Genomic DNA, 72089 nt, shown 5'->3' on the forward strand with positions numbered 1-72089 from the left:
TTACGCTAATGGAAGATATGTATCCCAATTGCCGTTGAAATCCAATACACATGCGCGCAACATGTCCTCGAGAGTCCGGATCGTCCTCTCACTCTGCCCATCCATTTGAGGGTGGAAAGTTGTACTGAAGTGAAGACGAGTACCCATCTCGTCATGAAACCGCTTCCAAAATCTGGAAGTGAATCGAACATCTCGGTCTTACACAACCGAAATTGACACTCCATGACGTGCCACCACCTTGCGTACACAGATCTCAACTAGCTTCTCAGCCGATATACTCTCCTGGATCAGGATGAAATGTGCGATCTTGGTCAACCGATCCACGATGACCCAAATCGAATCCACTCCGCGTGCAGTCCTGGGAAGCTTTGTGATGAAATCCATGGTGATGTCTTCCCATTTCCACACGGGAATCTCCAACGGCTGCATCTTGCCGTGAGGTCGCTGGTGTTCGGCCTTGACTTTCCTACAAGTCAAGCATCTCTCTACATACCAAGCCATGTCCCGCTTCATGCAGGACCACCAGTAATCAGGGCGAAGATCCCGATACATCTTCGTCGCCCCGGGATGAATGGAGAACCTAGACTTATGGGCCTCCTCCATTAGAACCTGGAACACCCCGCCCTAGTAAGGAACCCAGACCCTCCAATGCAGAGTCAGCAACCCATGGCTATCGTAATCAAATGAAGCCACCTGGCCTATGATCCGCTCACACTTCCGACACTCCTCTTTCATACCCTCGACCTGCGCCTCCCAAATTCGTTCCAGCAACGAAGTAATCATTGTTATCCCCAGGCATATGTCTCGGATCGGGGCCGCAACCGCGTTGCGGCTAAGAGCATCAGCCACTACATTGGCCTTCCGCTGGTGGTAGAGGATCTCACAATCGTAGTCCTTCACCACATCTAACCAACGACGCTGCCTCATGTTCAGATTCGGCTGATCCATCAGGTACCTCAAGATCTTGTGGTCCGTGTAAATGGTACAATGAACCCCATAGAGGTAGTGTCGCCAAATCTAGAGGACGAAAACCACAGCCCCCATCTCCGAATCGTGCGTCGGATAATTTGCCTCATGAGGCTTCAACTGCCTCGAGGCGTACGCTATCATGTGATCCCACTGCATCAGCACTGCACCCATACCCATGATCGAAGCGTCACAGTAAACCACGAAATCGTCGACGCCTTCCGACAAAATCAGAATCGGTGCCTCGCACAACCGTTGTCTGAGAGTCTCGAAACCTGCTTGCTGCTAAGGCCCCTAGCGGAATGTCACCGACTTCTTGGTCAGTCGGGTCAAGGGTGTAACGACCCAAAAATCAAGGGTCAAAATTTCATTTTTAATATAGCTAAAACATTGATACCATTTATTTCAAACATCTCAAATCATCATTAAGTAAAACATTTACCAGAGTTTATCCCAAAATCATTCATTGCGGAAATCATAGGTGTGTGCACTGCGATAAATTCGAGCTCTTCCTATCCAAATCGATGATACCTGAAACCAAAACTGTAAACCGTAAGCACAAAGCTTAGTGAGTACCCCAGAGCATACCCCACACACAATCCACATAACGCATATCATATTAGCTATAAAAGTTATCTCTACCATATACCACATATCATATTAGCTATACAAGCTATCTCTACCACATACCACATATCATATTAGCTATACAAGCTATCTCTACCACATATCATATTAGCTATACAAGCTATATCTACCACATAAGGATGTTGTGGGCTCCCCCAGGGTCTTATACCATCATCCCATGGGCTCCCCCACATGGTCTTTGCCTAGGAATGCCATGGGCTCCCCCACATGGTCTTATATCCAATTGCCATGGGCTCCCCCCGGGGTCTTCCATGCAATAACATACATAATCACATAACATATCATATATCATATAAATATCTACACATAACACAAACATAAACCTGTAAGGATGACATGGGCTACCCCACATGGTCTTAACCTGGGAATGTCATGGGCTACCCCGCATGGTCTTACGTCCAATTGCCACGGGCTCCCCTCGGGGTCTTCCATGCAAGTATCACAAAGACAACTAGCATATCATATATTATATAATCACTAGCATACAACTTAGCATAAAGCTAACTACCATACCACAAATCTCTACTACAGCTAGTGTACCACATAACATAACATGGGTCGGCCTTGGTGCCTTAGACCCATTGGTATGGTGAGAATACTCACTTGACACTACTGAAGTCCCGCGAATAAAACTCCAGCTGCTGGTTGACAGATTCCCAAACTGTCAACATCAAACAATACCCAATTAATAATTGGGTTCCAAGCCCAAGGTCCACATCACACTCCAAAGGCCCAAAAGCCAAGTAATGGGCCAAAGCCCAACATATGACCCAATTTTCCAAGTTGGGCCCAAACCTCTACATGGACTAATTTTAAGGCCCAACCAATTATTATAGCCCAAACAATTGGCATTCTGATGGCCCAATGGCTAATAGTCCTCAAGGCCCAATCATGGCCCACTTATGGCCTAATTTTCCAAATTGGGCCCAAGCCTCTCTAATGGGTATTATCCTGAAGCCCAATAATTTCCCTTAGTCCATAATGTGTTCCCAATTGGCCCACAAAGGCCCACATCAGCATTGTCCAATAACTGGCCCAACAAGCATCCAAACCTAATTAGGGTTTTTCACATAATATGACGACTAGGGTTAAGTGTTCCTACTTAACCCATTAAGGACTTAATCCATTAAGTCCAAACATACAATGAAATTGAGCTTGAGTCATCACTTCACTCCAATGGTCCAAAATGCGAGTCCCGATATGTCCAAACCAATAATCCCAAAATTAGGGTTTTATGCCATCAAGGTTTTCCAAACCCTAATTAGGGTTTCCTACCCAATACTAGCCCATTAATCACATGGTTGGGCTTTTAGGTCAATTAGAGCTTCATTGGGCCCATTAGGGTTTCATTAATCGGGCACCATCCACTACCACCTCGGGTAGTGGTGGTCGATGGCGGCTCACGGTGGTGGTTACAGGTTTTCTTTTCATTATTTTGTCATGATTACACTTTACAACACCATTCCCAATAACACACACACACTCCCTAATCATAAACACACACACACAGCCACCTTAGTGGTGGCCAGTGGTGGTACATGGCGGCAACCACCACCTCACGGTCGTGGTGGTGGCCTTTTCTTAATTTTCCAGCCAAAAAAAACTACATACAACACACACACTAAAACACGCCTCTTGCTTGGGAATTAACATGACCACCCACCTCATGGTGGCGTACGGCGGACCGGTAAAACCAAGGAGAGGCGGTGATTTGCGATGGCAGCAGCAGTTAATCGGTGGTGTGGACGGTAGTAGCCACCATGGCCGGTTGCCATGGTGGTTCTTCACAACCCTACTCAAATAACAGCCCACACACACACAAACACACAACATTTCGAGGTGGCAACCGGTGACCGGAACAACTGAAACGTGCCAAGAGGCGGCAACAGCGGCGCTTACGACGACGACTTCGTCTTCTTCACAGAGGCGGTGCAACGACGGTAGATGGCGGCCTTGAACGACAGCCACCGCAACAGGAACACGAGACCCACGATGGTCCTCATCGTCACCGGCAAGGGAAACGACGATAGGGTCATGGACGTCGGTGGTTGCTGGAGGGTCATGGTGGTTCATATCTTCAGCGGAGTGACACAGCGACGGCTCGGTGGTCGGAGAAGCAAGGGGGTAGGGTGGCGGCCGGTGAGGGATGCATAAGGGGGAGGTGACGACTGATCTCTGTTAGGGTTAGGGTTTCGAAGGTGGTAACTATATATACCCGATCCCTTCAAAACATATCTCCATAATAACAACTATGGTCCCTCCCATCTAAATTCATTTCAAATTAAGTCCAAAACTTACACTTTAGCCCCTGACCCCATAAAATCTTTTCAGCTTTAATCCAATACTTACCATTCAGCCCTTAACTTCCAACATCTCTTCAAATTAAGTCCGAATAATACCAAACACCCCCTGACCTCTAAAATCCTTTGCAAAACATGTCCTGAAATTACACTTTAGCCCCCGAATAATCCAAATTATAACATTCGGCTCTCCAAAACCAACACTCCACTAAATAATATGGATTTAGGGCGACTATTCGTTCATCAACTTTATCTATTTATTTATTTAATAAACAGGATGTTACAACTCTTCCCCACTTAAATTAGATTTCGTCCTCGAAATCATCCCTTACCATCCCTTACACGCCCGACAACTTGGACGACGTGGTCACAACCACAAGCATACCATAACCTCTCCAAGGCAACCCAAACCGACCCCGCAGGGTTGTAAAACCCGAAGATGAACGAATTCCTTGCAGCATGGTCGCTTCTACTTTGTCTGAGATCTGTAGTCTCGAGATGGTCTGTCTCCTTGACAGACTGCCCACATCGAATCATCATCGAACTGATTCCACAACAACCAGCCTAGCTATAATACTTCCCACCCGTAATACCTTGAGGCTTCCTAAAGAGCAAAATCACCGGTCAACTGCGGCTACCGAATAACAAGCAATTCCACATACGGTCCCCAAATCACTAAACCCATTTAGACTCTTCTGGCTACCAGTTGCTGCTTTTCGAAAGCAGCCCAGACCTCCCTGATCTCACTTTATCTGTCAACTACTCGGAACATCGGACACCTAACCGATTGCTGGGTCAAAATCACATGTAGCAGTCCCGTGCGACCTCCGAAGGATACATCGTCTAACGATAACTGCACTATCTATACAGCCACTCATGGCTCCTTCAATCCATTCGACCCATCCGATCATGATAGACTGACAATCTGTCGCCACTGAATCCGACGCAAAAAGGTGAATGCTACCAGTTTAACTGTAGTCTTACATCACAACCGGTCTCCTTCAACCTATCGTTCCCTGATTCCAATTATATTGTGACCCACTCACAACCTTGCGATCTGGCCCACACTGGCCTAAGTCATCCGACGAATCCGTAAATGCCACAACTACCCTGCAACTTGTCTGTATCTCCCACACTATCTGGCCGTTGTGAATGCTATGGCTCCCCCATAGTCTTACAACACTTTCCACACTATCTGTCTACTAGTGAATGCTACGGCTCCCCTGTAGTCTTACAACACTTTCACCCTACTGAACATGAGTGTATGTTACGGCTCCCCCGTAGTCTTGAAACACTTTCATCATGACTAACCATTAGTGAATGCTACGGCTCCCCCGTAGTCTTACAACACTTCCATACCAACTGACCATTAGTGAATGTTACGGCTCCCCCATAGTCTTACAACACCCTCATCCTAACACAACCGTAGCCCAATACCTTACCCCTAATCTATCAATTCGAAACGCATATAGAGTTGATCACACACTCGACCGAACACCTGAACTGAACTCAATTCATGACTCCGCTTCCCGGAATTCTGCTATCAAGTCCCAAAAAGACGCGGTTCACACGCTGGGGAGTTTTACCAAACTCCAAAGTCTCACAACTCTCAAACCAAATGGCCACTTGGCCCACCATCTTCCTCGATGAGGATGAGAAACCCATCCCGGTCTCATACCTGTCCCTGTCTTGCATACTTGCGCGATCCTCCCTCACTTAGATTCGACTAAGTATTCACAATCCATGAGATTTGAAGGATTCTCAATCCTTCTTACTCTTAAATAACCAACTGCTGACCACCTGTTTCTTACCCGTGCGAGTGCTCTATTGCTGTCCCAAATCCCAAAAGACCACACAGCCCAAAAAAAAATCAGACGAACGCTTCTTGAATCCTAGCGTAACTAGTAATCTCAGACGCCTTGAAATGATGTCGCACCTATATCTTGATGTCCAATAACCGATGCCCAGACCAACGCCTCAACAGTAAACCACTTCCCCTGGGGCTTCCAAAAGCCGACCCAAGCATAATGGCTGAGTCACCAATCCTGTCCGTAGACCTTCCGCATCATGTCCCTAAACCGATCTCAACCATAGACCTAGATAACATTGAACGCTCCAAACCAGCAAAGAGTGATACAACCTTTCACTAACCACCCCGTAACTCACGGTATGCAATTGGCATATGACAATGTTTGAAGGTATAATCCAACACAAGAAGGGTAACAAACCTAGAGATACACTTACTAAGACCCTCAAAACGAAAACTCCCTCGTGCAGTTTTCCGCAAGAACTGTACTGAATCCGGCCCTGCTGGCCTCTCAAAAGCTGACTCGAACTCTTGGGTCTCTTTCCGGTACCCTTTAATATATGCACATGATCTGGCCCCCTTTTCCCAATGTGCTCCGAATCAATCCCTGTTCTCGAGCTCTACAAATCATATCATTCAGGGTCTCGTGCCCTGGCACACTCACCGGCTCAATCATTCACGGCTGACCTGCAGTAGCTGAAGCAACCTCTACCCTAAGTCGGGCTACAAACTACCACCAAGAAATAATCTCTAATCTCAAAAGTGCAATAGATCGCACAGTCAACCCTTTCTGCCTGATACAAGAGATCCAAGGCGAACTCAAAATCCGGGCAATCCTTCCACTAACTAGCTCTCCATCAGAGTCGGGACCGAACCCTGGTCCTTCCCCTTGCGTGCTCATCCGCATTCTGCACAGCAGCTGTCCCCACGGTCCAATCATAACCAAGAAGTATCCTTCCTATAAGCTTCTTAGATTCTCCAAGACTCTCACTGATTCGAGTATGGATCCTGTGATTTCAGTAGTACGGGCCCATACTACCTTCCACACCTATCCATACTTTCCTCAACAATCCTCCCGAATCCTCTAAGTCACCTACTCCACTGGTGCACCAAATATCCGCTACACAGCAACACAATACCTAACAAAGCAATTCCTAGGCTCCCCATAGGTTCCCAACTTCACCGAACCGCCCCACTAACTCACTGGAGCATATCCTTGGCTTTCCTAGGTTCCCAACCTCACCCTACCATCAGCTCCTGAAGAACTCCCCATGATGCCAGTCATCCACCTCCTGGATATCGTCATATCCACTTAATGGCTGACTCCCATCACTCAGGAGTTCCACAAAGCACAAAGCAAGCAACATTCGTGCAATAGCACTCCGATCCAAAGGACTGTCATAGAACATTCAGCCCACATATCGTAACTCGTGCTATCCACATCCATCCATCCTCACTGTCGGCTGCCTTATGCATGCAAATTATACACAAAACAGGATCTAATAGACTGTCGAATAATAGACTCTACCCTAGGACCACAACCAGACAAGGAACAGGAAATAAGGCCAAATCAATTATTCTAAGGCTATAAGATCCTAACCGTATACAATTTTAAAAGCATACACGTAGCAGTTACTAATACCAATAATCATTTTCATTCTAGCATGGCATCAAATATTCCCAAGGCTACAAGCATCACATATCAGGCCAATCTATTGCTGACTACTCAGCACTAGCATGCAAGTCTACTAGCTGATACAACATATACAGGCATCTCCTCTAGCCCTAACTAGCATGTGATTCACAGATTCATAATCAAATCATAACAGATAACAATGTGGGTATTCTGGGGAAACTTACTTGAGCTCGGTTGATTGCATGCACCACACCCTTTCTTGTCTTATAAGTTCTTCCCTTAAAACATTTTTCTTTTGAAAACTTTACAGATCCTCAGTTTGAGTTCAGACACACCCGAAGGTATACCCGAATCTCTCAAACCAAGGCTCTGATACCAACTTGTAACGACCTAAAAATTAAGGGTAAAAATTTCATTTTTAATATAGCTAAAACATTGATACCATTTATTCCAAATCATCATTTAAGTAAAATATTTATCAGAGTTCATCCCAAAATCATTCATTGCGGAAATCATAGGTGTGTGCATTGTGATCAATCCGAGCCCTTCCTTTCCAAAACGATGATACCTGAAACCATAAACAAACCTAAAATGGGTCGGCCTTGGTGCCTTAGACCCATTGGTATGGTGAGAAGACTCACCTGCAGTGGCGGATGCTCTTAGGGGCCAGGAGGGGCCATGCCCCCCCCCCCCCCCCCCCCGGTTTTGACGTTCAAAATACCTGTATATATGTAAATTAATTATGAAAAATCACCAAAATGACTAATTAGGCCCCATTGTTTTAAACATTCTTAAGCTTACTGTATGCATGTAATATACTAGTTATTAAGTAAGAGACTATATAAACAAACGGAAATTCCGAAAATCACTGCAAAAAATCAAATCTAAAACTTGTTTGTTTAGGAAACCAAATCAATCAAGAAACTCGTCTTAAAACTCTATAAAAATCCACCAATCTATAATCTTGTAAGCTTTGAGTTCAAGAAAATAATAAATCACAAGAACTTATTCCAGTTGTAAAGAAAAAAAATCTCAAAGCTGACCGAAAATGCCGCCTCCACTTTTTGCCTCCTCACCGGTTGCCATTCAGTGCATTTCTCTCTCTATGCTGGTCGCCGATCTGCTCACAGCCTCCGTAGGATCTCTTCGCTCTCTGTCAGTAGCATGGTTGTCGCCTGTGACCTCCTTGTACTCGGCTGCCGCTATTTCTCTGATTTTCCTTACTGCCGGAGTAACAAAGAAAGTGTAGGTATTTGGTATCCCTGTAACTTTTTCTTTTTCTCTGTCATTATTTGATATATAGAACTGATTGTGAATATATCTATCTAAAAGATATGAAAAGACTAAAGAGTCTAAAAGCTGCAAAAACCAACTTTTATTTTATTGAATAAACAAATTTATTTATTAATTCTTATTATTCCTTGTTCTCTTAAAATGGAAATGAAAGACAATCAAAATAATCATTAAGAAGTACAATATATATGCAAGTAATTAGTATGGAATGAGTAACTAGAATCTTATGAGTAAATCGTAAAATATAAATCCAGCAAACATATTAAAAAAATTGATCAGTATGGTTATAATTTTATAATATAAATATATCTATTAATTATATTAATTTGTATATTTGTTAAAATTGCTTGTTTGTTAGAATATGGTTGTTTGTTAGCAGATATTTGTATCTTAGATCATTATGTAAATGTAGTTATTTGCTAACTTTTATGTAGTGTATCACTATAAAAATCAATCTATCTTTATATGGTTTGTATTGAAAATTTTATTTCGGCCCCTCCAGTTTTAGGGCTTGTGTTTCGCCCCTGCTCACCTGAAACTGCTGAAGTCCCGCGAATAAAACTCCAGCTGCTGGTTGACAGATTCCCGAACTGTCAACATCAAACAATACCCAATTAATAATTGGGTTCCAAGCCCAAGGTCCACATCACACTCCAAAGGCCCAGAAGCCAAGTAATGGGCCAAAGCCCAACATATGGCCCAATTTTCCAAGTTGGGCCTAAATCTCTACATGGACTAATTTTAAGGGCCAACCAATTATTCTAGTCCAAACAATTGGCATTCTGATGGCTCAATGGCTAATAGTCCTCAAGGCCCAACTATGGCCCACTTATGGCCCAAATTTCCAAATTGGGCCCAAGCCTCTCTAATGGGTATTATCCTGAAGCCCAATAATTTCCCTTAGTCCATAATGTGTTCCCAATTGGCCCACAAAGGCCCACATCAACTTTGTCCAATAAGTGGCCCAACAAGCATCCAAACTCAATTAGGGTTTTTCACATAAAATGACGACTAGAGTTAAGTGTTCCTACTTAACCCATTAAGGACTTAATCCATTAAGTCCAAACATACAATAAAATCGAGCTTGAGTCATCACTTCACTCCAATGGTCCAAAATGCGGGTCCCGATATGTCCAAACCAATAATCCCAAAATTAGGGTTTTATGCCATTAGGGTTTTCTAAACCCTAATTAGGGTTTCCTACCCAATACTAGCCCATTAATCACATGGTTGGGCTTTTAGGTCAATTAGAGCTTCATTGGGCCCATTAGGGTTTCATTAATCGGGCACCACCCACTACCACCTCGGGTAGTGGTGGTCGATGGTGGCTCACGGCGGCGGCTACCACCTCGCGGTGGTGGTTACGAGTTTTTTTTCATTATTCTGTCATGATTACACTTTACAACATCATTCCCAATAACACACACACACTCCCTAATCATAAACACACACACAGCCACCCTAGTGGTGGCCGGCGGTGGTACATGGCGGCAGTCACCACCTCACGGTGGTGGTGGTGGCCTTTTCTCAAATTTTCGGCCAAATGAAACTACATACAACACACACACACACACACTAAAACACGCCTCTTGCTCGGGAATTAACACGACCACCCACCTCATGGTGGCGTACGACGGACCGGCAGAACCACGGAGAGGCGGTGAATTGTGATGGCAGCAACAGTTAATCGGTGGTGTGGACGGTAGTAGCCACCATGGCCGGTTTCTAGGATGGTTCTTCACAACCCTACTCGACTGACAGCCCACACACACGAACACACAACATTTCGAGGTAGCAACCGGTGACCGGAACAACTGAAACGTGCCAAGAGGCGGCAACAGCGGCGCTTACGGCGGCGACTTCGTCTTCTTCACAAAGGCGGTGCATCGGTGGTAGATGGCAGCCTTGAACGATAGCCACCACAACAGGAACACGAGACACACGATGGTCCTCATCGTCACCGGCAAGGGAAACGACGATAGCGCCATGGACGTCGGTGGCTGCTTGTAACGCCCGTAGATCCGGGCTAGTCAATTTAGAGATAATAGGGGTCGAAAACGAATTTTCGACAAAAGATTATTTAGAATAAATAATCTTAACCAAGTTGTAGAATATGTCTCAAGGTTTCCGTACATATAAAGAACGCCGAAATTCGAGTTATAACGAAGAAGTTATGACCCGCCGAAGTTTTACGGCAAAACCGGCACGGCACCGGGAGACGTACATAGTGAATTTACGATAGAGCGAGTTTTAGCCTTAGCAATCTAAACGAAAGTCGTAGAAAACTTTAAACCGAGAGCGTCCATAAAAAGAACGCCCAAATCTGACTTCGTATGAGGAAGTTATGATTTTTCGAAGTTTCGGCTTAGCAGTGTACAGCCCGAAGATTCGAGTATTAGATCGAGCGGTTTTTAGCCAACACAACCTAAACAAGAATCTAAGATCTCGTTAATAGTAGCGTAACGATAAAAATACAGACGAAAACGGACGTCGGATGAAGAAGTTATGAAATTTTAACGGACCAATCGTGTCCCGGCCTGTTAAGAATATAACTTTTAAAATAGAGTCAAAATTAGCCGACGGAGTCTAGACGAAAGTTGTAGAGTATGTTCCCGCCTTATCGTGGATATAAAGAACGTCAAAAACGGAGCTCGTATGCAAAAGTTATGATTTTTAGAAGTCGGAGTAGAAAATCACGAAATGTGATGCGAGATAGATGACGTGGCTCGATCTGAGCCGTCCGATGAAGGCCAGCCTCGCATCCGATGAACGCCACGTCGCTTCGCACTACGCCCCGCGTACCTTCGGTGTTATCCGCCTGTCCGAGTGCGAGCCGGCTGGAACACGCCTGGCAACCCTATCCGAGACTACGCCCAGCGTAGCTGCTGGACGCGCAGCGTAGTCCGAGGCTGCTGGAGGCTATAAATAGCATGCGAGCCTTTCCGAAATTTTCACACCTTTCTTCATTTCTTCTCACACTACTTTCTCTCTCTAGGGTTTTGAACCCTCCCTAAAGTCTAGGTGAATCCCTAGCACCCGAAGGAAGCTCCGAGACTCCCAGAGTCCCGAGAAAAAAGGTCTTTCGGTTTCGGAAACGCTGCTCCGAGCAAAGCCCGGTTTTCTTTAAAATCTGCTGTAAGTGAGCTACGCCTATGCTATTTTTAATATAGCTTTTAATAATTATAGTAATGTTATTAGGTCCTTAAAATAATTATTTGGGCTATTATTATGGGTTATATTGAGTGTTATTTAACGCTTATATACTAATAATAATAGCTAGACTATTAATTAGTCGCGGTTAACGTTAAAACTAAACTCTAGTGGTATTGATACTAGGTTTTGGTCAAGGAAAAATTGTTTTGAGATAACGAAGTGTTGTTCAAGTACCGAGTCACCACCTAAACAGGTGAGTGCATAGTTACTTTCATCTTACACATAGATATGAACTATTTTATATAAATTACGTGCTACGTGTGCATATTATCTGTATACTTGCTATCTATGATGTATGAACGATTGTATACACGTTTTAAATGATTTAAACTGTATATGTATTTTATATCTACAAAATGTGTTGGGTAAAACATGGGTAGATGTAATAGTTGTTGTGTGACAAAAAATAAAATGATGAGAAGTGATATAGACCATGAGATAAGGGTGAGAGGTAAACCATGAGAGAAGCCTTTTACCCATGTGTTGGCCCCGTCATTCAGCAGAGTATGGATGACAACCACGGACTATTCTAGACAGTCCAGTGGACACTAGCAGGCTCGCAACCTGTAGGTGTTTTGAACTATGTATTCACCAGATGTACTCTAAAAACTCGTTGACATGTATTGCGAGTGGATTCTCGGAAACAATATTGTCGATAAACAAACCCTGGCGACTATGAGACGTAGTGCCTAAACCCTGGCGACTATGCGACGTAGTGCCTGTTGTATAAACCCTGGCGACTATGAGACTTAGTGCCTAAAACCTGGCGACTATGCGACGTAGTGCCAAATGAGTAGACTCTGGCAACGATGGATTTCGTGCCGATTCCTTAGGATAATCCTTAAGAATAAATGAACGAGGAATAGTTGATTCTTAGGGTAGAATAAAGAAGATAATGGGGAAGGGTAATTGGGTTGATTGTTTGTTGTTTAAACATAATAATTATATTATTGTGGGTTGAAAACCCTATGTACTCACCAGGTTTCCCAACCTGACCCACTCAAGCTTATTTGTATCACAGGTGTCGATATGAAGCCACTTTACACTGAGGGATTTAAAAGAGATATAGATCACTAGTGATAATGAATGTAAGTTCTGTTTATGCTTATGTTTCTGTATTGACGATGACATCCCAATGTTTTAAAATGAATAAAAATACATTTCTTCGGAAATGCCTTGATAACGTATTTATCATGTTTTTCTGGGAACAAATTCCGCAACATTTTTATTAAAAGAGGTACTCTGATTTTTATAAAGCATAAACAAAATCGGTCTTTTCTGGCCGTGAAAATGGGGATGTCACACTGCTGGAGGGTCACGGTGGTTCATGTCTTCAGCGGAGTGGCACAACGACGACTCAGTGGTCGGAGAAGCAAGGGGGTAGGGTGGCGGCCGGTGAGGGAGGCATAAGGGGGAGGTGACGACTGATCTCTATTAGGGTTAGGGTTTCGGAGGTGGTAACTATATATACCCGATCCCTTCAAAACATATCTCCATAATAACAACTATGGTCCCTCCCATCTAAATTCATTTCAAATTAAGCCCAAAACTTACACTTTAGCCCCTGACCCCATAAAATTTTTTCACCTTTAATCCAATACTTACCATTCAGCCCTTAACTTCCAACATCTATTCAAATTAAGTCCGAATAATACCAAACACCCCCTGATCTAAAATCCTTTGCAAAACAAGTCCTGAAATTACACTTTAACCCCCGAATAATCCAAATTATAACATTTGGCTCTGCAAAACCAACACTCCACTAAATAATATGGATTTAGGGCGACTATTCATTCATCAAGTTTTTATATTTATTTATTTAATAAACAGAATGTTACAAAGGGAACAACAATCTTGGAGAAATCTTGGATGAATCTCCGATAATAACCCGCCAGACTAAGAAAACTCTGAATCTCAGATGGAGACCTCGAAACCTCCCACTGCATCACGACCTCTACCTTTTCCGGATCGACCAGAATACCCTTTTGGTTGACAAGGTTCCCCAGAAACTGAACCTCGCACAACCAAAACGTACACTTGGAGAACTTTGCGAAAAGTCTCTCCATCCTCAGTGTCTCCAGCACCTCCCTCAGGTGCTCCTCGTGATGCTCCTGAGTCTTGGAGTAAACCAATATATCATCAATGAAGACTATCACAGACCGATCCATCATCGGTTTGCACACGCGGTTCATGAGATCCATGAACGCTGCAGGAGCATTGGTGAGCCCAAATGGCATCGCCACGAACTCGTAATGACCATAGCGAGTCCGAAAGGCTGTCTTCTGCATATCGTCCTCCCTGACTCGCATCTGGTGATAACCCGATCGCATATCAATCTTGGAAAACCAAGATGCACCCTAAAGCTGGTCAAATAAATCGTCAATCCTCAGAAAGGGATAACGGTTCTTCACCGTTACCTTATTCAACTCCCGATAATCTATACACATCTGATGTGACCCGTCCTTCTTCTTCACAAACAGAATCGGGGCTCCCCATGTAGAACTGCTCGGCCGAACGACCCTATCATCCGCTATCTCCACATCAAGTGGACAGTCCAACTCTCTAGGAGCTCCCACAAATCGCTTGCTGAGCACGAGAGACACAAAAGATCGGGTAGCCCCCGAATCAAATAATACCATAACAGATATACCGTTCACAAGGAACGATCCTATAATGAAACACATAATCATAAGCAATAATCAATATAAATAAAGAGATAAGGAGAACATACATACCCGTCACAACATCGGGAGTTGCACGTGCCTCCTCTGCTGTCAGCTGGAAGGCCCTGCTCTTCGCCACTAGCGCCTCCGTCCGGCAGAGACGGCCGTCGGTAATCCTTAATGTAGCAGGAGCGGGTGTCGCCACCTAACATGTTGCTGCTAAACTCTGACACTGGGACCTCTTGTGGCCCCTATGATTGCACTGAAAGCAAATCAAATCAGATAATGTCATGGTGGTGGTGGTAGCAGTACAATCCCTGCTGACATGACCAGTTCGGCCGCACTTAAAGCAGCCCGAACTACCCGCCATGCACGCCCCCTCGCGCATCTTGCCGCACTTGCCACAACGGCTGTGGCCCTACTGGCTCCTCGATCTGTGATCTGATACCTTAGGCTTCTTCCCCGAACTCCCTGTCTGAACCCCATCTGGTTCCTCTTCCCCTCCATCTCTAAATCCAGTTCCCTCTCTCGAGCCCTCACAATCATATCTTCCAGCGTCTTGCAGCTGAATCGACTCACAAACTGGCGGATATCACTCCGCAGCATCTCATGGTACCGTACCTTGTTCATCTCCCCGTCTGCTACGTACTGCAGAACAAGAAGGGTCCTCTTCCTAAACATGGCGGTGATCTCAGTCACCGTCTTGGTAGTCTGCTGGAGATCCTGGAACTCCCTCGCAAGCTGTTGCACCTCGATCACAGGTGCAAACTCGGCCCTGAACCTGGCCGAGAAATCACTCCAGGTTATCGCATCAAGAGCGACATCATCTCCAATAGCATGCCCAACCTCCTCCCACCAGTCACGTGCTAAGTCCTTCAGGAGACAGGAAGCAAGTCGGACCTTGTCCCCATCGGGACTGTTGGATTAATGTCTAAGTCCATAACTATAATTGGTAAGACTTGACCCGACCCGGCATGGTCCATTTGGGTTGCATGGCATCATGCATTTGGATAGACTATAATGAGAGAAATAACACTTAAGGTTGGTTAATATATTATAAGTTCTAATATATTAATAAGGTTATTTAATTAGTATTGATCAAGAATTAATTTGGAATTAATTAAGTGATCAAAAGGAGACTAATTAAATATATGGGTTGATTGTGTAAATCATTCATTCTTATATATGTGGGCTTGTGATCCAAGATTCCTTATGTTGGACTAAGTCCATGGGGTGACCCATGGATACTCCATGGAGGTTAAAATCCATGGAGCATAAGGAATGGGTAAAGTTATGAGTTACATGGTGTAACCCTAATAGCCACCATATAAAAGAATCCCATGGCTCAAGAAATCGGGCACTAATGTGTGAGAGTGAGGGCTAGACGATTTCAAGAAGTGTTCAAGTTTCTCTCAAGTTATTCCAAGTGTATTTGGTGTTGTGTGAACCATTTGAGGTGTCACACTTGGGCCACTAGGCACTGAAGCTTCATGAAGACATTCTACATCAAAGAGGTATGTATTCTATCTTGTTATATTTATTATTTTGTATGCTAGATTAGGATAATACCTTGGATGTTCATAATTGTATGTATAATAGAGAAAACATAGATCCAAGGTATTTAGGGTTGAATGTACACTTAGGAGTGTTAGAATGCTCATAAATCAACAGTGGTATCAGAGCCTAGGCTTGTTTTCTTGTTATACTTGCAAAAGTAGCTGAAAAATCGAGTTGGATGCATATATTCGATTGTTTTGGCTGGAATTGGACTAGGAACATTACCCTAAGATGTTTTTGGACTTATAAACTTGTTTTTGATGTGTTAATGTTCATGCTAATCCAATTTCTAAGATAATTGTCATAATTTCAAGATTTGTATTAGTTTGTATGTTCATGCTAATTTCTTGAAGATTGATGATTTGAATTATCTTGTTCTTATGAGGTTCTTAGATTAATAGAAAAGTTGTGTGAAATAGTTGTTTTCAATCCATTTTAATCTAAGAGTTGATTCCAAAGTGTGTTTTTGTTACTTGTCCTCAAGTTATATGAAAAGTCACATTTAAGAATCATAAAACTCATAAAAGTTGGCAAATGTTACAAAATGAAGAGTCTAGTTCTAATTAAATGGTTTTATGACTCCATAACTTGTCCTCAAGTTATGGAGGTTCAAGAGTCTCTTCATTAAATTAAAAAAAAAAGTGTAACCTTAATTAGTTCCATAAGTTACAATAAAAAAAAGTTATTTTTTTTATTAATTAGTTTAAAGTCTTCCATAACTTGTCCTCAAGTTATGGAACTTGAAGAGTTTTTTTTTTTTTAATTAAAACTACTTTAAACTCATAAGTTATGGAATTAATTAGTTTTGAATAGTTTCAAAACTTGCCCTCAAGTTTTGGAATTTGAAAAGTTTTTACTTATGAATACTTTAATTCCAAGTTAGCCCTTAGAATTTTAAAAGTTAAAATTCAACCCTTATACTTTATAATATTATAAGTTAATAATATTTATATATATGTATAAGAGTAAAGTCAGTCTTACCGTTAGTAGGCCTCATTCACGAAGTCGGTCTATAAGGGGGGTATAAGGTTACTGCCTATAAAATGGCAGTTTAATGGGTGTCCACTCTCACCCACCGCTTCCTTGACTGGTGGAGGGTCGTTAGCCGAACGGGTAGGACAAGGACTATAATTCTCCTTTCATTAAAAGTATTAATGATAAATACTAAGTAACTAAACTCTTATTAATACCCAATCTTAGTTACTTAGGAAAATGTGAATTTGGTGCTAACCCATGAAATTACACTTTGCACTTTGCTTAAGTCGTTAGTGGAGCGTGTGTGGTTAACCGGCACACTGATTAAGGGGTAAATATTAAGGGTACCAAGTATATTTGCATGGTTATTCACACCTTGTTTTGTGATCCTCGGCATCCCAGTCACAAAACCTGAAGGGCACACTCGAGATTGAAACATGCCTTTGAACAGTTCAATGAATCTCAAAGATCTAGGACTTTCAAATCCAATTAAAACCTAATAAATTATTTCGTTTTTCATGGTGGAAATTGGTGAATCGTCATTCACCTACCTTCAAATATTTTATAGCTTGGATTACGGCATCCCTCTTCTAAGTTATAAAATAGTTTGTTGGGTCCTAGCCTTAATATTTCATATTGGGTGTCATATTAAGGACTTTAAATCAACTATCTTGAATATCTCCCAAAAAGATGTCTGGTCTAGACATTTATGATCTTCCCAAATCTCTTGAAACAAGCTTTCCTAAATGAAGATGATGTCCCATGGATATCATACTTATTTCACCTCCTCCAATTATTCTCCCTAACCCACAAGTTCCTAAAAAGTTTAAGGTCACTCAAGCCCTATTGGCAAGGCAAGTTCTAGGTGTGATCACATCTTGGAGATGTAGTCACATATTGACAAGCCGGGAGAGTTGGGTGTCAAAGTCTTGAGAAAGTTGGTGGCTCAACTACTTTTTAAGTCACATAGTGAGTTCTTTTGGGAATCCTATGAAACAGACTAAGACAAGACCCTTAATGATCTTATCTATTTGCTAAGATCAACTTCCTAAAACGCTATGGACATTGACAATGATGACATTGGATATCCAGTAAAGCTCTCTCTTCCCAATGGAAAGGGATCGGCCATAGTCAACTCGGTTGACCCAATGGTAAAGAGAGAGGTGAAGTCTGAGATAGTCCCATTATCAAGGGTCCATAGGTAACTATTGCCAAAGGAAGGGGCATTGGAATAGATAACAACAAGGTTTTCATATGGATTGTAAGGATAAGTTTTTCCGCAAAGTTTTAAAATAAAAGAAAAAGGTTTTGATTTTATTTATTTTAAGTATCCTTACAATGGCATTTGTGAAAAGTTGTTGCTTATAAGATTCCATTGATGGCAATATTGGAAAAATGGATTTGATTCTTTCGGTTGTGGTAGTGTCTAATATTACCAAATAAGGAAAGATTCTCATCACCCAAGGTTCAATTGGACCGAAACTTGGAATCATGCAAGTTGTATAGTATGATGAATGAGAACTTTCAGCTTGGAAAATTAAGACTAATTCCTTATGTGAATAAGGAAAGGACTAAGGGATCGAGTACACATTCTTGTGCACTGGTCAAGTCTACCACAAAAGATCAAGAAGACTATTCGTCATGATTTACTTAAGTTCAGTAAATATGGTTATACTTATAAGTTTAAGTATAAGTCTGTAGCATTGGAGAAGTTTCAATGTGAGACAAAACGAATAAGAAGAATCAAAGTATGGCAGAAAGATAAAAGTTTCTCAAATCTGAAAAGATGGGAGAGTACTTTAGTATCATGTTTATGATCATCTTAATGATTAAGATACCATATCACAATTGGCCCTCTAAAGTCATCTTAGTGCATTATGACTAAGAAGAGGAGTCATGAATTGTTGAAATGGTTAAATCAAAAAGATGAGTCATACTTCATTCCAAAACAATTCTTAGAGTCATACTCCAAGATTGTAACTTGAGTGACATATCTTAAAGAGGGTTTGTTAACACTAGTCAAATGTAAGAGTAAAAGGTTATCTACTCTTGTACATTTGAAATTGGTAAGTTGTGATGTTTTGGATAAAACAGAGACCAACTTAGGCCAATTGTGTAAAGTGTTAGTCTTGATAAAGAATCCGCACTATCTCTTGAATATTTGACCAAGGGAGTCTTATATGTCAAGAGGACAGTGGGAGTCTTAAAGCTCTTGAAAGTTTCAAGACTTAATCAAGAATAAAACCTAAAGTCCTTCACTAGCACACGACTTGAGGTTTATAACCTATCGTGTTGAAATTTTTGTGCCTATTCAAGTTGGCTTTGCATAGGAGTTCTGAGAGTTCTCAATTGGTTGCACAACTACTTGGAAGCAATGGCAGGCACCTGAGCTGCCAAATGGCAAGAATTTAAGATTGCACAAGTTTAATCAATATGAGTTTGGATTTGTCACTAACCTTGTCTTGTGATTATGGTTTTGACAAATTCACATGGATAAGAACACATACACTATTAAATCTAAGTGTCATAAGGTTTCTCTCCGATTCATGAAAATGATGGTGAGGAAACACTTTCACTAAGTAGATTTTAGCTAGATAGCAATTGTGATATTTGCATTCTCAAAGTCGTTAGCTAGATAGCAAGTGGGAGACTGTTGGATTAATGTCTAAGTCCATAACTATAATTGGTAAGACTTGACCCGACCCGGCATGGTCCATTTGGGTTGCATGGCATCATGCATTTGGATAGACTATAATGAGAGAAATAACACTTAAGGTTGGTTAATATATTATAAGTTCTAATATATTAATAAGGTTATTTAATTAGTATTGATCAAGAATTAATTTGGAATTAATTAAGTGATCAAAAGGAGACTAATTAAATATATGGGTTGATTGTGTAAATCATTCATTCTTATATATGTGGGCTTGTGATCCAAGATTCCTTATGTTGGACTAAGTCCATGGGGTGACCCATGGATACTCCATGGAGGTTAAAATCCATGGAGCATAAGGAATGGGTAAAGTTATGAGTTACATGGTGTAACCCTAATAGCCACCATATAAAAGAATCCCATGGCTCAAGAAATCGGGCACTAATGTGTGAGAGTGAGGGCTAGACAATTTCAAGGAGTGTTCAAGTTTCTCTCAAGTTATTCCAAGTGTATTTGGTGTTGTGTGAACCATTTGAGGTGTCACACTTGGGCCACTAGGCACTCAAGCTTCATGAAGACATTCTACATCAAAGAGGTATGTATTCTATCTTGTTATATTTATTATTTTGTATGCTAGATTAGGATAATACCTTGGATGTTCATAATTGTATGTATAATAGAGAAAACATAGATCCAAGGTATTTAGGGTTGCATGTACACTTAGGAGTGTTAGAATGCTCATAAACCAACAGGGACATCGGCTAGTACGGAAGGCGTTGGCGACGTCAGCCAACCACCTGCTGCTAGCAATGGGGTCCCTAGCCCCATGATAGTATGGAGCCCCACAAGCTCGGAACTCCCTGAATGTCATCGTGCGCGCCCCTATCATGGTCGCCATCAGAATGCACCCAACCTCTCATCAAGAATCTCCAAAATGCCCTCCTTGACCGTACCGAAGATCACAGGAGTCTGGTAAATGATACTGCGCATGACCTCAGATGAAATGGACTTCCTCATCTCATCATCGAGCTGCCCGACTCCAGAGCCCGAGCCTGATCCCTCGTCGGTGCCAGAACTGCCAACTGGTCTAGTGCGTAGCGTCTCCATGTTGGAAATACACCATAACAAACATCAGAATACTCATCATAATTCGAGGGATCACACACACTACAAGTTCCCTAGTTTCATCTCAACTCTCCTTGACTTGAGTACAGATCCTCTGCTTTCAGTAGTACGGGCCCATACTTCCTTCCACATCTATCCGTACTTTCCTCAAGAATTGCCACAACTCCACCAAGTCCCTTCTACTACTACTGCTCTTTGTGCTAGTCTCATCCTAGGCTTGCCCTAGGGTAATCTCCAACCCACTCTCCGCCATCAGCTGCATAAGAAGTCCCTGGTACCTTTACCTAACTAGATCGCGAATACCATTACATATTACTAAGACCAGATAATTCTTCGAATGAGAGGTCTCTCCCTACAACGGTTGGACTCAAACAAGAGCTGCAAAATAAGCCTAAACCTAACCTTCTAAAATTGTTTAGTCCTTATAATATGTAACTTAGCATATTCGTTTACTAGTTAGTTAAAGATAGATAGAACTCATAAAAGCACGAAGCAAGCAACATTCGAGCATTGACTAATCAAAACCAAGCATATCCTAATCAGACCATCATATCACTGACTAATCAATACTAGCATGCAGTTTAATAAGCTCATACAGTAGGCATACAAGGCATCCTTCCTAGATCCTTAGCCCTAATCTAGCATGCAATTCTCATACACATATAGCAGGAATACAAGGCATCCTTCCTAGATCCTTAGCCCTAATCTAGCATGTTGTTCTCATAATCATATCATATCATAACAAACATATATGGGTAATTTGGGAGAACTTAGTTGAGCTCGGCTGATTGCATGCACCACACCCTTTTCTCTTTTTGGAAATCCTTTTTATAAAAATGATTTTCTTTTGAAATTTTTCATACCAAGTCCCCAGTTTGAGTTCAGACATACCCGAGAGTATGCCCGAATCCCTCAAACCAAGGCTCTGATACCAACTTGAAACATTCCAAAAATCATGACCAAAAATTTTCGTTTTAAATTATTAAATAAAACCATAGTTATCAAAACACTTCATCGAAACATAAGTCAAGCTATCTCAAAAACATCATTTTAGAGTTTCTAAAACAAAACATCGGGGTAATCATCCCATGCTAAACATAATGGTATGTGCACTGCAGTCATCCCGAGCTCTTCCCTTTGCTACCAGAAGTACCTGAAACCAAAACTGAAAACTGTAAGCACGAAGCTTAGTGAGTTTCCCCAAACTACCACATACCATACACATAATCACATAATCACATATCAGGGGCCCCGCCCGCTTCATCGGGCCCCGCCCCGCATCGGACAGAGTCCGGCATCGGGCCCCGCCCGGCATCGAGCAAAGCTCGGTATACATATAAACATATCAACAAATACACACAAAATAATCACATAACATAAACATATAAACATTCCTCGGGCCCCGCCCGACATCTGACCAAAATCCGGAAGCATACAAACATTCCTCGGGCATTGCCCGACATCAGACCGTAATCCGGTAACATACAATACATGCACATGCAAGAATCACGAAAACATCAAGCATACAAACATTCCTCGGGCACCGCCCGACATCGGATCGAAATCCGGAAACATATAAACCTACATCGGGCACTGCCCGACATCGGACCTTAGTCCGGTACATACTAACATACATATACGGGTCGACATTGGTGCCTTCGACCCGTTCATACAGGAGGAAAACTCACCTCAAATGTCGAATGATAGCTGGAACGTCTCTGTCCAGAAATCAGCTCTACACACTACTTGAATCAAAACAACCCATTAGATACCATTTATACTCATACCCCTTTATGGGTCAACTATGGTCAAAGTCAAAGTCAAGGTCAAGTCAAAGTCAACGCTCCGAGTTGACTCAACTCGTCGAGTTTACCCTTCAACTTGTCGAGTTCCCATGAATCACAGAAATGTGAATTCGCGATCAAACTCGTCGAGTTTTCCTTCAACTTGCCGAGTTCTTCCCTTTAACAGAATCAAGACAGTTCGACCCAACTCGTCGAGTTCCTCTATGAACTCGTCGAGTTCTTCAATCAGTTAGCCCTTCTTAATGCATTAAGTCACCATTCTTCAAACCAGGGATCTATCTTCTGGATATAAGATTGAAATACGTCTAGAAGGGTAAAGTTCCCTACTTTACCTGTTAAGAACCTCTCCCCAAGGCAAAAACTCAAACCCTAACTCAAAATGATATAGATCCGAAATCAAAAGCCAACAAAACTTCAAGATAGGCCATAAGGTCATAGATCTGGACTCTAGGGACCAAATAATCACGTAAAGTCTTAAACTTTATCCACATGCATGGCCATAAAAGCTTCAAAAGACCAAAATGATGGTCTAGAGGTTGCATGGGGCTTCCATGGCCATAAAGTTGGCACCTTTATGCCATGAAAACCCTTCAAGACCCTAGAACTGAAATGTTCTTCACTTGGGACGTCCAAGTCCCAAGAATCATGTCATTTGAACCAAAACAAGCAAAAGAACCCCAAAAAGGAGATCTAATTAACTACAAAGCAAGGTTCAAGCTTTATACCAGAAAAGTGACGTGGATGAGGCAAGGATTATGGATCTATATGCTCCTTCTTGTGTCTCTAAGCTCGTCCTTATTCCAATAGCTTCAAGCATACACCAAAACACTCAAAAATAGCTCACAGAAACTCAAATGGCTTTAGGGTTTTCGAGATTTAGGGTTTGGGACTTGGAGGCTGGAAATGAGGCAAACATGAAAGGTTTAAGATGTTTACATAGGGTACAAACCCCGGGAATTAGGGTTTCACCTCTGCCAGCCTACTCGTCGAGTTGAGGCCTCCCAACTCGTCGAGTAGGTTCCTTAACCCGCGTCCCAAATCATCTCTACTCGACGAGTCTGGGTCTCCCAACTCGTCGAGTTTCTCTACAAAAGTGAATAAATTATAATTTTAAATACATACCAGGAACCAGGCGTTATAATTCTCTCATACTTGTCTCAGACTTCGTCCTCGAAGTCTTCCGTGTCGAATAATTCTGGATAATGCTCTCTCATATCCTCCTCTGGCTCCCAACGCACTAAACATATTGAGATCGATCTTCATTTTGTTTGTGACAAGGTTGCTACAAGTCAAGTGTGTGTTCTTCATGTTCCTTCATAATCTCAATATGCTTATATTTTTGCGAAGAGTCTACCTTCGGTATTATTATTGGATTTTCGGTCCAGTTTGAATGTTCGTTCTTCTACTCCCGTTCCAACTGCGTGGGGGGGGGGGGGTGTTAGCGGTCTTCTGAGAGGAGGGAGTCATTCCCTCCCAACCCACTACCACATCAGTTTTTTTCTTTTTTTTTTCTTCATCTTTTCCAACTCACAAAACATGGAAACCTTATCTTTTTCAACCCACTCAAGTAAACAAATACAAAAAAAACTAAGGTACAAGTCTTAATTAGCAATAGAGCTACCGCTGGTACCTCCAAGATACCACTCCCTCTTCAGTAGGTTTGGAGGGTTGGAAGTGGTGGTTGTTTAATTGGTTTCACTAACCCGCTTCATCATCTATCTCTACTTTCTCTCTCTCCTTTTCTCTTATACCAAGTGTTTTAAGACTTGTATCTTAGTTGTTTTGTATCTTAGTTGTTTTGTATCTTTTTTAATTTAGTGGGTTGAGTGGGTTGAAAATGATAAGATTTTCATGTGTTGTTGGTTGAGAAAGATGATGAAAAAAGAGAGAAAAAAACTGATGTGGAAGTGAGTTGAGTGAGTTGGGAGGGAATGACTCCCTCCTCTCTAATTGTATTTACACTTATTGTATAGCCCGACATATGGCCATCGACCCATCTTGTAATATATATATATATATATATATATATATATATATATATATATATATATATATATATATATATATATATATATATATGTGTGTTTAATGAAAGGCATGAGCGTTGCATGGGAAAATATCCAACTTATAGTGATAACCATAAGTCTAGATGGTCTCCACAGTATGTTGGGGACCTAGACAGGTTGACACAATGTCGAGAGAAAACAAGATATGAACAAGAGTACACAAGATATCCAGATAAAGTACACAAAGTAACTAGTATACTCAAGACAACCAGGATTTCCCACAACCAAACTACGAAATAGAGTAGAAGGTAACAAGAAAACCTCATATAGGTATAATAGTCACTTTTGAAGTGCAGAACTAGATAATCACCTCTCCTAGGGTTCTGTAACACCGGGTTCATGGTATGATTTTATTTAAGTTTCTATTTTAATTTTGCCATGAACTCGGCGAGTCTGCGTCCCGACTCGCCGAGTAGCAGCAGGGTGGACACGGGGTTTGAGCGGTGAACTCGGCGAGTCGATGCATGGACTCGGCAAGTCCACCTGTCTGGATGAAGCTCTATTTTCAGACATTTCACCCCATGTTACCCATTCAAAAACACCCATTTCGTCCCATTCTCTTCCAAAAGAACTGTAGAGCGAAACCCTAGCCCATTTTGATCCTTGTGAGTGATTTTGGCTTGGTGAAGGAAGCTTGAAGCTTAGGAGAAGAAGGAGGAAGTTGGAGGGTGCAAGGAAGTGTGGTAGATCCGAAATCTACCCTGGGAGAAGCTCCTAACCAGGTAAGAAAGCTCCTTCTTAATCTTTAGTATAATAGATTCCCTTTTTGTCCCTTATATGTGGATTTCAAGACCTTAAACCTCCCAAACTCCGTGTGTTTATACCCTAGGAGCTTAGATTTATGGGTTGGAACCATTGCATGTCTTAGTTTTGGCCAGAATGGGTGAAGAGTCGAAGGGTACTCGGCGAGTGCCAAAGTGCACTCGGCGAGTTCCATGAAGATGGCCTTAGACTCGGCGAGTTGGATAAACAACTCGGCGAGTCGTTCTTCAAACTCGGCGAGTCCCTTGAATATAGCCTTGAACTCGACGAGTTGTTCTTCCAACTCGGCGAGTCATATGATCAGTCACTAGGATAAGAAGGGTTTAAGTGTAGGAGGTCCAACCCTCCGTAGTCGCACGTGGAATTAGCAATTTAACGTGTAGCTATAGTCCCAGAATCTCCAAATCTCCAAGGTTGATGTTCTGATGGAAGATTGGAGCGATTTGCAAGATCTGTTCGTCGGACTCGGCGAGTCACCTCCTTGGACTCGGCGAGTCCAGTCGCGGGTTTGTTAGTTGTCCCCGTCTAGCGAGTCAGGCTGACTCAGTGAGTGGGAACAGGGACCCGACGAGTCAGAGTCGGGCTAGACATAGAAGGACTCGGCGAGTCGTCATATGGACTCGGCGAGTCCAGTCAATCAGAAGGTTGACTTTGACCAAGGAGTTGACTTTGACCGGTCATTTGACCTTAGGGGTATTTATGAGTACCTAATCCATGTTTACGGATTTATAGCCGGAGGGATTACCGGTGCGGCAGCCAGGCGTAGTCTGAGCAGGTTTTCGGCAGCTACTCTCGAGGTGAGTTTCCTTCCTGTAGGGACGGGTCTAAGGCACCAAGGCCGGCCCGTATAGACGATTTGTTAGTATCGGAGTGTGGGCGGAGCCCGTATCTCATAGCTGAGTTTAATTGCGATATATGCCAGTATGATAGAATTGCTTATACTTGTTGTCTGTGTGATACTTGTATGTTATGGTTTAGTGGCAGAGTGTGGGCGAGGCCCGTATCTCTCAGAAAGTAGAGTGTGGGCGAGGCCCGTATCTCCTAGCTAGTAGGGTGTGGGCGAGGCCCGTATCTCTATGGGTGTGGGCGAGGCCCGTATCTCTTAGTTGTTCATTATATGATTGCATGGTATGTGGCATTATGGGGGAACTCACTAAGCTTCGTGCTTATGTTTTATAGTTTTGTTTTCAGGTACCTCTTCAGCTAGGGGACAGGAGCCGGCGCGGTAGCGGCATATCACACACTCTCATGTTTTCCGCACTATGGATTTTCTGGGATGTACTCTGAATATTTTACTATGATGTTACCGGTTCTCAGACATAAATTAATATTATGAATGTTTTGTAACGATGTTTTTATGAATTAACCTAATTTAAAAATGAAATTTTTAGCTGGTATTTTTGGGATGTTACAAGTTGGTATCAGAGCCCTGGTTTGAGGGATTCGGACACACCTTCGGGGGTGTCTGGACTCAAATCGAGGGATTAAAAGATTTTTATAAAGAAATGATTTTCTAAAGACTAAGTAAAAGGGATTTCTAAAAAGAAAAAGGTGTGTGATGTGCGCGACCGGCCGAGCTCAAGTAAGTTTTCCCCAAAGTGCCCATACAAGTTTACGTTATGATTATCAGTTCAGTTTCAGTAGAACAGCATGCTAGAATAGGACTAAGGATCTAGGAATGATGCCTTATGTGCCTGCTTTATGTGTTTCGGCTTTTTGAGAATTGCATGCTAGTACAGATCAGTCAGTATGATAGCCAGAGTAGTATATACTTGATTATGTGTACTCAATGCCCGAATGCTGCTTGCTTTGTGCTATTAGGAGTTCTAGTCGTCTTTCACTAACTAGTGAACGAATATGCTAAGTTACATATTGCAAGGATTAAATAATTTCAGAAGGTTGGGTCTAGCCCTATTTCGCAGCTCTTGTTTGAGTCCAACCGTTGTAGGGTAGGACCTCTCATTCGAATAATTATCTAGTCTGAGTAATATGTAATAGTATTCGCAAGCTAGTTAGGGAAAGAAAGCAGGGACTTCTTGTGCAGCTGATGGCAGAGAGTGGGATGGCGATTACTTAGGGTAAGCCTAGGGCGAGAGTAGCACGAGAACCGCAGTATTAGTAGAAAGGACTTGGTTGAGTTAAGGCAATTCTTGAGGAAAGTACGGATAGACGTGGAAGGTAGTATGGGCCCGTACTACTGAAAGCGGAGGATCCGTACTCGATTCAAAAAGGGCCGAGGCGAGACCGGGGACTAGTGGTATGTATGTGAACCTCGTTAGTGGAATATCGTTTGATGGTGGTTATGCTATGTTTTTCAGTATGGTGACCACACGACAGGGAGCGGGAGGCTCAGGATCGGGATCGGGTTCGGGTTCAGGGTCCGAACCAGTTGATGAGGGTCTAGGCGAGTTCATTGCGTCAGAGATTACCAGGGGCATCCTTGAGTCGACTCCCATCATTTTCGGGTCGATCAAGGAGGGTATTGTAGAGTTGATGGAGGATCGTCTCAGGGCGTTCAGGAGTGATATGGCGGCTAGCCAGTCAGGACCACGCACACTGTCCTTTAAGGACTTCAGGGGCAGTGGTGCATCAGATTTCCATGGGGCGAAGGACCCCATTGCTGCCAGACGATGGATTGCAGACCTTGAGTCTGCACAGCTGATCAGCTTCTGCCCCGAGGGGTCGAAGGTACGATTTGCAGCAGGGTGTCTACGTGACAGGGCTAGAGATTGGTGGGAGTCGGTTTGTGACTCTTTGGGAGCCGCGGCCATTGAGGCTATGACATGGCCGGACTTTGTGACACGATTCAGGGCGGAATTCGCGCCTACGGTGGAGCTCCAGCAGTTGGCACGGGAGTTCTTGGATATGAGGCAAACGACAGAGTCAGTGGCGGAGATCACTGCCAAGTTCCGGGAGAGGGCGTTACTGGTGCCCCAGTATGCAGGTGATGAGGATATGAGGAGGACCCGCTACCATGACATGCTGCGAGCCGACATTCGGGAGCATGTCAGTTTTTCTGCTTGCCCTACCCTGGATTCTATGATTGCTAGGGCGAGGGAGAGGGAGATAGATCTGGAGCACATCCGGAAGAGGAAGGCAGAGGAGAGACAGACGATAGGGGCTTCGGGAAAGAAGCCCAAGGGATCAGATGGTAGGCCGAAAGGCCATTCAGGACCGGGCCGCTGCAGGAAGTGCGGCAGGTCGCACGAGGGAGCGTGTAGATCAGGATCGACAGGCTGCTACAGGTGCGGCAAGACGGGACACTTCAGCAGGGATTGTACTGCCCTTGCTTCGGTTATTCAGACATCTGAGTTGCTGTGTTTCCACTGCAACCAGAGGGGCCACAAGAGGGCCAACTGCCCCCAGTTGACAGCAGCAGCGCCAGTACAGGCGCCAGCTCCAGCAACCCTGCGGATTACAGATGGCCGGTAGGGCAAGGCAGAGGCTCCGGTGGTGAGGAGCCGGGCATTTCAGCTGACAGCCGAGGAGGCACGCGCTGCACCCGATGTGGTGACGGGTATGATTCTTTCCCTCTGACCTATTTATATGAGATTTATGATATTGATATGTGCTCTGTGTATATACGTTTAGGATCGTTCCATGTGAACGGTATTCCAGTCCAGGTGTTGTTTGATTCGGGGGCTACCCGATCCTTTGTTTCTCTTGCACTTAGCAAGAAGTTTCCTGAGTCCTCGGGCATGTTGGATTGCCCTTTAGAGGTCGAGATTGCGGACGACCGGTCGGTGCGAGCATCAGAAGTCTTCCGAGATTGTGTGTTAAGGTTGTTCGAAGAGCGGTATTTGGTTGACCTAGTTCCCATTCCATTGCGGGGAAACAAGGTCATTATTGGTATGGATTGGCTGAGTCCCAATGGGGCAGTGATAGATTGTGCGCAACAGTTAGTACGAGTCAGAACCCTAAGTGGGGGAGAGTTAGTAATTCAGGGTGAGAGATCACAGCGAGGGCCAGCCTTCTGTTCGGCAGCGAGGGCAAGGCGTTACCTTCAGCAGGGTTGCGCAGGATATGTCGCATATGTCATGGACACCCGGGAGGCGGGTAAGGCGACGGTGGGCGATGTGCCCGTAGTACGAGAGTTCGCGGATGTATTCCCCGAGGAGCTGCCTGGGATACCTCCAGAGCGACAGGTGGAGTTCAGGATCGACCTAGTCCCTGGTGCGACTCCGATAGCCAAGGCACTGTATCGGTTGGCTCCTCCTGAGATGCAGGAGTTGTCTACACAGCTTCAGGAGCTGTTAGACAAGGGTTTCATTAGACCGAGCAGCTCACCCTGGGGAGCCCCGATTCTGTTTGTGAAGAAGAAGGACGGGTCGCATCGGATGTGTATCGATTATAGGGAGCTGAATAAGGTAACGGTGAAGAACCGCTACCCACTCCCGAGGATTGACGACCTCCTTGACCAGCTTCAGGGAGCATCTTGGTTCTCCAAGATAGACTTGCGTTCAGGATATCACCAGGTGAGGGTCAGAGAGGAGGATGTGCAGAAGACGGCATTTCGGACACGTTATGGCCACTATGAGTTCGTGGTGATGCCTTTCGGGCTCACCAATGCTCCTGCCGCGTTCATGGACCTCATGAACCGCGTGTGTAGACCGATGTTAGACCGGTCGGTGATAGTATTTATTGATGATATCTTGGTTTACTCCAAGACGCGAGAGCAGCATGAGGAGCATTTGCGGGAGGTTTTGGAGACTTTGAGAAGGGAGAACTTGTATGCTAAGTTCTCCAAGTGTGAGTTCTGGTTGCGCGAGGTGCAGTTTCTAGGGCACCTTGTCAACCAGAACGGGATTTCGGTGGATCCAGCCAAGGTGGAGGCCGTGATGAGATGGGAGGTTCCGAAGTCTCCATCTGAGATTCGGAGTTTCCTGGGATTAGCTGGCTACTATCGGAGATTCATCAAGATTTCTCCAAGATAGCATTACCCCTGACCAGGTTAACGAGGAAGGCTGTGGTCTTTCGTTGGGGGCCTGAGCAGCAGACAACATTCGAGACACTGAGACAGAGACTGTGCGAGGCGCCAATCTTAGCCTTGCCAGAGGGCATGGAGGATTTTGTTGTATACTGCGATGCGTCCATCTCAGGTTTGGGCGCGGTATTGATGCAGAGAGGGCATGTCATCGCCTACGCGTCGAGGCAGCTGAAGCCTCACGAGGCGAACTACCCGACGCACGATTTGGAGTTGGGGGCTGTTGTGTTCGCCCTCAAGATTTGGCGTCATTACCTCTATGGGGTTCGCTGTACGATTTACACGGACCACAAGAGTTTGAGGTACCTCATGGACCAGCCAAATCTGAATATGAGGCAGCGTCGGTGGCTTGATGTGGTAAAGGATTATGATTGTGAAATCCTTTATCACCCGGGGAAGGCCAACGTGGTGGCCGATGCGCTTAGCCGCAAGGCGGCGCCGATCAGGGATATTTGCATGCGGATGACAGTGGTGACTCCGCTTTTGGAGCGGATCCGGGAGGCTCAGCAGGAGGCTATGAAGGAGGAACATTGGAAGAGTGAGCGGACTGTGGGACAGGTTTCCTCCTTCGACTATGACAGCAGAGGATTATTGACATTACACCGCAGGGTGTGGGTTCCATATCTTGGAGGCGTGCGCCAGGTTCTGATGGAGGAGGCGCACAAATCCCGATTCTCCATTCATCCAGGGGCAACAAAGATGTATAGGGATCTTCGTCTGGACTATTGGTGGCCCTGCATGAAGCGGGATGTAGCATGGTACGTTGAGCGGTGCCTGACCTGCAGAAAGGTCAAGGCCGAACACCAGAGACCGCACGGCAAGATGCAGCCGTTGGATATCCCGCTGTGGAAATGGGAAGACATCACGATGGATTTCATCACCAAGCTTCCCAGGACCGCGCGAGGAATGGATTCGATATGGGTCATCGTCGAACGATTGACCAAGAGCGCCCACTTTATCCCGATTTAGGAGAGCATCTCGGCCGAGAAATTGGCCGATATCTACATCAGAGAGGTGGTGGCACGGCACGGGGTGCCAGTTTCAGTGATTTCGGATAGGGATGTGCGGTTCACTTCCAGGTTCTGGAAAAAGTTTCATGACGAGCTGGGTACTCGTCTGCATTTTAGTACAGCCTTTCACCCGCAGACGGACGGCCAGAGCGAGCGGACCATCCAGACTCTGGAGGACATGCTGCGGGCATGTGTTTTAGACTTCGGTGGTAGCTGGGATACCTATCTTCCTTTAGCCGAGTTTTCATACAATAACAGCTATCACACGAGTATTGACTGTCCTCCCTTCGAGATGTCGTACGGGAGGAAGTGCAGGACCCCGATATGTTGGGGCGAGGTTGGACAGAGAGTCATGGGGAGCACCGAAGTAGTGCTCAAGACGACAGAGAAGATTCAGCAGGTCCGGAGCAGGCTTCAGACTGCTCAGAGTCGGCAGAAGAGTTATGCCGATAGGCGCCGATCAGACCTGGAGTTCCAGGTCGGGGATATGGTTCTCCTGAAAGTGTCGCCGTGGAAGGGCATCATCCGATTCAGGAAACGGGGCAAGTTGGGTCCCAGGTATATTGGACCGTTTAGGGTTGCAGCCCGAGTGGGCAAGGTGGCATATCAGCTGGACCTGCCAGCCGAACTCAGTCAGATCCACAGCACTTTCCACGTCTCCCAGTTGCGGAAGTGCATGGTGGACGATTCAGCAGTGGTACCTTTGGAGGACATCCAGGTTGATGACAGCCTGAATTATATCGAGCGGCCTGCGGCTATCCTAGACCGGAAGTCGAAGGAACTGAGGAACAAAAGGGTGGAGTTGGTGAAGGTGCAATGGCAGCATCGGAAGGGCTCGGAATGGACTTGGGAGCCCGCGGATGAGATGATGGAGCATTATCCGGAACTGTTCCGGAAGGGAGCGGCAGACTTCGAGGACGGAGTCTAAAATAAGTGGGGGAGATTTGTAACACCGGGTTCATGGTATGATTTTATTTAAGTTTCTATTTTAATTTTGCCACGAACTCGGCGAGTCTGCGTCCCGACTCGCCGAGTAGCAGCAGGGTGGACACGGGGTTTGAGCGGTGAACTTGGCGAGTCGATGCATGGACTCGGCGAGTCCACCTGTCTGAATGAAGCTCTATTTTCAGACATTTCACCCCATGTTACCCATTCAAAAACACCCATTTCGTCCCATTCTCTTCCAAAAGAACTGTAGAGCGAAACCCTAGCCCATTTTGATCCTTGTGAGTGATTTTGGCTTGGTGAAGGAAGCTTGAAGCTTAGGAGAAGAAGGAGGAAGTTGGAGGGTGCAAGGAAGTGTGGTAGATCCGAAATCTACCCTGGGAGAAGCTCCTAACCAGGTAAGAAAGCTCCTTCTTAATCTTTAGTATAATAGATTCCCTTTTTGTCCCTTATATGTGGATTTCAAGACCTTAAACCTCCCAAACTCTGTGTGTTTATACCCTAGGAGCTTAGATTTATGGGTTGGAACCATTGCATGTCTCAGTTTTGGCCAGAATGGGTGAAGAGTCGAAGGGTACTCGGCGAGTGCCAAAGTGCACTCGGCGAGTTCCATGAAGATGGCCTTAGACTCGGCGAGTTGGATAAACAACTCGGCGAGTCCTATGAAGATTGCCTAGTACTCGGCGAGTCGTTCTTCAAACTCGGCGAGTCCCTTGAATATAGCCTTGAACTCGACGAGTTGTTCTTCCAACTCGGCGAGTCATATGATCAGTCACTAGGATAAGAAGGGTTTAAGTGTAGGAGGTCCAACCCTCCGTAGTCGCACGTGGAATTAGCAATTTAACGTGTAGCTATAGTCCCAAAATCTCCAAATCTCCAAGGTTGATGTTCTGATGGAAGATTGGAGCGATTTGCAAGATCTGTTCGTCGGACTCGGCGAGTCACCCCCTTGGACTCGGCGAGTCCAGTCGCGGGTTTGTTAGTTGTCCCTGTCTAGCGAGTCAGGCTGACTCAGTGAGTGGGAACAGGGACCCGACGAGTCAGAGTCGGGCTAGACATAGAAGGACTCGGCGAGTCGTCATATGGACTCAGCGAGTCCAGTCAATCAGAAGGTTGACTTTGACCAAGGAGTTGACTTTGACCGGTCATTTGACCTTAGGGGTATTTATGAGTACCTAATCCATGTTTACGGATTTATAGCCGGAGGGATTACCGGTGCGGCAGCCAGGCGTAGTCTGAGCAGGTTTTCGGCAGCTACTCTCGAGGTGAGTTTCCTTCCTGTAGGGACGGGTCTAAGGCACCAAGGCCGGCCCGTATAGACGATTTGTTAGTATCGGAGTGTGGGCGGAGCCCGTATCTCATAGCTGAGTTTAATTGCGATATATGCCAGTATGATAGAATTGCTTATACTTGTTGTCTGTGTGATACTTGTATGTTATGGTTTAGTGGCAGAGTGTGGGCGAGGCCCGTATCTCTCAGAAAGTAGAGTGTGGGCGAGGCCCGTATCTCCTAGCTAGTAGGGTGTGGGCGAGGCCCGTATCTCTATGGGTGTGGGCGAGGCCCGTATCTCTTAGTTGTTCATTATATGATTGCATGGTATGTGGCATTATGGGGGAACTCACTAAGCTTCGTGCTTACGTTTTATAGTTTTGTTTTCAGGTACCTCTTCAGCTAGGGGACAGGAGTCGGCGCGGTAGCGGCATATCACACACTCTCATGTTTTCCGCACTATGGATTTTCTGGGATGTACTCTGAATATTTTACTATGATGTTACCGGTTCTCAGACATAAATTAATATTATGAATGTTTTGTAACGATGTTTTTATGAATTAACCTAATTTAAAAATGAAATTTTTAGCTGGTATTTTTGGGATGTTACAGGTTCATTCCTTAATAGATTTATTTAAGATTTGAGATTCGTTCTCACAAAATGAGTTAATCGGAACCGAAATATGTTCTCTAAATAGAGTTAATCAAACTCCTTATAGGAGATTGAGCAGATTTTAGGAGTAATACAATGGTTACGTTTAATTCAAGTGAAATAGACCGACCGAATACAAATCCCTTGGGATCTTAGAAGTTCCCCAACGGTTCTGCAAGACAAACATAAACTCGCAGTAACGTAGAAATTAATAACAAACAAGACCAATCAGATGGAAGATCAAGTCCACAATATCATACTAACACAATAAGTGTCAATCAACAAGAACCAACACCAAAACCCTAGATTTGACATAATTGGTGTCAAATCTACAGGGTTTACAGTAAACAAAACAAAAAATGAAAGCGGAAACAGAAAGGAGCTACAAACGCTAACCTTGTTACGAAATCGTCGTAGATTAACAATCAAAGCACCTATAGCTCTAATACCATATAAAGAAACTAGAAACTCAAGGATTTCTCAACATGATCAATTTATTCACTATCAACCAATTGTTTATGCACCAAACAGTTACAAAGAAAACCTCACTACAAAATACACTTACTCTCTCAAACAGAAGATAGTTTATACAATGAACAATACAAACCCTAATCTAAGAGGAAACCGTAATCTGCGAAGAATGAGAGAAGGATATCTACAAGTATATGAGATGATGAATGAACGAATGAGTTGCAAACCCTCAAAATAAACAATACATAGTTAAATCCACATACCCGCGCACCAACTACAACCTGCAGTACTAATGACAAAACTAACCCAACAGTTTATAGGAAGTAACACAATATACCCAATAACAAATAATGTTAAGTTTGATTATAAAAAATGTTATATTCTTAACACGACATGTTTGTAATTTTTCATAAATTATGATTTAGATATAATTGGTCGTCGGTTAAAAGGTTAATATATATATATTTTTTCGTTCGATATGTTCGTTCAAAAACTTTAGCAAAAATCACATACTTATTTAGGCCTCCCTCCTAATGGTTCACTTTCTTTCAAACTTCCCTAACTTTGTTATAAATCTTAGGGATAATGACTTAAAAGGGTAATGTATTTTTCGATTTGTACACATTTAGTCACTGAGTTTTTTTTCGTCCACATTTACCCCTTCAACTTGTTAAACTGTACACATCCAGTCCTTATGACCGGCTACTCCAGGTTAGCCGGTAAAAATGACTTAATAGGGTAATATATATCTCACTTTGTACACATTTAGTCCTTAATATATATATATATATATATATATATATATATATATATATATATATATATATATTGCAAAATAAGTCATTTTTGTTTTTGTACTCATTAAATACTTATGAATGATTTCTTTAGTTTTTTCTCACGAAATCGTACGTGGGAAATTTATTAATGAAGTGTTTGGGCCTTTTGATGTTTATGTCCATCGCGATCTCGACTACTTGGTTGCTTATGTCATGTGTTCTGAACGTCATAACTTCTTCATACGATCTCAAATTTTAACGATCTTTATATATCCATACGTTCGTATTTTAGTCTACTACAACTTTTATTTGGATTACTCCAATTAAAAAAATAATATATTTTTACTTACGATTTTTATATCCATATGCAAAGGCAGATTTAACCTGGTCCCAGTGTTCCACCGGTAACACCTGTTTTTCTGTCCGCAGTGGAAAAATTTTCGATTTTTTTTCGTTTATAACTATTTTTCATGTATAAGCAACACATATTTCATCTCGGCAACACCTACTATGTATTCCTGCGTCTGCCCCTGTCCATACGTTTTTTATGAATGCATGTATGAATGTTTTTTTTTATAAAACCGTAAGTAAAAATATATTACATTTTAACGGGAGTAATCTTAATGAAAAAATGAACACGTGGATATAAAGATCGTTAAAATCTGATATCGTATGAAGAAGTTACAGCGTTCAGAATACAATACCTAAGCCAAACCACAAGACCTACGCAACCAAGCAGTCGATATCATGTTGGACATAAACATCAACAACCCCAAACAACTCATCAATGATGTCCCACGTAAGATGTCGTGAGAAAAACCTAAAGAAATCATTCATAAGTACTGAATGAGTATAAAAAAGGACTTATTTGAAACAAAAAAATGTTAAGGACTAAATATGTACAAAAATATTAAGGATTAAATGTGTACAAAATGAAAAATATATTATCCTATTAAGTCATTTTTCCCGGCTAACCTGAAGTAATCGATCATAAAGACTGAATGGTACAGTTTAACAAGTTAAAGAAGTAAATATGGATGAAAAAAAACTAGGTGACCAAATATATAGAAATCGAAAAATATATTATATTTACTATTATTTCAAAAAATAAAATAAATTAATAAATCTGGGCCTCCCTCCGAATGGTTCACTTTCTTTCAAGCATTAGGGCCGGTCTGTGACCGGTAACCGGTTTATGTAAGTCCGATGACATCGGTCCAAGTTTTTTACCACGTGATCAAGACCCGAACCAGTTTAGAGATTTCATCCCGTCTCGTTGGCGGGAAAATGCTCATCCCCATTCATCATAATTAGGGTTTCTTTCCAAACCAAACGATCGAGCCAATCAGCCTTATTATTTTTGCTTAATTGACCGCATATCCACTTGATTCAAGCTTTGTGCGTGTTTCTTTGAAGAATTCAGAATGAACAAAGTAGACAGTCCGCAGGTTACAAAAAGAAAAACGAGATTATCATCTTACACCCCAAATGCGATCGAAAGCGCTACAACAACCATCAAACTTCAACCCCTTACGCTTCGTGATCTCGTGTTTGGAGAAGAAGAACCCCTAACTTATGATGATTTGATTTCTAGTCTACCCGGAAGACGAAACCAAATCTTTGAACTTGTACGCCTTTTGGGTCCGGTGGATTCTCCTGTATCTCCGATATTTGTTTACGGCGGCGCATCGACTGGCAAAACAAGTACGATTCTCCAGGTTTTCCGTCACTTAAACCGGCCATTTGTCTACTCAAGCTGTAGGACCTGTTACAATGCCCGCCAACTGTTTGAAAATATTCTGAACCAGCTATTGCTCCATAGGAAAAGCGAAATTAATGGCTATTCGAGTGCCAAGAAGTGTGAAAAGCAAGCTGATTTTGTTAATCTCTTGAAGGAAGCATTGGTGGGTGTTGTAGATAGTCTGAAAGGTAATTCGGGGAAATCTTCGGGAGGATCCTTCAATGGAAGTATGGTTTACTTGATTTTCGATAGTTTAGAGCTTGTCAGAGACTGGGACAAAAGTTCTACCATATTACCATTTTTGTTCAAGCTTCATGATATTTTGAAGGTTCCTGATGTTGGTTTGATTTTTGTCAGTAGCTCTTCACTCGATACCTTCTATTCAGATACAGGTTTTGTTGATCCTATACCTGTTTATTTCCCTGATTATACAGAAGACGCTCTTAGACAAATCTTGATGAGAAACCAGCCAAACCCAAAACTCTACTCAGCTTTTCTTGAGTAAGTTGCTTAGTTTCTTATATGAGTTTCTGTTCCTTTTATATACTCAGTCTTTTATGACACCTACATATAATTCTGTTTGCCTTTTTTCTTGTTCAACAGTTTGGTGTTGAAGCCTTTCTGTCGAGTAACTAGAAAGCTTGATGAGTTATCGGCTGGTTTATCACCGTTATTTAAGAAATTCTGTGAGCCTTTAGATGACTTGGAGGTTAATCCTGTTGGAGAAAACAAGAGAAAGTTGTTGAATTGTCTTCAACCTCATATTGCTCCTGCTATCAATGAGATATTAAGAGTCACAACCATGTCATCTCAGGTCAACATGAAAAAGAAGAAATCTGGAGCTTCTGATTCCATTGATGAGATAGAGTTTCATATGTCTACTTCCGCAAAGTATCTTGTTATTTCTGCATTTCTTGCTTCCAGAAATCCTGCTACTCTTGATGCATCATTCTTTGATTCGACTGGAGGTCCTGCTAATCAAAAAAAGAAGAGAAAGTAAGTGGTTTGATAATTATTTTGGTGTTAAATAGTGTGATATTGTAACTCATTGTATCTCTGTTTCCACTTTTATCTCCCTTCATAAGATAAGTGTCCTAATGGACTACAGCATTATGGCATAATGAAAAAAAAAATCATGTTTTGGTTGCCACATAGGAATTGAATAGAGCATTCCATCGGGGAGGGGTGTTTCTTTTTGCTAATTTATTGTTGGAATGGAATGATATATTATAATTATAAACTTCTTTTACTTATATAATCTTCAATTATTATTATTTTTATGTTATTTTCAAAAAATAACTAAAAACATTTTTATTGATTATAATTCTATTCTAAAGCTTCATGGTATCTAATTTTTTATTATTGTAAATAATTTTTGAAGTTATATATAAACTATTTTTTTAACTATCTGAAACACATGTAGTATATTTTTTTTACACCAATGTAGTATATCTTTCACATGACATCACAGTTATATATACAATTTATTAATCACATATTTTTATTTGATTAAAGCTTATTTCTATACAATCATATTTTTTCATTATTTATCAGTTTACCTTCATTTATATTTTTAATCATAAATAACAAAACAACATGTTGATTGTTGAATGACTTATTACATTGCTCATTCCTTTCCTTTGTGATTCTTTTCCATCATATGAAAATTTTGACTATCTGAAACATATATAGATATAAATTGGACGACATGAAATATATTTATATGCAATCTAATAAGCGATATATCTTTTTGCTGGATTAAACTTTATTTATATAAAACAGTTTTTTTTTTCTTTATTTATCAGTTAAATTTCATTTAGTTTTCAATTCTACATAACAAAAACAAACAACATGCTGAATGACTCATTCCATTTCTTTCATCCAACCAAACGTGACAATAAAATGTAATGATCCATTCCTTCACATTTCTCACTCTATTCCTTTCTAATTCCATTCCATCATACCAAACATCTAAATCCTTAATAACCCTTTTCATTTACAGGAGCTCAGAAAAATCAAAGGAATTGAAGGAAGCTTTGGAGGAAGAACAGTTCATGAAAGGCCCTGGAACATTTCCATTGGAGAGATTGTTAGCTATTTTTCAGTGTATCACATCAGGTTCAGAGTATCCACTTGAAGAAGAAGATGAGGAAGAAGAAGAAGAAGAAGATAAGAGTCTTATGTCTGACATACTTTTACAAGTATCAAGTCTTTGCAGTGCTAATTTTATAAGCAAAGGTGGAAGCTGTCCATTGGAAGGGTCAACTCGATACAGGTCAACAATTAGCGAGGATTTGGCCTTAAAAGTAACATTTTTAAACTATCATTGTTATGATTCTTTTTATAAAAATTGTTTCTTTTTTTGTGGGTGTCTTAGTTTTCTCTTTGTTGTGCAGGTAGCAAAGAGCCTCAAGTTTCCACTCGCAAAGTACTTATATAGAAAATAGTCCATTTGAAAAAGTCAGATTTTGACATTTGAAGGTCAACTATTGTATGTTACAAAATTTTATATTTTGTAGTTTGAAGCTTATAAGAAAACCAATTATCTCTTTGTAGTGCTTGTTGCTTTATCAGTATGAGAAGTATGAGGTTCATATTGCAGTAAATAAGATTTTCAATTTGTTTAATTAATCCGGTCAAACATGATGAGCGAGTTTAATTAAATTGGTTGGAATTAAAGTTGAAAATTCTGACCTGAATTAGGGTTCAATATGTTAATTTGGACAGTTGATTTATAGCTGTTTCTTTTTAACTTTGAACACTTATTTTGAGTCCAATATAAATGTTGCCGACGTCTACGTTTTAACTTTTAATAACCGAAATAGGTTATATGACTTAATTCTTACGGAAAAAAAGATCAATATTGCTCAAAGCCAAATAAATCATTTTAGTAAGATTTTGGAATATTCAAATAAACAGTTTTAACAAAGCACGGGGTCCCCTAGTAGTAATCTAAATGACATTTTGTGGACGGGTAGGGGAGAAACAAAAAACGGACAAGAAGTTTGTCAGTATCCTTTCTGGAAGACAAAAAATTCATTTGAAAAACTATATCTGCTGGGTCATAATAGTATTATGCATGATTTATTGGACTATTGAGAAGTTCTATAGCCTCTGGTGCAAATATACTGAAAGTATCAAAGGTGAATTGTATAAATATATGTTGATTTTTCATACATGTTTTGTGACCTTGTATGATGACACTTTTAAAACATCATGTCCCATAGTGAAACCTTCACTCTCAGTGACGAGTTTAGAATAGAAATCTACGTAGATCACTATTTAGGTGAACCCGATAGAAATGAAATAACTAAAAAAATACTAGTAATGGGTCGAGCAGGCCCGATCCTGACGGTGGGCAACCCGGGCGGTCGCCCAAGGCCCATGCCTTTAAATGGCCCAAAATTTCTAGAGTATATATAGTATAATTATATAGAGAAAAAACTAACTCATCTAAAAATGTTATGAGAAATATTTTTCTTTAAATTAGTTTTTTTTGTAATGTTTTGACATATTTGTATTTTTTAATATTAATAGTGAATTTTATAACAATGTCTCTATTTTCTATTTAATTTTTACTATATATATGACTTTGGGGGCCCATTTTTCTCTTTTCGCTCTGGACCCACTATATCTTTGGACCGGCCCTGGGGTCGAGTCATATAAGAAAAAAAAATTAAAGTTGTTACAATTGTACCCTAAGAGGTCTAATATCTTGATATATATCCACAATCGTATCATACTAATACTATCTAAAACACTTTTTTCAATATATGACACTAAATTAATTTGAGAAATAAAAACAATCAAATGAAATTATATTAATTGAATCAAAGACAATCCATATTAAAACATACCACAAGAAGTGATGAAACCTACCACACAAAGCCTATTGTTGGCGCCAAGATTAGAGATTAAACATTAAATTGATTATGTCTTGGACTTCTGATTTCATTATATCTGTTCATAAGTATGAAGAAGATTAGAAGAATGGTAAACCGTAGAAGGCAATCATTATCAATCACAAGTTCACAATTGAGAATCTTCGAAGTTAAAACCTTATGTGAAGAAGAAAGCAATGGATTGCGGGTCGAAACTGATGTGAATGTGAGGCTGCCGGTGGCTGGAGTGAGGAGAACAGACGACCCAATCGAGTGATCGATAGGAGTGACTTCAGTCTTTGGTTGTTCCTTGTGATTTGCTTGATTGCGTCATGCGAATTTGCTAGAAACAAACGAGCAATTCACATCAAATTTGTATCTTTTTTCTTTTTTTAATTTTAAAAGGTATTGGGTTAATTCATGGTGGACAATATTTGAAATAAACTAAAAATTGTACCATTGAAATACAAAAGATGGGCTAATAGTCCATGCCAAATAAATTAAGGTAGGTCATCCATAAATTTTAAGGTAGGTAACAAAATTTTTTATTAATTACTTGTAACACAAATATTTTTTTAGGTGGGTCAAGTGACCTACCTTCACTTGCAATAGCCTCGCCTTCCTCAAATCTACAAGAAGGGTAATCTATTTAAGATCCAAATATGTGTGTTTTTCTCCAACCCATCCAAAAATTATATTGTCAGCCGGTTAAATTGTTGATTTTCCTTTCAATAGGTTAGTCAAAAAGTCAAAAAGTTCTGACGTTTCTTTTTTAACGAAACATCAACTTGTTAAATACATCAAAGAGAACATTTATAACCATATCATCCAGTACTTAAAACCTGGGAGCTCTCTATAATATACAACATGCTCCCCCAATAAATCCAAACATGCCTTATGACAAATTGGGCATGCTTGCATGGTGGAAAGATTAACAGCCACAATTCTTGATTTTGAATGCAATGATATGAGATTTATTAACAGCCCAAACTTTTATGAGTGGTAAGTTTTGAATTTGATTTATCTCGGTGAACCAACCATGGCCGGTTTTTATGGGCCCGGTTACAACGACTTATCCATGCTCGTGTCCAATTTAGCTTATGTGAACTAAAACGGAATGATTCAGGCACGATCATAAACCCAATTTTGTACACCATGTTTATTCTTGGGTCCACTGATCTCAAACCCAATTTCGTACACCATATTTATTCTTGGGTCCATTGATTCGAGTCTTGGAAATGAGAAACATTGATGCATGGTGCCACATGGCCTTTTGTAATAGCTCTAAACCAATAAAGTGTATTATTGTGGATATCATTTAATTCCATGTTACGTTAATTGAAAACTTAATAATGATTTTTGATAATGTGATACGAATATTATTTACCAGAGGTAGTATTGATATGCTTTATTGTTTTTCTCTTGTTGCTTGTGCTCTTTTTCTCATAATTGAAAGAACACCATCATCCAAACATACCATGAGGTAATATTTATACATTGCACATGGAATGTGAATTACTTTTTTTATTTCATGGAACAAGTGGTTGCTTGTTGACACTATGGAGTAATATGTTTATGGGTTAATTTGGGACTATGGATTGATATGCACATGATCATAGTAGTTAATTTTAGACTGTTGCATGAAATATGGTTTTGGCTTTAGACGTAAAAGAAACGAGTGGCTTTCTAAGATATTTTAAATGTACTATGTATTGTAATTATAACTTATTATTATTGTTATTTATAAATTTCGGTCTATACCCTTTTTAATTTTTATTGTTTTTATAAATAGAGTAAATTACAGTTTTAGTTCTTATTATATTCATCTGTAGTTTTAGTTTAACTTTTCAACGTTTGACATGATTCGTCGATATTGTTTCAAAAAGTTGCATGCATGATCTATGAGACTGTTACCGTCCGATGAGTTTCGTGAAGTACATGTCCAGCCAAATGGGTAGGCAAGCAGGGTGATCGCCCCAAGCCTTGCAAAAAGCAGGGGCGCCCAAATTTATTTCTATTACGTAATGTATAAATACTTTTATATGTAAATTTAATATTGTAGACGTTTTAGATGACATTGTAGAAGTGCATCTCTTTCAAAGACTAGAAATTCGATTCCCTTTGTGCTCTAATTTATTAAAATTAGTTATTTTAATCAATTTTTATAGAAGTTTTTGTTAAATCATATATTAAAAAGGGTCAGTTTGTCATAATTTATCGTTAAATCATAATTTTTTGCTATACATGAATTACTAAGGATCCATTTTCACAACTTTTGTGATTAAAGGTTTTCGTCAAATATATATTAGTTTCTAAACTGGATGATTATTTAGAGTATATACAACATGAACTTTTTTTTTATAACTATGTATTTTTTTTACTTGACAACTTATTATCATTAGAGTAGATATCTTTTTTGTTCTTTTATTTTAACCATTCGTGATCAATTTATTTTACAACTTATACATTTAACCGTTATATTTTAACCACATTTCATTTTACCTCTTTAATTATAATTTATTTTTAAATATTTTTTATTTCTTTACTAACTAATTATTCCTATTAACTATTTAATAACATCTTATTTATAAATATAATTTTTATGACGGTAATATAATATTTTCAATGTTTTTATTTTATTTTTGTAACTATAACATTATACTTTTTCGTATTTTACGTACATAAATAATGAACCGATATATTTGTATTTATATAGTCATATTAAAATAGTGTTTGTGTTTAAAAATAGACTAATTAAAGGAAGAAGTTTTATAAAACATTTTAGAAAGATGAGGGTAAATTAGTTAAATTTATGAAAAAAGCTAAGTAAATAACCTTAACCATTGGAGCATTCATTTATTTAGATGTCAAGATTAAATAAATGATGATGTGTAACTTGTTTTAAGTCATAACATAGTGTAGCCATTAGAGATGATGTTCTTAGACGGCTTACTTTAAAACTATTTAAAAAATTTCTGAAATATATTACTAGAAAAGATATTTCAAAACAATATTTATTTAAGACAAAAAATAATGTGGTTAAATCAGTAATGTTGTTTACCTTCCAAAATGTAGTATCGGGTTCAAATCGTTGTGAAATTTAATTTTTAATTTAACTTTCTTTCTAAAATTTTAACAAAAAATAATAAAAGATTTTATATATTAAAATGTAAACTTTTGTTCTTACATTTTTTTTGAACAATCACATATTATTAAAAGAACTAACAAGAACTAGAGAGGAAAACCAATGACAAAGATTCATAAAGAAGAAGGTTTTGCAACCACTTAGACCAAGTAATACAATTTTTGCTATTTCTTCTAGTAAACCAATTAAAAGAATGAATAACTATACTTTCAAAAATATGACTCTTCCTCGTGTTGTTCGTCTTGAAGAATTCTCTATTTCTATTCGGCCAAAACATAAATGGTTGTGATAACAGTTACTTCAATCTTCCTTCATTTCAACCCCAAAACCGAAATACTATCAATCTACTTCATGATCTCCGAGACATTTGTGAACAAAGGAAAATGAAGGTCAAGCCACTTAAGAAATTTTCTACATATTTCTTTTACCACATCACACTCCACAAAAACACGTCCATAATCTTCAATCTGAACAGAACATAAAGGGAATAACACAAAATAGAGATTTATACCCCTAATCACCAAATTGTTACGAGTAGGTAATCTATCCAAGATGGTTCTCCAAAGATGAATATTAAGTTTAATAGGGACAAACTTGTACCATCTCGTCTCGTGCACCCCTTCCTCTAAATTTTTGGAATTCATAAATCTTCTAGTATTATTAACAGTAAAGCCTTCCACTGGTTCGATACCCCACTCCCAGCTGTCTGACCTATCAACACACGTAACATGTGAAATAGTCTCAATTAACAACGTGGGTTGAGAAGTCGTGCCCCTACCATCACGGAATTGGAGATTCCAACTCCAAACCCTACCTGTTTCAGTCCATCTAACTGTCACCCAACAATCTTTCACATGTTCCAAAGCATAAAGTCCAGGGGACCGAGAAGAGAGTTTTTCATTACCATTCCAAACGTCATTCCAGAAACGAGTATTTTTACCATTTCCAAGACATATAATGAAAATTGAATGAGGATATATTTGGAGAGCATCGAACTTATCAAAGGCTTTCACAAGGTTAGACCACACCCTCTCCCCTCAGTTTTAGAGAAGACGAACCTAAGCCACTATGCATACCATATATATTTTGAATCACCTTAACCCATAACGCATCCTCCTCATTATAAAAAAGCCATCTCCATTTTATAAGCAAAGCCAAGTTGAAAGCTTTTAAACTTCCAATTCCCAAGCCGCCTTTTTTTCCTTAGAGTTTAAAACCAAAAGCCATTTAACCCAAGGAATCTTTCTGCCAACTCTGAGCAGTCGGGAGCCTGCTCCGAACCTGCTGGATCCGCTCTGTAGTCTTGAGTACTACCTCAGTACTCCCATGACTCTCTGACCGACCTCACCCCAACAGATTGGGGTCCTACACTTCCTCCCGTATAGCATCTCGAACGGAGGTCGGTCTATGCTGGCGTGGTAACTATTGTTATACGAAAATTCCGCTAACGGAAGATACGTATCCCAACTGCCACCGAAATCCAAAACACATGCGTGTAACATGTCGTGGAGAGTCTGTATCATCCTCTCGCTCTGTCCGTCTGTCTGAGGGTGGAAAGCGGTTCTGAAGTGGAGACGAGTACCCATCTCTTCGTGAAACCGCTTCCAAAATCTGGAAGTGAAACGGACATCTCGGTCTGACACCACCGAGACAGGCACTCCATGTCGTGCCACTATCTCACGCACGTATATCTCGGCCAACTTCTCGGCCGATATGCTTTCCTAGATCGGAATAAAATGAGCGCTCTTGGTCAACCGATCCACGATGACCCATATCGAATCTACTCCACGTGTGGTCCTGGGAAGCTTGGTAATGAAATCCATGGTGATATCCTCCCATTTCCACACGGGAATGTCTAGAGGCTGCATCTTGCCGTGTGGTCTCTGGTGCTCAGCCTTGACCTTCCTGCAGGTCAAGCACCTCTCCACATACCACGCTATGTCCCGTTTCATGCATGGCCACCAGTAATCAGGGCGAAGATCCCGATACATCTTCGTCGCCCCAGGATGGATGGAGAACCTCGACTTATGGGCCTCATCCATCAGAACCTGCCATACTCCGCCTCAGTACGGAACCCATACCCTCCCATGCAGGGTCAATAACCCTCAGCTATCATAATCAAACGAGGCCACCCGGCCTACAATCCTCTCGTACTTCTAGCACTCTTCCTTCAGGCCCTCAACCTGCGCCTCTCTAATCTGCTCCAGCAGTGGAGTAATCACTGTCATCCTCAAGCATATATCTCTAATCGGATTCGCCACAGCCTTGCGGCTCAAGGCTTCGGCCACCACATTGGCCTTGCCCGGGTGGTAAAGGATCTCACAGTCATAATCCTTCACCACATCTAACCACCGACGCTGCCTCATGTTCATATTTGGCTGATCCATGAGGTACCTCAAACTCTTGTGGTCCGTGTAAATGGTACAACGGACCCCATAGAGGTAATGCCACCAAATCTTGAGAGCGAACACTACAACCCCCAACTATAAATCATGCGTTGGATAGTTAGCCTCGTGAGGCTTCAGCTGCCTCGACGCGTAAGCTATCACATGACCCCTCTGCATCAGGACTACACCCATTCCCGTAATCGACGCGTCACAATAAACCACGAAGTCATCAACTCCCTCGGGCAGAGTCAAAATCGGTGCCTCGCATAACCACTGTCTGAGAGTCTCGAAGGCTGCCTGCTACTCAGGCCCCCAGCGGAATGTCACCGACTTCTTGTTCAGTCGGGTCAAAGGGAAAACAATCTTGGAGAAATCCTGGATGAACCTCCTGTAATAACCTGTTAGACCAAGAAAACTCCGAATCTCAGTTGGAGACCTCGGAACCTCCCACTGCATCACGACCTCTATCTTGGCCGGATCGACCAGAATACCCTTCTGGTTGACGAGATGCCCAAGAAACTGCACCTCGTGCAACTAAAACTTACACTTTGAGAACTTCACGAAAAGTCTCTCATTCCTCAGTGTCTCCAGCACCTCCCTCAGGTGCTCCTCATGCTGCTCCTGGGTCTTGGAATAGACCAAGATATCATCAATGAAAACTATTACAGACCGATCCAGCATCGGTCTGCACACTCGGTTCATGAGGTCCATGAATGTGGCTGGAGCATTGGTGAGCCCAAACGACATCACCACGAACTCATAGTGCCCATAGCGAGTCCTACAAGTTGTCTTCTGGACATCCTCATCCATGACTAGCATCTGGTGATAACCCGATCGCAGATCAATCTTGGAGAACCAAGATGTACCCTGTAGCTGGTCAAACAAATCATCAATCCTCCGGAGGGGGTAACGGTTCTTCATCGTTACCTTATTCAGCTCCCGGTAGTCTATGCACATCCAATGCGAACCATCCTTCTTCTTCACGAAAAGGATCGGTGCTCCCCATGGTGAACTACTCGGTCTGATAAATCCCTTGTCTAGCAGCTGCGTAGACAACTCCTGCATCTCGGGAGGAGCCAACCGATATGGTGCCTTGGCTATCGGAGCCGCACCAGGGACTAAGTCGATCCTGAACTCAACCTGTCTCTCCGGAGGTATCCCAGGAAAATCCTCCTGGGAATACATCTGAGTACTCTCGCACGACCGGTATATCATCCACTGTCACCTTACCCTTATCCCGGGTATCCATTATATAAGCGGCATAACCTACGCAACCCTGCTGAAGGTAACACATCGCCCTCGCTGCTGAACATAAAACCGCTCCGCGCTGTGGCCTCTCGCCCTGAATCACTAACCCTCCCCCACCAGGAGTCTGAACCCTCACTAGCTGCTGCTCGCAGTCGATCACTGCCCCATTGGGGCTCAGCCAATCCATACCCACTACAACCTTATTCCCTCGCAGGGGAATAAGAACCAGGTCCACTGAAAACTGCTCATCAAATAATTGTAGTGTACAACCTCTGTGAACCCTTGCAACCCTAACGGTCCTGTCATCTGCTATCTCCACATCAAGTGGGAAATCCACCTCCCCCGGAGCTCCTACGAATCGCTTGCTGACCGCAAGCGACACAAAAGATTGGGTTGCACCCGAATCAAACAGTACCAAGGCTGATATACCGTTCACTAAGAACGATCCTATAATAAACACATAAACATAAGTAATAATCATAACAAATAGAAAGATGAAGAGAGAATACATACCCGTCACAACAGCGGGAGTTGCACGTGCCTCCTCAGCAGTAAGCTGAAAAGCCCTGCTCCTCTCCGTTGGCGCCTCTGCCCGGCCCTGACGGCCATCTGTAATCCTCAACGTGGAAGGAGCGGGTGCCGCCACCTGTCTTGCTGTTTCCAGACTCTGGCATTGGGCCTTCTTGTGGCCCCTCTGATTGCATTGGAAGCAAATCAGATCTGAAACTGTTGTGATGTTGGTAGTTGTACAATCCCTACTCATATGTCCAGTTTGGCCGCACTTGAGGCAGCCTGAACTCTGTCACAACTAGCAAATTAAGGTTAGATCTTAATCCGTGTACAAGATGATTCCTCCATGTAAACTTACAAGGACCCAACTAGTAAAAAATTCAAACTACGGCGCCATTTAAGTTCATACTTTCATATATTGTGATTCAAACCCAAAACTCGATCAAATAATCCAAACCCAATCATTTTGGGCCCTAACCCATAAATTCTCAACCCAAAACCCTTATCGGACCAAAACTTCTTTATTGGGCCCTATTGGGCCGATAATCTTCCCTTTGGTTTTGATGAGCCGAAAACCACTCATTGTGCCCTAATGGGCCGAAAACTTTTATTATACAATATTTTGAGCCAAAAACCCATACATGGGCGTTAGTTGGGCCGAGACCCCTCTTGGGCCGGTTAGGGTTTGTTTAAAAAAAAGAAAAGAAAAGAAATAAGCATGGATTTTGAGTTTGACACCTCACAATAATCCTCCATGCAATAACACTTTTGCCCTCCATACTTCTATGCATTTCACATCAAAGTCTCACAAGTCAACTTTATCTCCCTCTCCATCTCTCTACCTCTCGGCCTATATACACACACACACCCTTCACAAATCACACTTTCCTCACTAAACTCTAAATAACAATCCTTCTCCTTCTCTTCAAAAATTCCATGGGTGTGTGCATATGTTAGCTTCAAAAAGACCCCTTTAAAGATTCACAAACTTGGTAAGTTCTAGGTTAAACTCAAGGTGTTTTATTTCAAGAATATACTAAGATCATTCTTCTTACAACCTCATCTTCGTGTTTAATGTAATGCCCGTGTTTTTGGGCTAGGCATTAATATTGATGTGATAGTCTATGTTAACCTTTGTAACTTATTTTTGTGACAACCGTCAAATTCAAGTCAAAGTCAACAAGTCAAGGTCAACAAGTCAAACCGGTCAAACTAAATTACTACTTGTATGCTAAAAGTTATTCTATGTATAAACATGTACATTTGTATGTCAAGAATTCAAGTGTCTTGAAGAATCTATGTGTTAACAATGTAAAAACCCTAAAAAGGGAGTTAAACGCATCAAAACGCGACTAAGGACCCTTGCGGGGACTTAAAACAATCATAAACGAAGCATAACGGGATTCGCGAACCTTGCATTACGAGATTATGCGATAATAATGGCTAAGATCAAATCTCTCCCAAATCTCTCCAAGTATGTGAAATCTCTCTCAAATCTCTCCAAGTATGTGAAATCTCTCCCAAATCTCTCCAAGTATGTGAAATCTCTCCAAGTATGTGAAATCTCTCCAAGTATGTGAAATCTCTCCCAAATCTCTCCAAGTATGTGAAATCTCTCAAAGTATGTGAAATCTCTCCCAAATCTCTCCAAGTATGTGAAATCTCTCCCAAATCTCTCTCAAACTTTTTATAGTCATCCGGGTCATCCCGACCCTTAACTTGGTCAAAAATCACGCAAAACGGAAAGATTTCTTGAAAAATAGCCATATAGAACCGAACTTCTTAGGAACCAAACCTCTTAAGAACCGAACCTCTTAGGAACCGAACCTCTTAGGAGCCGAACCCTTCTAATGGGAACCGATGTCACACCCCCGAACCAGACGGCGGAAACGTCCGAGGGCTCGCGTGACTTAAATTGAAATATCATCACAATGCATATATATGAAACATAACACATGCATCACCAACCATTACATAGTACAACTGACATTATTTACATCAAGTACAAGGTTTACATTACATGATTCCCAAATATAAAGTGTTTGGTGATTAGCAACTACAAAAGAAATTTTCAACACGCTGGAGGCTTCCTTGTCTAACGATTTCCTGAGAATACAAGTTATTTTGAAAACGGTCAACATATATAATGTTGGTGAGTTCATAAGTGTGTTTGATGTAAAGTAGTTCATGTCATTCGAAAAATCCAGAAAATCCGATATTTTCTGTATTAAAACTTTTCTTCAAAAGGTGGTGATGATCCTGTAAGTATATGCATGAATGATTTCAAGACGTGAATAAAGGAGAAATTTTGCATTATAGTTTTTGAAAGTACAAATGAGCAAGATTGGTTTCCCCGGGAAACCCGATGTTTCCCGATAAAAAAAAGTTATGATTGTTTTGCATTATTGTATCGTTACATCGAATGAATATGATTTCCCTTGATTAATGATATCGGATTTCTATGTGAGTCGTTATAACCATGCATGATAATGACTAGTTCGTTTGTCTTGGTATTCTAATGAACACCGAAATTTGATCTTAAGACTTTGTCACCCTAGACTGGCCGAGTCTAACTGTAGCGAACAGCTTAGGTGTGGGGGAGTCACCCCCGTATAGATCTATACACAAACTCTCGCTCTCCCTCCAGGAGACTTTGATTACAACTACAGACTACGACCGACACTTATTGGTGTCACCCGTTATTACTCACTCAATCCACATGAATTTGATTAGCCTTGATTAATGATCTGATTTTAGTTTACTTGAAGAGAAGTTAAGCCTAACAGACGAGAAGAAGAGGACTACTAGGCCCTACTAATTTCGTATGTTATTTAAGGCTGTCGAGTATACGAAAAGCGCATTGCCCATTTCGCATAAAATTTATTTGGACCTTACTAGTAATGCTAATGGGCCACTGAGGCCCAATAGCATGTAAAAACCATTGAGGGTCCCTTAAGCATGTAATTGGGTCACAGGAGGCCCAATAACATGTATTATTTATGTTGGGCCCAAAAGCCATGTTAACGAGTCATGAAGGCCCATTAAGCATGATTAGAATCTCTCAAGCCCAACCATTTGGACGTTTACTTGTTTTGTATAGAATTAATGTTACGAGTTGTTTAATCGATGTGTCGTATAAATCACGAATTTGTTTTATAACGATTTATAGATTTATAAAAATAGTTATTTTTCTATTTACAACCCATAAGTTATACAGTTTTGTATATTTTGACCTAATTATTATTATTATCAAAATAATTGACCAAAAACATAGTTTGACCTATTCAGCCCCTTATTTCGCAAAGTTGGCAATTTTTGCCCTTTTTATAAAAAAATGACATTTTAGGTCCTTGAACCATTTTTCTTTACATCTTTGACCAAAACACTTATTTAAATAATGTTTTAAGCCCAAAAGTAAATTTTAGAAAGTTTCAACCCTTTAGATAAAAGATTTGCATTTTAGTCCACCTTTTTCGCAATTTTTACATTTTTTACCCAAAATCCAAAATCTTTGCATTTTCAATCCTTTTTAACAAATAAGATCATTTTAAACCCCAGAAATAGATTTATTCACTTTTCTACCCACTGTTTTGAGAAATTTACCATTTCAGCCCCTTCAATCCATATTTTTCGCAACTTCGGGCCTATGGGCCGAAAAGCCCAAAATTTAGCCCAATAAGCCACAAATTTCATTTTTAGTCCTTTGAAAAACATAATGTTCATAGAAATTTCCATTTTAACTGTTTTGGCATTTTGGACCTTGTAAAAACCGTAAATGACAACTTTTTCCCAAACTTTTGTTTATTTGACAAAAATAGTCCAATAATGAGTTTTTATGTTGTAGTGTGTTATTTTAACGCTTGTATATTAGTTTATCTTGACATGTTAAGTGAAATATGAACTAGGTCACATATTTTTCCTTCTTGAACTATAGATCTCGAAATATCTTTCATTTTAGCACATATATATATATATATATATATATATATATCACAAAAACACAAGAAATCACACATATCATACAAATACACATAGATCTTCACATTTTACTTGCATTCTCCCCCATAAAACATATGAAAACCGAAAATAGAGGGGTATGAACTCACCTTAGGTTTGTTGCTTCGGTTTTGAAGAAAGAAAATGGAAGAGTTTGACCCTAGGAAGCCTTCTTGGGTGGATCTCGAACTTAGAGTTTTCTAGGATGATGATCATGAGTTTGTATGAGTTTAGAAGAGATTCTTGATGAAATAAAGAGACTAGATTATGGATCCAAGCATCAACTTACCTAGGATGATGATTCTTGTGGAAGAACCTCCTTGAAATGTTCCAAGATCTCAAAAATTTGAATGGAGAAGAGGATGTGCTTGAGAGTGTTTGGGATGAGAGTTTGAAGATGTGTGTGTGTGTGTTTGGTGATCCTCGGCCGAGAGTAGAAGAAAGAGAAGAGAGAGAGGGTGAGGTGACCATTATAGATGCATGTTGGTCCATGCATGGGTACATGGTGTGCAATAAGGAGGTGGCACCTCCCAAAGTCAACCCTCCCCATTTTTACATCTTTTTTTTTTACTTGGGCCGAGAGAGAGAGGAAAGAAGAGAGTAGCTTGGGCCTTTTGTGCTTGAGTCCATAATATGAGGCCCAATTTGATGATTTTTCGGCCCATTGGGCCTTTAGAGTAGTTCACGGCCCAATTTAGCATAAAGGAATGGATTAGAGACTATTAAAGTTATTTGGATTTGTTATGGCCCAATAAGGCCCATTAAGGTAAACCAATCCATTTTAGGCCCATTATGGCCCAAAAAGTTAAGTTTCATGAAAGTGGGTTGAATTTCAAGCACAACATGAATTAGGGTTTACGAGATTACAGTAGATAATGTTTACAAGAGTACAGAATTTCCTAGCTAGAATGCTAGTTGTGACATCATCCCCCCGTTAGAGGGAATTTCGTCCCGAAATTCTTTTTGAAGCTAGATTTGAGAATGCGAGAATAAATGAGGGTACTTTTGCTTCATCTGGTCTTCGCGTTCCTAAGTGAATTCCGGTCCACGCTTTGCGTTCCACCGAACCTTCACTATTGGAATGCGGCTTTGCTTTGTACGCTTTACCTCCCTGTCCATGATCTCGACGGGTTCCTCGATGAACAGGAGATTCTCGTTGATTTCGTTTTCTTCTAGCGGAATGACGAGGGTTTCGTCGGATAAGCACTTCTTCAAATTGGAAACATGAAACACGGGGTGTACACTGCTGAGTTCGGCAGGTAGTTGTAGTCTATAAGCCACCAGACCGATTCGGGCAAGAATCTCGAAGGGTCCAATGTACCGTGGGTTTAGTTTTCCCCGTTTCCCGAAACGGATCACCCCTTTCCAGGGGGAGACCTTTAACAACACTCGATCCCCGACTTGAAATTCCAAGGGCTTTCGCCGCTTATCGGCGTAGCTCTTCTGTCGGTCGCGTGATGCTTGAAGTTGAGCTTCGATTTTAACTATCTTCTCTGTCGTTTCGCGTATGATTTCTGGTCCTGTTAATGCATTGCTTGGTGTCTGCCCTCTTGCCAGCTGAGTGTCGCCTACCTCTGTCCAACACAACGGTGATCTACATTTACGACCATATAATGCTTCGAAAGGAGCAACTTTGATGCTTGTGTGATAACTGTTGTTGTATGAAAACTCAATTAAAGGTAAGTTGTGACAACCCGAAACCTTGTCCGTTTCCGTTACGCGATTTCCGTTAATAAAATTCCGAATTCATTAACTTTTCCGTCAAACTTCTTGGTTTAGAAAATGATCTAGTTATATATAATTAAATTATTTACGAGTCGGAACCAAAAATCGCGCGGAAACCCGAATATCTCGAAAAAATCAATCATTTCCGGTCTAAGTGAGGTTACGACCGTAAACCCGTTTACGGTCAGCAAAGGGTGGACCCCCCACCACCAACCACAAAACCACTATAAATATCAGACCTCCACCTTCATTTGAACATTTCTGGCCAAAAACTCTCTCCTTCTCTCTCTAAGAATCTTGACCGTAAACACCTAAAAACACCTTCAAACTTCGGGAAACATCGAGAAACACCGTTTGGAGCCACTTCGGGACGTCTGGAAACGCTTATCTCTTCGAAATCAGCACCATCGTTCTTGAGTTTACGGTCCATCTTCAAAGACCGTAAACCCTGTTCTTGAGTTTACGGTCCAAGCCTTCAAAGACCGTAAACTTTGTTCTTGAGTTTACGGCCGTAAACTCACCAAGCCTCCAGAAACCGTAAACCCCCAGTTCATGGCCGTAAACCCTGTTCACGACCGTAAACTACCAGTCGACCGTAAACTCTTGTTCACGGCCGTAAACACCTTTTAAGTGGTGCTTTTGGCTAAAAACCCACTTTCATCGATTCGATCAAGTCCCGGTAACATTCCTCAACCGAATACAAGTGTTCTTCTAACACTTTATCTAACGAAATCGCTAATTTAGATACATATATGTATTTATTTGATAACAGGATTTCGTTAAGTGTCACGTGCAACAACTCGAGGATCTTCATTTCAGTCAGCGCTTTCACGCAACAACTGTGAGTTCATACCCCTACATTTTCGGCATTTTTAATGTTTTCAGGGGGAATACAAGCTAAACATAAATGTTTTCAAAAACTTATGCAAATCTCATACTTTAACCCTTTTGTACTGTGTTGAGCATAAGGGACGTTTTCACTAAAAATTGCATAGTTTTTCCGGACACGCTATTCACTACATTATACATGCGAACTGTAATCGGTATAGTTTGGGCTTTTCTAAACATAACAAGTACAGAAACGTTCACTACTAAACCTATGTGCTAAGACAGAAACAGTTTACAGTTACATCACTACTTTATCATGGTTTTTCATAACGGTAATTATCACTACATACGGTATACATACGGATTTTCACTACGGTAGAACGCTACTACACTACATGTAAACTAGATTGTACGATACTGTGAGGCGCTACTTCACTACTGTACCCTTGGGTGTACAGGGATAAATCCTACCATAGTATAACCAGAGTCTCCTGGAGGGAGAGCGTGAGATTTGTGAATAGATCTATTCGGGACTGACAATCCCACATCTGGACTGCTAGCTACAGTTAGGCGGGCACGCCTGAGATGTACAAATGTCATTTAACTCGACGCCTGAAGAACGTTGGAAAGGTCTCTAGTCATATCAAGCATGGTTATACGACTCACAATATGTATAAATCACCTTTAGTTTACAACTTGACACTCTTCGACAGTTTTATTTACACTAAATAGAACTAATACACACTACAACTGGAGAACTTTCAGGGTTTTCAAATAGAAACGAACATACAATGGTTGCACGCACGAAATACTATTACATCATGATTAGCATTAGTTAGTCACATGAAGTAATAATTTCGCATATCACTACAGTTTTCCGTAACAAACATTCACGGTTATATACAGAATTGAGAACACTACACTTTCACTAAAGAAAATATCGGATTTTCTTAGAACTACATAAAACACTTTTACGAACTCATCAACGATTTTCATTACAAACTACCGCTTATGAACTCACCAGCTTTATGATGATATTTTCAAACTGCTTGTATTCTCAGGAAATCAGTAGACAAGTATTTGCTGGATTTTGAGGAACTGGAGCAATAAGAGTTTATGTTTATACTATACAAAGTTATTGAATGTAATTCAAACCAAGTTTCAGACAAAGTTCCAAGCTGATGTAAACATTTTTATTTAAGTATTCAATGTAATGGTTGTGTTGCTATGATTGCTATTATTCATCGGTTGTGATGCTACACATGACGTCCCACGCCCCGGGACGTTTCCGCCATCGGTTTCTGGGTGTGACATAAGTGGGTATCCCACGACCTTCCAAAGTCTATCACACATGCTTGAAGCATATCCTCAAGCGTTTGAATGGTTCGCTCACTTTGACCATCCGTCTGTGGGTGGTAAGCAATGCTCATGTCGAGTTGTGTCCCCATAGCCTTCTGTAGCGATTGCCAAAAGCATGAAGTGAACCTACTATCTCGATCTGAGATGATAGATATTGGTACTCCATGGAGTCTCACAATTTCCTCGATGTAGATTCTTGTTAGTCGCTCCATCTTGTATGTCTCCTTTATTGGCAGGAAATGAGCGGATTTTGTCAACCTGTCGAATATCACCCATATGGTATCCAATCCATCTGTTGTCTTGGGTAATTTGGTCACAAAGTCCATAGTAATCCTTTTCCATTTCCACTCGGGTATTACCGGCTGTTGTAATAGTCCCGAGGGCTTTTGATACTCTACCTTCACTTTAGCACAAGTGAGACATTTACTAACGTAAGTGGCAATCTCTGCCTTCATGTTAGGCCACCAATAACATTTCTTGACATCCAGGTACATTTTATCTGACCCTGGATGGATGGAGTATCGTGTCTTATGAGCTTCATTCATGACTACTCCTCTGAATCCTCCAAGTTTAGGGACCCAAATTCGGTTCATGAAATAATATGTTCCATCCTCCTTGACTTCGAAGTTCTTTTCCATTCCACGTAACGCTTCGCTCGTTCTGTTTTCTGTATTCATGGCGTCGAACTGGGCTGCTTTAATTTGTGAGGACAGATGGGATTGGATGGTTATTGAAAGAGTCTTCACACGACGATTGGAGTATTCTTTCCGACTCAAGGCATCAGCTACCATGTTAGCCTTGCCTGGGTGGTACTTGATTTCGCACTCATAATCGTTTAGCAGCTCAACCCATCTTCGTTGCCTCATGTTCAACTCCTTTTGATTTAAAATGTGCTGGAGACTCTTGTGGTCGGTGAAAATGGTGCACTTAGTACCATAAAGGTAGTACCTCCAAATTTTCAAGGCGAAGACCACAACTCCCAATTCGAGATCATGGGTGGTATAATTCACCTCATGTGTTTTTAGTTGTCGGGATGCATAAGCTATCACCTTACCACGCTGCATGAGTACACAGCCTAAACCCTGATTCGAAGCATCGCAGTAAACTACGAAGTCCTCTGTTCCCTCTGGTAGTGATAATACTGGTGCACTACAGAGAGCTCGCTTCAGAGTTCGGAAGGCAACCTCCTGCTTTTCTGTCCATTTATATGGTACACCCTTCTGTGTAAGCATGGTAAGTGGCTTGGCTGTTTTTGGAGAAGTTCTGAATGAATCTCCTATAATAGCCTGCGAGACCTAAAAATTGACAAATTTCCGTGGGTGTCGCTGGGACTGCCCATCCTTCAATGACTTTGATCTTAGAAGGGTCCACATGTATCCCTTCTTGGCTGACAACATGACCTAAAAAGTTTACGCTACGGAGCCAGAACTCGCATTTAGAGAGTTTTGCGTATAACTTTTCAGTTCGTAGGGTTTCCAAGAGTTGCCGGAGGTGTCGGCCATGCTCCTCTTCGCTTCGAGAATAGACTAGAATATCGTCGATGAAAACGATGACAAAGTTGTCGAGGAATGGTCGGCAGACTCGATTCATTAGGTCCATGAATGCGGCAGGGGCATTCGTTAGACCGAAGGGCATTACAACGAATTCATAATGTCCATAGCGGGTTCGGAAAGCGGTTTTGGGAATATCCTCTTCCCGGACCTTGAGCTGGTGGTAGTCGGATCGTAGATCTATCTTAGAGAAGTAATTTGCTCCCTGGAGCTGGTCGAACAGGTCGTCGATTCGTGGAAGTGGGTAGCGATTCTTGATAGTGAGCTTATTCAGCTCTCTATAATCGATACACATCCTAAAGGATCCGTCCTTCTTCTTAACAAAAAGGACCGGAGCTCCCCAGGGTGAGAAGCTAGGTCGGATGAATCCTTTACTCAAGAGCTCGCTGAGTTGGCTTGACAGTTCTTGCATCTTCGCATGAGCCAACCTATAGGGTGATTTGGCCATTGGCGTAGCTCCCGGTACCAGGTCAATTCGGAACTCGACTTGTCTTTCTGGGGGTATCCTCGGAAGATCTTCGGGAAAGACGTCCGGGAAGTCGCAAGCCACTGGGATGTCTCGAATATTGACCTCTTCCTTGGACTTATCCACCATGTGTGCCAGAAACGCCAAGTCCTTCTTTTTTAGACACTTTTGTGCCTTAATGCAAGAGATAAGACGAAGTTTCGTACTAGGTTTGTCTCCGTATATAATTAGGGTTTCGTGATTTGGGAGATGAAGGCGAACGGCCTTCTCGCGACACAAAATTTCGGCATGATGGGGGCTCAACCAGTCCATGCCGATAATCACATCAAAACTCCTAATAGTTACAGGCATCAAGTTTATTTGAAAGGTATGCTGATTTAAAGTTAGGGTACATCCTATATAGATTTCCCAGGCTGATTCTGTTTTCCCATTAGCCATTTCCACCGTAAAGGTTTCATTAAGCTTTTGGGGTTGTTGTTTTAGCAAGTGTTTGAATTTGTTACTCACAAAGCTTCGCTCTGCCCCGGTATCAAACAGGATGCATGCATAAGAGTGGTTATGGAGAAACGTACCGGTGACGACAACGGGATCCTGAACCGCTTCTCCTTGCCCCATAGTCAGCACTCTTCCTGCTACTCCTGTCGCCTGGGTGTTCGCATTGGGACAATTTCGTCTGAAATGTCTAGTTTTCCCGCACCCATAACAGGTATAACTGGCTCCGTCCTTGGTGTTGTTGTTGTTGTTGTTGTTGTTGTTGTTGTTGTTGTTGTGCATCTGGTTTTGTGGAAACTGGGTCCTACAATATTTTGCTGTATGGCCCTTCCGGTTGCATCTTGTGCACGTCATCTCTCTGCATTCCCCGAGGTGATGGTAGTTATATTTGTTACACTTGGGAAGATTCCATGTGTACTGATTCGGAGTATTCGGCGTGGATGAGGCTGGAGCATGTGGTGTTGGGGTAGCTTGGGTTGCTGCGTGGATAGTCACTGTCTGTTGCTTCTTAGATGATTCTGAGTTCTGTTTACCTCTTCTCTTGTTACTCTTTCCTTTCTTTTTCTCTTCTTCCTTCTTAACATCTGCTTCCACGATCTTAACACTCTTCTTGTTGCCATGATCATACAGTTTCTTGGCCAATCTTTTGGCGCTATCAAACGTCTTAGGGTTTGCCGTAATGACATTCCCTTGGATATGTGCAGTCAATCCCCAGATGAACCTCTCAATCTTTTTCCCTTCTGAGGTGATCATACCCAGACACAGAAGGGATAGCTCGCTAAACCTGGATATGTATGCTTCGACGTTGGAGTTCTGAACTGTCAAGTTCCACAATTCTTGTTCCATCTTTTGTATCTCGCCTCTAGGGCAGTACTCTGCCAACATCATTTCCTTCAGTTCTTCCCAAGGCATCGCGTTTTCCACTGGAAGGGTCATGGCTTCAATGTGACCATTCCACCATGAAAGAGCTTGATCAACAAAGGTACATGTTGCGAACTTGACCTTGCACCCATCTGGACACCCGCAAATTTCAAAGACGGATTCAATTTTCTCAATCCACCTTTTTAGGGTTATGACGCCTCCTGTTCCATTAAAGGTTCGTGGCTTGGCGTTGGTGAAGTCTTTGTAAGAGCATGTTTTGGTAGGTCCTTGATTTATCCCGTTGTTTGAACTTCCAGCTCCTTGCCCGTTTCCTCCGTCATTGTTCCCCTGGTGGATTTGCGCCATGGCTGCTGTGACTGCAGCAGATACAGCGGCTTGAAACGCGACTGAGTTGACTTCCGGTGGTGTCGGTGGTTGGTTATTTCCGCGGTTTGGTCTCTGAGGCATCTTGCTGTTACGGAATAGAAAGATGTTGAGTATGAATTGTTTTTAAGTTGAGAATTTCATGAATCGATTTTCGTATCTAACTGTTCCCATAAATTCACACCAACAATAATAGTAAAAAAAACACATAGCAGGTCACAACATCACCATAAAACACATAATATTTTTCACTAATAATATCCGTACTTTGATACATGAAAATTTGCTCGAAAGAGCATACATAGAGGTACAAAGTTCGACAGCATAACGACTCTATGAGTAGTGTAATCACTTAAACATGGAGTCGGTAGCACATAATATAGCGAACATAGAGAACATAGCACTAGTAGGGAAGTCTACTGGTTCGAAGTGCTCTCGGATGCATCGGGTGGTGGGGCTGACGATGTGGATGCGCCCTGAAGACGCGCCACCTGACGTTCTGTGGCTCGTAGTCGATCCTCCCACATCGCTTGACGTACCTGAAAGTTATGGATTACCTCTTGAGTTTCTCGCTCCGCCCGGGCCACTGCGGCTCGCATCTGATTCAGTTGCTCGGCCGTATCCTGGCCCAGGTCTCTCCAGTGTTCCGTAATCGTCTCACCATGACAGGAAGTGCTCGGTCAGCCGGTTCTCCCTCCCTCAAGTCATAGAACTGGCGAGCCATGCCAAACGGGGTCGCTGTCCCTGTTGTCTGCTCCATCTCCAAATGTCGATACCCCAGGGAGGGGTAGGGCCGTTAGGGCCCATCCGGTGAGCTGGCACCCTCACTGGGTATGGGGGGTTGATGACTACAGACTCAGTGTCCGAATCATCGCTGCTGTCGCCACCCGACTCTTCCTCTTCCATGTCTGCCACAGGTTCTGCAGGTTCCTCTTCGATTTCCTCTTCCGGTTCCTCTTCTTCCATGGGATCCTCTTCAGGCTACTCGTCGGATTCCTCTAGCCATCCGCTATTTCCCTAATTGGTGAAATACGGATCTCCAGGGAGATGGAACCCAGCCATACTGTTTGCAAAGGGGGGGGGGGGGGGGTATATCAATAAACTATTATTAATCCTAAAATATTTTTAGTTGTTATAAAAATTGGGTTGATGCATTCTTCTTTTTTAACAATAGGGTATGCCTTGGGTTTACTGACCATCACGATCGTTCCAGGGCATGTGATAGTTGTATTACGAAGAAATGTAGTTGATGTTGATCAGGCTACATTCATCCCTAATACAACTGTGAACAGTCCTGGCTTAACCGGGATGTCAGGTTCTCCCAATCGTTTTATTCGATTTGTTATTGTGTTCATTTTTCTAAGTCGCACAAATAAGAGTGTTTATTGGTATATTTTATTTGTTTTGTTCAGAGTTATTTAGTCCCTCTTTGGGTTTATAGTTGCATATCAATGTGTGGTTAGATATGCTAGTTCACTATAAACAGAGCTCTGATACCAACCTGTCACACCCCCGAACCAGACGGCGGAAACGTCCGAGGGCTCGCGTGACTTAAATTGAAATATCATCACAATGAATATATATGAAACATAACACATACATCACCAACCATTACATAGTACAACTAGCATTGTTTACATCAAGTACAAGGTTTACATTACATGATTTCCAAATATAAAGTGTTTGGTGATTAGCAACTACAAAAGAAATTTTCAACACGCTGGAGGCTTCCTTGTCTAACGATTTCCTGAGAATACAAGTTATTTTGAAAACGGTCAACATATATAATGTTGGTGAGTTCATAAGTGTGTTTGATGTAAAGTAGTTCATGTCATTCGAAAAATCCAGAAAATCCGATATTTTCTGTATTAAAACTTTTCTTGAAAAGGTGGTGATGATCCTGTAAGTATATGCATGAATGATTTCAAGACGTGAATAAAGGAGAAATTTTGCATTATAGTTTTTGAAAGTACAAATGAGCAAGATTGGTTTCCCCGGGAAACCCGATGTTTCCCGATAAAAAAAAGTTATGATTGTTTTGCATTATTGTATCGTTACATCGAATGAATATGATTTCCCTTGATTAATGATGTCGGATTTCTATGTGAGTCGTTATAACCATGCATGATAATGACTAGTTCGTCTGTCTTGGTATTCTAATGAACACCGAAATTTGATCTTAAGACTTTGTCACCCTAGACTGGCTGAGTCTAACTGTAGCGAACAGCTTAGGTGTGGGGGAGTCACCCCCGTATAGATCTATACACAAACTCTCGCTCTCCCTCCAGGAGACTTTGATTACAACTACAGACTACGACCGACACTTATTGGTGTCACCCGTTATTACTCACTCAATCCACATGAATTTGATTAGCCTTGATTAATGATCTGATTTTAGTTTACTTGAAGAGAAGGTAAGCCTAACAGACGAGAAGAAGAGGACTACTAGGCCCTACTAATTTCGTATGTTATTTAAGGCTGTCGAGTATACGAAAAGCGCATTGCCCATTTCGCATAAAATTTATTTGGACCTTACTAGTAATGCTAATGGGCCACTGAGGCCCAATAGCATGTAAAAACCATTGAGGGTCCCTTAAGCATGTAATTGGGTCACAGGAGGCCCAATAACATGTATTATTTATGTTGGGCCCAAAAGCTATGTTAACGAGTCATGAAGGCCCATTAAGCATGATTAGAATCTCTCAAGCCCAACCATTTGGACGTTTACTTGTTTTGTATAAAATTAATGTTACGAGTTGTTTAATCGATGTGTCGTATAAATCACGAATTTGTTTTATAACGATTTATAGATTTATAAAAATAGTTATTTTTCTATTTACAACCCATAAGTTATACAGTTTTGTATATTTTGACCCAATTATTATTATTATCAAAATAATTGACCAAAAACATAGTTTGACCTCTTCAGCTCCTTATTTCGCAAAGTTGGCAATTTTTGCCCTTTTTATAAAAAAATGACATTTTAGGTCCTTGAACCATTTTTCTTTACATCTTTGACCAAAACACTTATTTAAATAATGTTTTAAGCCCAAAAGTAAATTTTAGAAAGTTTCAACCCTTTAGATAAAAGATTTGCATTTTAGTCCACCTTTTTCGCAATTTTTACATTTTTTACCCAAAATCCAAAATCTTTGCATTTTCAATCCTTTTTAACAAATAAGATCATTTTAAACCCCAGAAATAGATTTATTCACTTTTCTACCCACTGTTTTGAGAAATTTACCATTTCAGCCCCTTCAATCCATATTTTTCGCAACTTTGGGCCTATGGGCCGAAAAGCCCAAAATTTAGCCCAATAAGCCACAAATTTCATTTTTAGTCCTTTGAAAAACATAATGTTCATAGAAATTTCCATTTTAACTGTTTTGGCATTTTGGACCTTGTAAAAACCGTAAATGACAACTTTTTCCCAAACTTTTGTTTATTTGACAAAAATAGTCCAATAATGAGTTTTTATGTTGTAGTGTGTTATTTTAAAGCTTGTATATTAGTTTATCTTGACATGTTAAGTGAAATATGAACTAGGTCACATATTTTTCCTTCTTGAACTATAGATCTCGAAATATCTTTCATTTTAGCACATATATATATATATATATATATATATATATATATATATATATCACAAAAACACAAGAAATCACACATATCATACAAATACACATAGATCTTCACATTTTACTTGCATTCTCCCCCATAAAACATATGAAAACCGAAAATAGAGGGGTATGAACTCACCTTAGGTTTGTTGCTTCGGTTTTGAAGAAAGAAAATGGAAGAGTTTGACCCTAGGAAGCCTTCTTGGGTGGATCTCGAACTTAGAGTTTTCTAGGATGATGATCATGAGTTTGTGTGAGTTTAAAAGAGATTCTTGATGAAATAAAGAGACTAGATTATGGATCCAAGCATCAACTTACCTAGGATGATGATTCTTGTGGAAGAACCTCCTTGAAATGTTCCAAGATCTCAAAAATTTGAATGGAGAAGAGGATGTGCTTGAGAGTGTTTGGGATGAGAGTTTGAAGATGTGTGTGTATGTTTGGTGATCCTCGGCCGAGAGTAGAAGAAAGAGAAGAGAGAGAGGGTGAGGTGACCATTATAGATGCATGTTGGTCCATGCATGGGTACATGGTGTGCAATAAGGAGGTGGCACCTCCCAAAGTCAACCCTCCCCATTTTTACATTTTTCTTTTTTTTTACTTGGGCCGAGAGAAAGAGGAAAGAAGAGAGTAGCTTGGGCCTTTTGTGCTTGAGTCCATAATATGAGGCCCAATTTGATGATTTTTCGGCCCATTGGGCCTTTAGAGTAGTTCACGGCCCAATTTAGCATAAAGGAATGGATTTGAGTCTATTAAAGTTATTTGGATTTGTTATGGCCCAATAAGGCCCATTAAGGTAAACCAATCCAATTTAGGCCCATTATGGCCCAAAAAGTTAAGTTTCATGAAAGTGGGTTGAATTTCAAGCACAACATGAATTAGGGTTTACGAGTTTACAGTAGATAATGTTTACAAGAGTACAAAATTTTCTAGCTAGAATGCTAGTTGTGACAACCGAACCTCCTGTCAGAACCGAACTTGTCAGAAGCCATCTCGGACCGAAACCTTCTGTCAGAACCGAACTTGTCAGAAGCCATCTCGGACCGAAGCTCAGCAGACCGAATCGAGACCCTTCGGTCCCGTCTCCTCCTCTCGGTTCCTTCTTTCCCTTCTCTCGGTTCTCACTCTCTTAGAGCCGAACCTCGTAGGTTCGGTCCATATTGCCCAGTTTTCGACCACTTTCGCTTCCTAAGCCCTTTTTGACGGGATTTTTTCACCAAATTCATATTTTTATTATTTTCAACCCCCATAACTCATATTTTAATTATTTTTCAAGGATTTTTAATTAAAAATCATTATTTTATTATAAGAAGAGTATTCTACCCCACAAGTGGGTCAAGTGTGCCCACTTGCCTCCTATGTGTCACTTTCTCATTGATCCAACCTTATCCACATCACACAAACCAAGGCAAACATCCCTTCACTCTAGCCACTTGCTCCAGCAATCCTCCATATAAGGAAATGCCTGGGATTTCCTTGATCATTTGCTTCACCATCAAACACTTATACACTTCTTAAACCATCAAGAGGGCCTCTTTTTTCTCAACTTTCAGCCACACTTTTGATGTGTTCTTGAGTCATTTATTCACTTATTGGTAAGTATTTACTTCTAAACTCAAGTGTTATTCCATAATTTCATAACACTCTTGGATCATCGACTCATATCTTAACACCAAAAATCGTTCTTAGGATCATCCAAGTCTTCACGTGTTCATCAAGTGTTCTTGACTTGATACTCCTTGACTTCAACCTCCACTCTTCAAGAAATCACTCAAGGTGAGTTCATACCCCTACATTTTCTAGTTTTCTTCAGTTTTCAGGGGGGGAATACAAGTTAAAACACCAAAACATATTTGAAACTTAACTTGACAGCTTACCACAGAAAAGTTGTGACCTGTTCACGAACTGTTTTACCCAACTTAAACTTAATATTTTTCAAAACTGTTTTATATGAGTGTAGTTCAGGTTTATACCTTTAAAATTACTACTTGCACATCTCCATATGATTTTTCTACGATTTATGGTGATTTTTACAAAACTGCCTATCATTTCAGAAACGAATTCGGACCAGTCTGTGATTATGAACACTTTCACATAAGTTAGAGAATTCTAAAAATCATAATAAAAATCATGAATAAACTAGACATCTTTTATAAATTCTAAGAGTTTACGGAGTTAGTTTTCGACTTCGTATGATTTTTCTATGATGATTTCAAAATAGTGCAGAAAGAGTAAAAACTAGTTACATAGCTTACCATATTAACAACACTTTGTAGTATGTTGAGCAAAGTGCATAACAATAAGTTTCTAAATGTTTGGATGCATTCTTTTTAGTTTACCATCATAAACAGAAATTAGTCATTCATGTTAATGTTTTTCCTCCATTCATTTCGAACACATATAATAAACTACATTAAGTATAGTTTATGAATTTTCGATAAAAGCATACTACATGGAAAAGGTTTTACTCTCAAAACAAATGAGTTTTTCATATACTACTTGATAAACTATAATAGTAATAGTTTATGGATTCATATCACTAATGTATTTTCATAAAAAGGTGATTTCACTTCCACCACGGAAGGGGTTTAATACTCAAACTATATGTAAACTAGTTAACGTAAGTTGTGAGACATTCTCTATCGTACACTTAGGGTACGGATTCGGAAATCCTGAATTAGTTATAACCAGAGTCTCTTGTAGGGAGAGTGTGATAATTGTGTATAAATTTATATTGGGATTGACAACCCACACCCATGTTGCTTGCATAAGTCCGATCGGCCGATCGGGGGTGACAAATGTCATTTCGTTTCCGACGTCTGAAGAACGTCGCAGCAGGTCATCCTGTCGTAGTATGGTTATAACGACTCACATAGAGAGTTAACAATCTTTCAAGTTTACAGGGAAAATTCTACTTTGAAAAGGGGTTTTATATATTTAAAACTACTTGAACATTAATAGTATAACACACACACACTCACATTCTCGGTCTTGGGATTTGTTTATTTTAGGAAAGGTGCCTAAAATGCTTTTATGTGCTAATTGTTATATGTTTGCTATATATGCCATTATTTGTTCGGATCTATGGTATGTTGCCGACCAGATCTGGAAACCTTATGTGTGTAGGATTCTAAGCGTATGATTACGAGATTAGAACTAACATGTAAACGTTTCGGAGTGATAAGGGAATTGAAATATCTATCAAGGATAAAGACCTAAATTCGCCTTATTAAGTACATAGATTATAATGGCAAGAACTCGAAGTGGAGCGGGAAATGCAAACAAAAACCAACAACCTCAACCCCAATTGGTGGAACAGGTGCCTATAGTAGGAGCTACACCAGAACTCATCACCATGGCTGGAGTACGAACTATGATTCAGACCATGATAGCTGAACAAAGGGAGGAATTGAGGCAAATGTTGCTGAACAACAGGGATGAACCTTCAGTTCCTGTTGAACAACGTGAATTGAATGACGATCGATCTGAAGAAGGAAACAACAGTAGATCTGTTGGTCATAGTGAACCGCTTGTGGTTGGGAGAAATAACCACGAAGATAGAGTGGAGAGAAATGGGTGCAAGTATAAGGACTTTATGACTTGCAAGCCATCGACCTTCACTGGAAAAGAAGATCCTGTCGGAGTAATGGATTGGATCTCGGAAATGGAATTGGCTTTCATGACTTGTGGTTGCCAAGGCAAGTTACAAACCATATTTGCAGTGCGTCAGTTCAGGGGTAGTGCTGCTCGTTGGTGGTACACTTTGGGGAAAACTCTAAGCCCTAATGAGCCACTGCAACTAACTTGGGCAGAGTTCTTGGTGCACTTCAAGCGCAAGTACTGCTCGGCCCAAAACGTGCTTGAGTTAGAAAACCAATTTCTAACGTTGAAGAAGGGGAGTATGACCGTTGATGAATATACAAATAACTTCACAGACAAAATGGAGTTTGCTATGCGTATTGTCCCAGATGAGCTGGCAAAAATTGACAAGTACGCAAAGGGACTTCCATGGGAGTATGCGGTGCCAGTACGTCAGGCACTTACTTTGGAGGCAGCTGTCTGGGCTGCCAAGTCTCTTTTCGCCAGCAAGGTTGAAGTTGGCGAAAAGAGAAAGTTTGAAGGAACTTCAGGTTCCAATAAGAAGAACAAATTCTCGAAGACTGGTTCGAGAAAATTCGGAGGAGGAGCCGAAGCCAAGTGGTGTGAAAAGTGCAAGAAGAAACATGCTGGGAAATGCAGCGTGGAAGTCACTTGTTACAAATGTGGAAAGCCAGGGCATTATGCCAATGAATGCACCTTCAATAAGAACGCCTGTTTTGGGTGCCATGAAGAAGGGCATATTTTGAGGGATTGCCCGAAGAAGAAGGATGCAGCAAAGCCCAATCTTCCACCAAAGCCGAAGGCGAGAGCCTTTCAGATGACACTCGAAGCTGCGAAAGAAGAAGCCGATGTCGCTTCAGGTACCTTTCTCGTAAACAAATTGCCTGCCCAAATTTTGTTTGATTCTGGAGCCAATTACTCCTTTATTTCGCATTAATTTGGTAGAAAACTAGCTTTGTCTGTAGATAGACCAGTTAATACTATAATAGTCGAGATTGCTAGTGGCAAGTTTGTACCTGTTAACCATCGTATGAAAAACATCTTCATTGACTTGAATGGGAATAAGTTCCACGAGGAATTATTGCCTATCGAGTTAAATGGATTCGACATAGTTTTAGGAATGGATTGGCTTAGCGCCAATGATGCCGAAATATTGTGTAGGAAGAAGATAGTAAAAGTAAACCCGCCAGGGAAAGAGTCGTTTATGGTGTATGGAGACAAACGCAGAGTAAACTCTGGAATCATTTCCCTAATGAAGGCCAGAAAGTGTTTGGCCAAGGGATGTACATCATACCTAGCGTTCGTGATCGATGCTAAGAAGGAAAAGAAGGAGGTGCAGAATATTCTGGTGGTGTGTGATTATCCGGAAGTCTTTCCCGAAGATTTTCCCGGATTGCCCCCTGATCGACAAGTAGAATTTCATATCGACTTGTTACCAGGAACGACGCCGAAAGCAAAAGCACCGTATCGATTAGCACCAACAGAGATGAAAGAAATTATGACACAACTTCAGGAGTTATTGGACAAAGGTTTTATTCGACCTAGTTCATCACCCTGGGGAGCCCCAGTGTTATTTGTAAAGAAGAAAGACGGGAGCATGAGAATGTGCATCGATTACAGAGAGCTGAATAAAGCAACAATAAAGAACAAGTACCCATTGTCGAGGATCGATGACCTGTTCGATTAGTTACAAGGTTCGAGCTATTTCTCGAAGATCGATCTTAGGTCAGGATACCATCAACTAAAGGTGAGAGAGCAGGATATCGAAAAGACTGCGTTCAGAACAAGATATGGACACTATGAATTTTTGGTTATGTCGTTCGGACTAACCAATGCCCCAGCAGCTTTCATGGATTTGATGAACAGGGTTTGTAAACCATACCTTGATAAATCCATGATAGTATTCATAGATGATATCTTGATTTATTCGAAAAGCAAGTAGGAGCATGACAAGCATCTGCGTGAAGTGCTAGAAATTCTGAAAAAGGAGAAGCTGTATGCAAAGATCTCCAAATGTGAATTTTGGATTCAAGAAGTCCAATTTTTAGGTCATGTGGTTAACCAAGAAGGAATAATGGTTGACCCAACAAAGATTGAAGCTGTAATGAAGTGGGAACAACCAAAAAGTCCTACGAAGGTTCGAAGCTTTTTAGGATTAGCTGGATATTATCGCCGATTTATCCAAGGCTTTTCTTCGATTGCTACTCCATTAACAGCTTTGACCCACAAAGGAGCTACTTATACTTGGAATGAGAAGCATAAGGAAGCCTTTGAGAAGTTAAAGAAGAGATTGTGTGAAGCACCGATTCTTTCGTTACCGGAAGGAGTGATGACTTCGCAGTTTATAGTGATGCCTCTGGAGTTGGGTTAGGTTGTGTTCTGACCCAAAGGGATAAAGTGATAGCGTATGCATCGATGCAATTGAAAGAGCATGAAAAGAACTACCCCACTCATGATCTGGAGTTGGCAGCGGTAGTATTCGCCTTAAATATATGGAGGCACTATCTTTATGGTACTAAATGCAAACTTTTCACTGATCATAAGAGTCTTCAATATCTCTTTAATAAGAAGGAATTGAACATGAGGCAACGGCGCTGGCTAGAGTTACTCAAGGACTACGACTGTGAGATACTTTACCACCCTGGTAAAGCAAATGTTGTTGCTGATGCTCTCAGTCGGAAGGTAAATCTTGAAAAGAAAAGGCCAAGAGCGTTGAGAATTGAAGTTGTCTCGACAATTGTAGAAAGTATAAAGAAAGCTCAGGAGAAAGCTTTAGAGAAAAATGACCGAAAGGAAGAACGTTTGGGCAAAACGTTAGTGTTTGATACAAACGGTCAAGGACTGAAGGTATTCAAAGATAGGATTTGGGTACCTAAGACGGGAGGAGTAAGATATCTTCTGATGGAAGAAGCTCACAAGACCATGTACTCGATTCATCCTGGCAGTACAAAAATGTATAGGGATCTAAAACCCTATTACTGGTGGCCGACGATGAAACTCGATGTTGCTAAGTATGTGGTCGAGTGTGTAACTTGTGCTAGGGTTAAGGCACAACATCAGAAACCGTATGAGAGTTTAGAACCTTTACCTGTACTCATGGGTAAATGGGAATACATTACCATGGATTTTGTGACTAAACTGCCCAGGACAAGGAACGGTCACGACATGATTTGGGTGGTCGTTGATCGCTTCACTAAGAGTGCGCATTTCATAGCAGCCAACGAGAAATGGTATATGGATAAACTTGCGAATTCTTACGTGAAGGAAATTATGAGGCTTCACGGTGTTCCATTAACAATTGTATCCGATCGTGACAGCCATTTTACCTCAAGGTTTTGGAGGAGTCTACAAGAGGAATTGGGTACCAAGTTGTGTTTGAGTACAGCTTACCATCCGCAAACTGATGGTCAGAGCGAACGAACAATTCAAACATTGGAGGATATGCTGAGAGCATGTACCCTAGAATTCCAAGGTAACTGGGATGAACACTTACCTCTAGTAGAATTTTCCTATAATAATAGCTTCCACTCAAGCATTAAGATGGCACCTTATCACGCTTTGTATGGGGAAAAGTGTCGAACGCCGTCATGTTGGCTGGAAGCTGGGGAAAAGCAGTTTATGGGACCTGAAATAGTCCATCAGACTGCTGAAAAGTTGAAAGTGATTAGGGAAAGGATGTTAGCAGCTCAAGATCGACAAAAGAGTTATGCTGACAAGAAAAGACAACCGATATCCTTCGAAGTTGGAGATTCGGTTTTACTTAAAGTCTCGCCGTGGAAGGGACTTATAAGATTTGGTAAAAGGGGAAAATTAAGTCCAAGGTTTATTGGACCATTTAAAGTTCTTCAGAGGATCGGGAATCAAGCTTACAAGCTAGAATTATCGATAGAACTGGAGGGTATTCATAACACCTTTCATGTATGTTATATGAGAAAGATCACGGGAGATGTACCCGACATAATTCCCATTTCTGAATTAAGGTTGGATGAAAAGAAGAGGTTGATTGAAGAACCTGAGGCAATCGTTGACCGTAAGACTAAGAAGTTGCGACGCAAGATGGTCGATTTAGTGCTTGTGCGTTGGAAAGATACGAATGGGCCAAATCTCACCTGGGAAACGGAGAGTGACATGATGAGTCGCTACCCACAGTTGTTTGTTGATGTGTGATTCCGGGGACGGAATCATCCTAAGGGGGAGAGAATTGTAATGCCCGTGTTTCTAGGCTAGGCATTAATATTGATGTGATAGTCTAGGTTAACCTTTGTAACTCATTTTGAAGAAATGAAAAGGAATTATGTGAATATTATGTGAATTATGTGTTTTATGCTTAATTATTATAATTTAATTAATTAAGAATAAAAATGAGCGTCAAAAATAAATATTAGATAAAGCTGATATCTATTAAGAAAGTTGTAGTGGTCGTGACAATGATTACGGATATATAAAGAATACCGAAATCCGAGTTATAACGAAGAAGTTATGACCTGTCGAAGTTTCGCGACAAAACCGGCACGGTGCCGAATGTCGTAAAAAGTGAGTTTTTGATAAACTACTTTTTAGCCTTAGTGATCTCAACGAAAGTCGTAGTGTTCGTCAAATCGAGAGTATGTATAAAAAGAACGCCCAAACCTGACTTCGTATGAGGAAGTTATGATTTTTCTAAGTTCCAGTTTAGCAGTAGACACCTAAAAACTTGAATTTTAGATCGGGTGATTTTTA

General features: G+C 41.2%; 1 protein-coding gene across 1 annotated transcript; it reads left to right on the plus strand.

The window, feature by feature from the left end:
• The first annotated feature begins 36828 nt into the window (after positions 1 to 36828).
• Positions 36829 to 39867, plus strand: ORC5 (origin recognition complex protein 5). Its single transcript, XM_079058716.1, has 4 exons — positions 36829 to 37819; positions 37922 to 38314; positions 39321 to 39624; positions 39715 to 39867. Exons 1-4 carry the CDS (start codon positions 37002 to 37004, stop codon positions 39763 to 39765), a joined length of 1566 nt encoding a protein of 521 aa, XP_078914842.1. The 5' UTR covers positions 36829 to 37001; the 3' UTR covers positions 39766 to 39867.
• The last annotated feature ends 32222 nt before the right edge of the window (positions 39868 to 72089 follow it).

This window comes from Lactuca virosa, chromosome 7 (assembly GCF_052849685.1).
Source record: "Lactuca virosa cultivar CGN04683 chromosome 7, Lactuca_virosa_CGN04683_v6, whole genome shotgun sequence".
Taxonomy (NCBI): domain Eukaryota; kingdom Viridiplantae; phylum Streptophyta; class Magnoliopsida; order Asterales; family Asteraceae; genus Lactuca; species Lactuca virosa.

Coding starts and splice junctions, on each gene's coding strand:
- ORC5 (XM_079058716.1), top strand. CDS start 37,002: ATGAACAAAGTAGACAGTCCGCAGGTTACAAAAAGAAAAACGAGATTA. Junction 37,820..37,921: donor CTCTACTCAGCTTTTCTTGA/GTAAGTTGCTTA, acceptor CTTGTTCAACAG/TTTGGTGTTGAAGCCTTTCT. Junction 38,315..39,320: donor AATCAAAAAAAGAAGAGAAA/GTAAGTGGTTTG, acceptor TTTCATTTACAG/GAGCTCAGAAAAATCAAAGG.